This window comes from Dendropsophus ebraccatus, unplaced genomic scaffold, assembly GCF_027789765.1.
Source record: "Dendropsophus ebraccatus isolate aDenEbr1 unplaced genomic scaffold, aDenEbr1.pat pat_scaffold_837_ctg1, whole genome shotgun sequence".
Classification (NCBI taxonomy): Eukaryota; Metazoa; Chordata; class Amphibia; order Anura; family Hylidae; genus Dendropsophus; species Dendropsophus ebraccatus.
In genome coordinates, this window is record NW_027210436.1 from 9,315 (window position 1) to 72,552 (window position 63,238).

The 63,238-nt window shown below is 43.0% G+C and overlaps 1 protein-coding gene across 1 annotated transcript; it reads right to left on the reverse strand.

The window, feature by feature from the left end:
• Positions 1-37,224: 37,224 nt before the first annotated feature.
• LOC138780523 (probable cation-transporting ATPase 13A4) lies at positions 37,225-60,438 on the reverse strand. Its single transcript, XM_069956711.1, has 8 exons — positions 60,346-60,438; positions 47,701-47,797; positions 46,046-46,118; positions 44,609-44,783; positions 40,936-41,138; positions 40,730-40,818; positions 39,239-39,319; positions 37,225-38,633 (listed from the first exon to the last, which is right to left on the reverse strand). Exons 2-8 carry the CDS (start codon positions 47,749-47,751, stop codon positions 38,415-38,417), a joined length of 891 nt encoding a protein of 296 aa, XP_069812812.1. The 5' UTR covers positions 47,752-47,797; positions 60,346-60,438; the 3' UTR covers positions 37,225-38,414.
• Positions 60,439-63,238: the final 2,800 nt, after the last annotated feature.

A 63,238-nucleotide genomic window follows, 5' to 3' on the forward strand; every position in this document is an offset into this window, starting at 1 on the left:
AGGTCCAATTACGGCTCCAGTCAATGCACTCCTTTCCATGGGTGACAGACAGACTTCCCTATTTAGGAGTAAAACTGGGTTATCCAGTTACTACCTTGTTTGCTTTAAACTTCCCCCCTTTACTCACTGCTCTGGTCAAAGAAATGGAAGCATATTCTATTCATGACTTATCCTGAATTGGTCGCATCTCATCTTTTAAGATGTTAATCTTACCAAAAATCCTGTACTTATTTAGGAATATGCCTATTCCTCTCCCAGCCTCCTATATAAGACAACTACAAGCATCCCTTTTACAGTATGCGTGGAACCGAAGGACAGCGAGAGTTAATAGTAAGATACTTTGTCTTCCGGTGGCCAAAGGAGGTTTAGGCTTTCCTAATGTGCAAAATTACTACCATGCTACCCTTCTAGACCAAACAAGACCAGACCACAATAACATTGGGTACATTTAGAACAAGGGGTTGCCTCCCCTATACCTCTTACGCTACTTCTACATAAGTCTTTTATGCGGTCCTCCTTACTGAGTACTCCCAATATTAGCATAACAAAAAATAACAAGTGTGGTGGTGTGGAATAAAATTGTATTACCCCACAACATACTCTCCTTTAGGGTAAAAGATCAACCATTGGCTTACTTGACGCATGTTATCCCTAATCTTAATCTGGTATCAAGGCACGCAGCAAGGATACAACTAGAGATGAGTGAACCAGGTTCGGGTTCCAGTCGATCCGAACCCGAATGTTAGGTATTTGATTAGCTGAGGCTGCTGAAGTTGGATAAAGCTCTAAGGTTGTCTGGAAAACATGGATACAGCCAATGACTATATCCATGTTTTCCACATAGCCTTAGGGCTTTATCCCAACTTCAGCAGCCACTGCTAATCAAATGCCGAAAGTTCGGGTTCGGATCGACTCGAGCAGATCGCAGATACAACCTATAGGACAACTGTGGTCTGGATCTCACCTATCTTCCTTTTCGGACCTTACAAAACAGTACTGGTTACCAAAACATGACTTTTACAAGTATCTGCAAATAAGGCACTACCTATCTGATATAGGTGGGCCTGTGTCTCTACTCAAGACGCTTTATGAAATTTTCTTCTATAATTGTAAAAAACTTAAGAAAGGAACTTCTATGGCGTATCAAGCTATAGGCGACACCATTCAGATACTAGACCTTCCATGCCTCCATAAATGGCAAACTACTCTCAAGGTGCAGATACCCATGGATGATTGGAGAGGATCTTTTAAATTGCCCTCCTTAGTTTCTAGATGTACTAACCACTTGGAAGCAGCAATAAAGGTGTTTTACCAGTGGTATTACATCCCAGAAAAACTGGCAAAAATCTACCCTACTTGCTCCAGTCTCTGTTGGTGTTGTGGGACAGACACAGGCACGCTAAGCCATATTTTCTGGTCATGCACTCTGTTACATCCATTTAGGAATTCCATTAACTTGCTCCTAACTGACGTATTGGCAAGACCCTTTATATGTGACCCAATAAATGCCCTCCTACATATAGGTATTATAGATATGATCCCAGAAGAACGTTCCATAGTCTACCATGTTTTAGCAGTAGCAAAGACCGGAGGTGATTGCGTCAGTTAATTTTAATTGCCGAATGGAGAGCGCCTACCATACATCTGAGAAATCGGACAAACTGTGGTACAAATGGATGTCCTCTAAATACTATCAAATTTAGCACGCTTTATCTCTATTCTTTATGTATGTAAGAAGGTAACTCTGATTGGCCATGTTGGTTGTTCAGTTGGCCTCCGTTATGGTCGTTGGTTATAACAGTATAACTTACATATAAAAACTCTTAGTCACTTATGCACTGATTGCATGTTCCAGATACACTACCCTGTGATTGTACACATTTGGAGAATTGTATATTTTCAGATCGTCCCTCATGACAGCACCACCTGGAGATTGATCCCCATAGGTCCTAATAGGAACAGGAAGCACAAGAGGTTAAAAAGGGCCCCACCCCTCCACCTCCTCAGTGTTTTCCTGTTCCTAAAGGACACATGCACAGAAAGGTTTACCTCTTTTCTCCTGGTCCTGGGGCTGGCGCGGGATCAGTGTTTTCTGCCAGGCGGGCCAAGGCGACCGGATCATCCTCTCCTCTTCAAGTGGCTCGCACTGGGTCACGCGACTTTAGGTCTGTGCCTCCTGGTCCCGTCAATACCCCGCTGCCGCGCTTAATGAGTTAAAGCAGCGGGGAAGCAGCATGGAGCTGCGTGCCAGGCCTCGGTCCCACGAGTGTGGTTTCCCTGGTTCTCTTCCGGCCCAGGATCCCTGCTGACGTGACCGGTGTCTTACATCACGACGCCGCGTACTACGTCATCATGCTGCGTCGCGCGGGGTATCCTGGGACCGGAAGCTCCGCCTCCAAGAGGACACCGTCCACCGGAACGCTGCCGCAATGGGGACGTCGGAGGGCAGGTGCTGGGGGCGTTTGGCGCCAAGGCCCAGCTGATCTGAGGTCTGCTGCTTATTTAAGGTAAGACAGAGGCTGCATGTCTTTCTCTTTGAATCATGGGCGCTCCCCGCTCTGAATCTGTGGAGCAGGCCTCTGCGGCAAACCCAGTAAGTAGCTGAGCCAGGGGCTCACTTGCTATACTTTGATACAAACATAATGGCTCTCCTTCTCTCTCTAGGGAGACAAGGAGACAGCTAAGAAACCTAAATCCAAGAGATGCAGTATATGCAATGACAGGCTGCCAGAGGGTTATGAAAAACTGCTATGTAAACCCTGTACGGCTAGAGTATTACGGCAGGAGTCCACCTCAGTCATGGATGAACTCCGTAAAGCTATTACTGAAGAGGTTAAAGCCTCAGTGTCTGCAGCTTTAACTAAAGATAAATCTCAGTCCCCTCAACCACCACCAAAAAGAGGCGCATGGTTATTGCTGACTCCGATTCGGAGGTTGAAGCTGTATCTATTGGAGATAAATCTGAGGAAATTGAGGCTGAGGATATAGAACCTACTGTAGAGAATGTAATACAGGATACCAAAAAATACTTCTACTTTTCGGCTGAAGACACTGACATCCTATTGAATGCTGTAAGGAGCACAATGGATATTGAGGAGGTGCAGCAACCTTCTAATAAACAGGACGAAATGTTTGGTGGTCTCAAACCGAAAAAAACATAAGTATTTCCTGTACATAAAAATGTGAAGGGGTTAATTACAGATGAATGGCAGGAGCCAGAGAAAAACTGCAAATTGCAAAAGAATATAGAGCCAGGTTCCCCTTTGATGAGGAGGACGTACAGGTCCCCAAAGGTAGACGTACAGGTCTCCAAGATGGTGAAGAAAATTTCTCTTCCCTTTGAGGATGCTTCACAGTTAAGGGACCTGATGGACAGGAAAATAGATGGACTGTTGCGCAGAGCATGGACCTCCACATCCTCTGCGATCAATACAAATATTGCTGCCACTACCGTAGCCAGATCTCTGTTTATCTGGCTCCAGGAGTTGGAAAACCACCTGGAGAAAAAGACTTCTCCAGAAAAGATCCTAGAGTCTATCCCTATGCTTATATTGGCCACTGCTTACCTAGTAGACATCTCAGCCGAATAAGTTCGTTTTGCAGCTAAATCTGCGGCCGTAACTACGGCAGCCAGGAGGGCCCTGTGGCTAAAGAACTGGGACGGGGATAGTACATCTAAGAATAAACTGTAAACCATTCCCTTCGAAGGTTCCATGCTGTTCGGCTCCGTGCTCCACACCATTTTAGAGCAAGCAGCCGACAAAAAGAAGGACTTCCCTAAAGAAAAAGCTGCCAAAAGGTAAACAAAATTTTCGTTCCTTCAAGCAGTATCCCTCTAAATCCTATAGATGTAAAGGCAAAACGGGGAGGTGGAGCTACCCCAAGGGTGGAAAAGGGAGAGAATTCCTCCTCAACCCTAAATCCTCCGACAAAAAGCAATAACAGCATTCCAGTGGGGGGCAGACTCTCCCAGTTTTATCATCAATGAGAGAACATAACAAAAAACCCTTTCATTTTGTCATCTTTAGAAAATGGGTTCAAAATAGAATTTTCTGACCCCCCCTCCTCAAAAATATTGTACCACTAGGGTCAGCCATCTTAAATGAGCGTCTGTGGCAAGGGGTGTCAGAACTTATTACACTAGATGCAATTATCAAGGTACCTCCGGACCAACAAGGTCAGGGCCACTATTCCAGATTTCTAAAGGTGCCTGGTTAGCCATGATAACCCCTTAAGGACCTGGCCTGAAATAGCCTTAAGGACCGGAGCAAATTTTATGAATATGACCTGTGTCACTTTATTCATTAATAACTTCGGGATGCTTTTACCTATCCGGACAATTCTGAGATTGTTTTCTCATGACATATTGTACTTCACATTTCTAGTAAATTGGAGTCGATACTAATAACGAATCTTTATGAAAAAAAACAAAATAGTGTGAAAATTGTGAAAAAATCAATTTTTCCAACTTCAAAACTTTTCTGCTTATACAGAAAATGGTTATGACCATATAAATTATATATTAAATAGCATTAGCAACATATCTACTTTATGTTGGCAGCATTTATTAAACTATATTTCTTTTTTTTTTTACAATAGAAAGCGTAAAACATTAGCAGCAAATTTCCAAATTTTCAGTAAAATTTCAAAATCAGATATTTTTAGGGACCTGTTCAGGTTTAAAGTGTATTTGAGGGGACTGTGTGTTAGAAAGCCCCATAAAGCACCCCATTTCAGAAACTGCACCCCCCCAAACTCTGCAAAAGCACATCCAGAAAGTTTTTTAACCCTTTAGGGGAGTCACAGAAATAAAAGCTAAGTGTGTAAGAAATGTGAAAATTTTAATTTTCTGTACAGAGATTTTATTGTAATCCAATATTTTTCATAATTATAAACCTATTACCAGAGAAATGCACCCCAATATTTATTGCCCCGTTTCTGCAGTTTATAGAAATACCCCACATGTGGCCCTATTGCGCTATTTGACGCAACCACAAGCCTCAGATATAAGGGAGTGCCTAGTGAATTTCAATGGCTCCGTTATATTTGGTCATTTCTGACTGTACCACTTCAGGTTGGCAGAGGCTCTGGGGTGCCAAAACCTAAAAAACACCCCTAAAGGGACACCATTTAGAAAACTACACCCCTCAAGGAATGTAACAAGGGGTGCCGTGAGCACCTGGACCCCACAGGTGCTTTACAGATTTTCCGAACAATGTGGCGTGAAAAAAGACAAAAGTATTTTTTACACTTAAACGTTGTTCTAGCCTTCAATTTTTCATTTTCACAAAGAGATAAAAGGAAGAAAAAAACACAAAACATGTAGCGCAGTTTCTCCAGAGTACGGAAATACCCAACATGTGGACATAAAGTGCCAAGCGGGCGCAGCACGAGCCTCCAAAGGGAAGGAGCGCCAATTGGCTTTTGGAAGCTGGATTTCACTGGAATAGATTTCAAGGCCCACGTCGCATTTACAGAGCCCTCGTGCTTCCAAAACACTGGAACCCCCCCACAAGGGACTTAATTCTGGAAACTACACCCCTCAAGGAATCTAACAAGAGGTGCAGTGAGCATATGGACCCCACTGGTGACGGGCACAAATGTGGAACAATGTGACGTGAAAGTGAAAAATTTCATTTTTTCACTTTCACGGCACAAATGTGCCCGTCATCAAGGGGTCCATATCCTCATTGCACCCCTTGTTAGTTTCCTTGTGGGGTGTAGTTTCCAGAATGGGGTCACTTTTGGGGGGTTTCCAGTGTTTTGGCAGCACGAGGGCTCTGTAAATGCGACATGGCGTTCATCATCCATTCTAGCCAAATCCAACCTCCAAAATCCAAATGGCGCTCCTTCCCTTTGGAGGCTTACCCTGCGCCCACATGGCGCTTTATGTCCACATGTGGGGTATTTACGGACTCGGGGGAAATTGCTCTACACATTTAGTGTTTTTTTTCTCTTTTATCCCCTTGTGAAAATGATAAATTTAAGGCTAAACCAACATTATAGTGTAAAAAATGTAATATTTCATTTTCACGGCACATTGTTCCACATTTGTGCCCGTCACCAGTGGGGTCCATATGCTCACTTCACCCCTTGTTACATTCCCTGAGGGGTGTAGTTTCCATAATGGGGTCACTTGTGGGGGGTTTCAACTGTCTTGGCAACACAGGGGCCTTTTAAATGCAACATGGCCCCTCGAAATCCATTCCAGCCAAATCCAGCCTCAAAAAACCAAATGGCACTCCTTCTCTTTGGAGGCTTACACTGCACCCGCATGTCGCTTTATGTCCACATGTGGGGTATTTCCGTACTCAGGGGAAATTGCTCTACACATTTTGTGTTTTTTTTTTATCTTTTAGCCCCTTGTCAAAATGAAAAAATCATGACAAGATCAATGATTTAGAGTAAAAATTTAAAAAAAATTACACTAAATGTTGGTCTAGCCTTGATTTTTTTCCATTTCCACAAGGGGATAAAAAAGAAAATAAACGCAAAACGTGTAGGGTAATTTCCCCTGAGTACGAAAATACCCCACATGTGGACATAATGTGCCATATGGGCACAGGGCAAGCCACCAAAGGGACAGAGCGCCATTTAGAAGCTGGAATGGAGGATGGAGGCCATATCGCAATTACAAAGCTCCTGTGCTGCCAGGACAGTATAAACCCCCTACAAGTGACCCCATTCTGGAAATTACACCCCATAAGGAATCTAACAAGGGGTGCAGTGAGCATATGGACCCCACTGGTCGTCACCAGGGGGCCATATACCCGCTGCCCCCCTTGTTAGATTCCTTATGGGGTGTAGTTTCCAGAATGGGGTCACTTGTGGGGGGTTTCTACTGTCCTGGCCGCACAGAGGCTTTGTAATTGCATCATGGCATCCTCTAATGGGAATAGCGGCCATACCTATTTAGCTGGGGAAAAGGGACGATTCTAATTTATTTGGGGGTATTAGGCCAATTATTAGTTTATAAGGTTGAAAATGAAAGGTGTCCATCAAATTCAACCTGTGTTGATCCAGAGGAAGGCAAAAAACCCTCGTAAGGCAGACAACAGTAGCCTCATCACAGGGAAAAAATTAGTTCCCGACTCCATAATGGCAATCAGAATAATCCCTGGACCAACGTGACCCCTGAAATAGGAATAAGGGACAGAATTTAGATAATGTAGAACTCCAATGACGTGTTGTACGCCTTGAAGCGATCCTGTATGCAGAGGCCGGGGTGATCAGGACAGGCGTCACACTGGAAAATGTTGTCCCTCCTGATCCCCCTGTTACGCCACACTCCACACTTCTTCTGGGGTCTCCCGTTCTCCTGTGTGTGAGACGTCACCTGGAAAATGTTGTCCTAGTGTGATACGGGGTCCCACATATCCAGAAGCACTGGGTCCACTCCATGGCTGCTAAATATTAGGGCTCTATTACTGCTTCTGATATTTTCGGATCGTGCCGCAAGCTACAGTAGCTCGTTCAGCGAGGGACCGGAAGAGGGGGGTGCTGGAATAAAAGTTATCCCCGTACAGGTGGTGACCTTTATCCAGCAGTGGGAAGATCAGGTCCCAAACTATCTCCCCACTATCTCCGAAGATGGGGGGAGGGGGCATCTGGGGGCTGGATTCAGGTGTCCCTTCCTACATACACTCTAAGGGTACGTGCACACTGCGGAATGGAGAAGGATAACCCTTTGTGCATTCCGCAACTGGCACCCACCGGCGGACTGATGCGGGCGCGCGTCTCCGTCCGTGTCATAGACTCCATTCTATGCACGGGCGGATTCCGCTCTCCGTCCAACGTATTAATTCTTTGGACGGACGATGGAATCCGCCCATGTATAACATGGAGTCTATGACACGGGTGGAGACATGCGCCTGCATCAGTCCGCCGGCGGGTGCCAGCTGCGGAATGCACAAAGGGTTATCCTTCGCCATTCCACAGTGTGCACATACCCTAAATCTGTAAGTGTACCCTGAGGTACTCTCACAGAGTTTGTAGAATTTCACGCCATACCGTCATCTCTTATTGGGACGATACTGGCGGAAAAGAGGTGTCTGGGGGGCAGCGTACGCTACGCTACCCCCAGACACGTCATTGGAGGATGAGGACGAGGATGAATGGAGGAACGAAGGATCCCCCATTCATCCTCACTGGCTGTTTCGGTGTCTGAGGCAATAATAGCGTATGCGTCCGATACCGAAAACACGCCGGGGACCACTTTTATATAGGAATTGGTATATGGGGTATGTAGTGGTGTAGTGTCAAACTTTATTCAATGTAGTGTAGTGTGGTGTAATGTAGTGTTTTTTACGTGTTTTTTTTTTACAGTAAGTATAAAAAAAAAAAAAAAACCTACGCCAAAAATGGTGTTGCTGATAAATGCCGCACTTTTGTGCGGCACTTATCAGCAGACCGTGGCAGTAGGATATAGAAAAAAAACACCCTACGCCAAAAAGGAGGAGTTGCTGATTAGCAGCGCACTTTCGTGCGATGCTGATCAACACTCAGCGGCGATAGGGTGTGAAAAATAGAAAAAAAAAATTTGGAAAAAAAAAAAAAACCTTTATTACATACTGAACATCCCTATAGTGGCTGATACGTGTATTACACTTATCAGCTGCTAGGGGGCAGAAGAGCGCAAGATCCGAAAAAAGACGACGCTGGAGCCGAAAATAGCCGTAAAAAGCCGAACAGGACGTCACGGAAGGAGCCGAAGACCCGACCAGAAGACGAGGACGCCGCGAACCCGGAAGACGCCGATCAGGATCCCGGGACACGTGAGTAATGTACAAATACCTGCTCTGGACCCCTCAGCTACTTAGCTGAGGGGTCCGGAGCAGGTATTTATAACTTTTGGGGCTACAGGCCGGCCGTTCACGGCGATCGGGCCGGTGGCACCGTGACCACCATTACTTTTTACAGTAATGGCGGTCGGTTCCGTCCTCGGACAGCACCGACCGTCATTTTTTTCCGGGTCATCGGGTCACCGATGGCCCAGAAAGGTTCCGATCGCCGCTATTGGCTGATCTGAACTGATAAGCCAATAGCGGCGATCGTCGGCATGGGGGGGTTAACAACCCCCCATGCCGACAGGGAGAGATGGCCTGCAGTGTATTTCTGCAGGCCATCTCTCCCGATCGCATGCGGCCGGTCCGCGGCGCCCTCTTAAAGGACCCGCGTACCTGTACGTCATGGGTCCTTAAGTGTCAGTGATCCATGACGTACCCATACGTCATGGGTCCTTAAGAGGTTAAAGACGCTTATTTTCACGTACCCATATACGAAAAATATCAGAAATATCTGAGATTCTCAATAGTTCACAATCACATTACTCATCATTTTCAGTTCAAAGCCCTACCATTTGGTATAGCGTCAGCACCACGCATATTTACAAAGGTTATGGTCGAAGTAGTGGCTTATCTCAGACTACAAAATGTGACAATCATTCCATATCTAGATGACCTACTGTTGGTGGCACAGTCAAAAAAGCTTCTAGAGTTAAATATTGCAATAACCATATCTTGCCTTCAGGAACTAGGATGGATCGTAAACCTACAAAAATCGGACTTACATCCGTCTCACAGAAAGAAGTTCCTAGGCATGCTTCTAGATACGGAACTTCAGACAACTTTTCTTCCCCAAGAAAAGGTAAATACACTTCTAGAGAAATTCAGAAAATTCTCCAAGGAAAAGGTGACGACCATACGAGAGGCAATGTCTGTCTTGGGATCAATGACATCTTGCATCCCGGCAGTACCGTGGTGTCAAAGCCACTCCCGGACATTACAGTCCCAGATCCTAAAGCCATGGAATCGGCTTCAATCCTCTCTGGATAAGAAAATGTCATTATCCAGTCAAGTGAAGGCATCTCTAAAATGGTGGGTAAACGAAAAGAACCTAGCCAAAGGTCTTCTCTGGTTTCCTCCCCAGGTGACAGCGTTAACCACAGATGCCAGTCAACAGGGCTGGGGCGCCCATGTAGGAGACCGGTACCTACAGGGACAATGGTCGGAGAGGATAAGTCTCTGTTCCTCCAAATATCGAGAACTAAGGGCAACATACGAAGCTTTAAGACAAGCAGAGCATCAAATCTGCCGACAACACGTCAAAGTGTATTCAGACAATGCGACAACGGTGGCATTTCTAAACCATCAGGGGGGACACAGTTCTGCCCAGACAAAGATTTTTGTCTGGGCAGAACTGCATCTACAGTCTCTATCAGCAGTCCATCTAAAAGGCTCAAGCAACGTAGTGGCGGATTACCTCAGTCGCCAACGAATGCTACCAGGGGAATGGAGCCTCAGTCAAGCAGTATTCCAAGACCTCACAGAGAAATGGGGCACCCCAGAAATAGACCTATTTGAGTCAAAAAGAAACAAAAACGTAAAAAGATTATTTTCCTTAAATCCACAGGACAATCCAGAACGGGTGGATGCTCTAGCCCAAAACTGGAATTTTCATCTAGCTTACGCATCCCCGCCATTCCCTCTACTGGGGAAGGCCCTTCACAAAATCCTAACAGGCCGAACGCAAGTTATCTTCATAGCCCCAGTGTGGCCGAGGAGGAGCTGGTTCTGTCTCCTAAAACGTCTGTCAGTAGAAGATCCCATCATTCTTCATCAGACACACGACCTTCTGACCCAAGGCCCTCTACATCATCAGGGATTAGAACAACTCCATCTGGCAGCGTGGCTTCTGAAAAGTCCTTCTTAGCCCGCAAAGGTCTCTCCCCTAAAGTCATAGACACTATGCTAAAAAGCAAAAAAGACGTAACCTCCACTATCTATCTTAAATACTGGAAGAAATTCTGTACTTGGTGTGGTGAGTCCCCTCCAGATACTCTTAACCCAGACATTCCCCAAGTATTAGAATTTTTGCAAGACGGCTTGGATAAGGGGCTAGCCCTCAGTACCCTAAAGGTACAGGTATCTGCGTTAGGTTGTTTTTTTTGATTCCCCATTGCAGAACATAAGTGGGTTAAGAGATTTTTTCGCGCCATTTCCAGGATGAAGCCCAAAATCACTAATCTTACTCCTCCTTGGGACCTTACTTTGGTTCTCCAAGCCTTAACCCAAGATCCTTTTGAACCCATTGAGAAGCTATCAATGAGATTTTTAACTCTTAAAACTGTGTTTTTGATTGCTATCACCTCAGCAAGAAGACTCTGTGAAATCCAGGCATTGTCAGTGGAAGATCCTTACCTGACCATTTTCGATGATAAAATCATCCTTAAATTAAACCCGTCTTTTCTTCCCAAAGTCGTAACACATTTTCACAGATCGCAAGACATTGTGTTACCTTCCTTCTGTGATCCAACGAATAATGATAAAGAAGCAAAATTTCATTCCTTAGACGTACGTAGGACTGTCATTACTTACCTAGAGGCTACAAGAGAATGGAGAAAAGATTCCAACTTACTGTTACAATTTCAAGGGCCTAATAAAGGTAAGAAGGCTTCCAAAGCCTCAATAGCAAGGTGGATAAAGTCTGCGATAACAGAAGCCTACAAGTCATCAGGTAAACAAATTCCAGAAAAACTTAAGGCCCATTCCACCAGGGCAGTCTCTGTCTCCTGGGCAGAAAGATCGGCAGCTTCATTGGAGCAGATATGTAGAGAGGCAACCTGGTCATCACCGCATACGTTCTACAAACATTACAAGCTGAATGTGACAGCGTCTCAGGACATGGTGTTCGGACGCAAAGTGTTACAGGCTGTGGTCCCACCCTAAATGGATTATCTGGTATGTCTCCAGGTGGTGCTGTCATGAGGGACGATCTGAAAAGCTGGAATTATTACTCACCGATAATTCGTTTTTCATGAGTCCATCATGACAGCACCCATTTATTACCCGCCCGCAATGTATATTTATGTTGTGCTATGTTGGTAGTAATCTGTAAACCACTGAGGAGGTGGAGGGGTGGGGCCCTTTTTAACCTCTTGTGCTTCCTGTTCCTATTAGGACCTATGGGGATCAATCTCCAGGTGGTGCTGTCATGATGGACTCATGAAAAATGAATTATCGGTGAGTAATAATTCCAGCTATCATGTAATACTATGAATATGCTATGTACAATGTTGTTGTATAACTTGTGACTAATAAAAATATTTTGAAAAAAAAAAAAAAAAAGATGCAGACAAGAGACAACTCTCCTCAAGACCATGACAGGGTTAAAAACACTTAAAATGCATAGATCAATACCCGCTTGCTGTCAAGATGGAATACACTATTAACTGATCCCTAAACACATCATGGGTGTGTGGTGTCCTACCACGGGTGTTGCAGTTGTATACATCCCTCGCAAAACTCCGTACTTAATGCACTATTGTGGTGTTGAAAGTAGTACAAAGGTGTCGCCACTAGATGTCACTGTATTCTATATGTGTATTTGGAAGCCGCACAGCTGAAGGATGTAAAGGGTTATTGTTTCTCTACGTGTCACCAGAATCTGCAGATCAGGTAGGAATCTGTCTTTCTTCTTTCCTATCCCCATCTCTCCTTATTTTTTCTTTTGCACTCTTCACCCACTCACAGCGCATGTTAGTTACGCTAGAGAAGTGACATGGGTGGAGGAGGTGCAAGGTCTTTCGTGTTAAGGCATTGTGGAGGAAGGACGCAAGCTAGATACTGTAGCTCTCCACAGTGGACCTATCTGGGCCCTGGCCCTCTGCCAGGTCCCCGTATCCTCAAGAGTCAGTCTTAGCCAGAATCCCATATGGGAAGGATGCAAGACAGTACGCCTCTAACAACTTCCTTACTAGTAATGCTACACAGCACTATTAAACCCCTCTTAGGAGAGGACAAGCCAGAGACAACCTCAACCCACGCCGTGGACAAGGAGAGGTCACAGAGCAGGACAGTACCTACTAAAGCCAAAGACCTAGGAACTGATCTAGATAGAGCAAAGTTGCAGTAAGCCTATGAACTCTATCTTGCAGCGTGGGTGTCAGCAGGGAACCCTCAGCATTCGGCTGATCCCAGGTAACAAGGTATTGGGCCTGTGTCACCGTCTAGGAAGGTTCAGTCGAGTCTAGTGGGCAGAAGGTGGTGTGAAGACTAGTCAAAGTCAATACACGGGCACAGGTGTTCTTTTTCTTCTTCTAAGTATTCTACCTCATCCTCCAACATCCCGGCAGAGCACAGTACTACATGGATTGGGACTCTCGTGGCATTCTCCTCTCTTCTACTCTGCTTCCTCATATCATTCAGCACTACTCAGTCAACAAGACTATATCCTACACTGCACTTCTTCTACAGATCTGGTTGCTGTATTGTCAAGTATTTATTCGGAACTATTGTCCCGTGTGTTTTCAAGTGCTTTATCTACTGAAAAATTGTACTATTATGTATGCCCTGCTACACATTTGCGACTTTCAGTAAACCCAGTTTATCCATGTTAAACAGACTGTGTGATTTCCCGCTATCCACCGACACAGCACACACCATCACCTTGGGACACTTCCCCTTTCTGTGGGTGGTGGTTCCAATAGTACAGGAGGGTCACTTCCCCACTCTGGCCATTCGTGATAACACTAACCCAAGGGACCCATTAGAATCCCAGCAGGACACTGACCACAGGGAAAAAAGTTACAACTGGCCTTGTCAACTAAAAGCAGGCGTGCCATCACACCTGTGTGCCCCCAGGCACCGGCGTCACAAAGTAACACTCTAAGGTCACGCTGTATCTCAGCCAACCACCACAGAAGTAGCGTTACACCTCACCACCTAGCAAGTGACTGGCCGCTCCTCCGATATAACATCACACCGGGGGTACACCACAGATGTAGAGTAATGGAAAAAATAAGTACAATCATTGAAAATAATGTGGTAATATTATAAACCCAAAAAGCAACAACAACAAAAATACAATGAAAAAGTCAATTCAGTTAAAGCTGTGTTGACGGTGGAACGTGTGGGGTGCTTCTCCTATCTGACCCCTTTTTATCCTTTACACATAGTGACTTTTTTCATTGTATTTTTTCATTTTGGGTGGGGGTGGGGGGGTTGATATTATCATCACATTATTTTCTATCATTGTACTTATTTTTTCATTACTCTTAATCCATGTTGTGTTTAGGGGTTAGGGGTTAGTAATTGATTTATGCATTTTAAGTGTTTTTAATCTTACCTTGTCATGGTCTTGTGAGAAGGCTCGTCTCCTCTTGTCTATTGTCTTGTATACTTTGACTAAATAAAATATTGTTTGGATGTGCAGCTCTTGTGTGCATATGAGTAGTTTGTATGCATAGCTGTTATATAATGTGGTGTCCACCTGCTTGCTTGTTAGGTACCTTATGGTGCGTTTACACAGACAGATTTATCTGACAGATCTTTGAAGCCCAAACCAGGAACAGACTATAAAAAGGGATCAGGTCATAAAGGAAAGACTCTTTTCAAATCCATTCCTGGCTTTGGCTACCAAAATCTGTCAGATAAATCTTTCTGTGTAAACGCACCCATAGTCAGACAGGTAAAGTATCAGGGAAAACAGCTTCAGAGGCAAGTCAGACAATCAGAGGCGGCAACAGGAAAAGTACACAATATAGACAGGATTCAGGCATAGAGATGAGAGCAACTTGAGAATGCTCGAGTTTGGCATTTGAATACCGGTGGTGGTGAAGTTCAATGCTGCCCTAGGGCTGCCCGAAAAACATGGATACAGGCTATGGCTATATTGACACAACGTAACTTTTGTCTTAATCGAGGCCGTTGTTGCCTTTTGCAACCACGGCCGTGATTAATGCACTGCAGTCTGAGGGAATCCCGTCCGGAGTGTATAAACATAGTATACACTCCGGTCAGGATCCCTAGCGGCCGCACGAAAAACTGACATGTCAGTTTTGTGCAGCTGCTATTCATTTAATAGCGGCTGCACAAGCCTCACAGGCTGCACTCTCCATTGTCGGCTATGGTAAATTGGGATGCGGGTGCAAGCGGATGCGGCCACATCCCAATTCATCACAAATAAAGATAATCAGGTCAGTACTGCAGTACGGCTGGGTCACAGAACGATTGGTGTTTTACGTAGTTTGAACCCGGCCTATTTTCCCAGACTCCCTAGGGCTGCATACAATTTCTTCAGCCACTGGTGTTCAAATGGCATTCTCAAGTATTGCTTATCTCTAGTCAATTAGTGTAAAGGCCCTATTCCACGGGCAGACTGTGAGGAGCAAACAAGGAGCATTCCCCGTTCACTTTTGCTGCTATTACACGCAGCGGCAGAGAGTGGGTGGGGGCGGGGCTGCCCGGGTGATCGCCATAGAGGATAGTGGCGGTCTGCTGCCACCGCTCCTATCCCACGGAGCGGCGGCAGCAGATCCCTGCCATCACAGTCGTTTGTTTTTCAACATGCTTGAAAAAACAAACAACTGCAACGATCAGCGGGCATGAACGATGTCGGCTGATCGTTGCCCTTTATGTCACCGGACAACCGCATGCGTCTGATAATCGTTCCATGGAATATGGCCTTTATTCAAACAAAGGGTAAGGGTCAAAATTCAGAGAGTCAGAAGAAGAATAGCAGAAACACACCTTCTCTTGCAATGCAAGAATCCAACAATGTTTAGGCAGGGAGGTGCAGGTGGAGCTGCTTTAAATAGGTACAAGTAGATCTGGATTGGCAGATGGCAGTAGCAGGTGAAGACAAGCTACCTCTCTAAATGCAGAGCAGTTTTCGCTTGTGCACCCTAGTGACCAGAGGTGTCATTGCAGGAGGAGAAAAAAGATGGCAGAAGACACAAGCAGCCCAAGGATGAGCATGGAGCACAGCAGAGGAGGAGGACACATGGACAGATCTCATTATAACATAACAGGGCGCATCAGATGGATCCAAGAGCACTTGTTACTTTCAACGGAGCAAACTTAAGAGCCCCTATTACTTGAGGCGATGTCCGGGATCAAGTGAGCACCGCCGACCTATCACATGCTATTACAGCAAGGGGGTAAGTGTGCGGGGGGGGGGGGGGGGTATTAGGCTCCCCGGATGATCTGGGGGCCCATAGGAGGTAGCGGCAGTCTGCTCCTATCACACGGCCAAAAGCAATGAAATGCACGTCGGGGTGGTGGCGTCCCGGGGATTGGTATGATACACACACACACACACACACAATAGGAACTGCGACTGTCTGGTCCCTTATTTGTGTGGGGTTTGAGATGCTTAAGGACATTTTTTAGGGAATTAACTCTTGATGCTATGATGTGAACTGATATATGCTATGCACTTGCACTTTATATTATATTGTTGATCATGTAACTAGTCCGTTTCATAATTTTGCCATTTACCTAATTTGTCCATTAATTCTGATTTGTGTCTGGAATCATGATGCATGATTTTGTCATCTTCTTCAGGACTGCCACTATTCTATTTTAATGTTTGGTCTTTTCTCTTTCCTTATTTAATGATGTTTTATGGAATTAAAGATTATTCTGCTACTTAAATTCAGTTATTTTGTTTTGCATGTGGTAAATCAGTGATACTGTAGTAGCATAACAACCTCTTGAACATAGCTGTACACTGATCATTATTGCATGGTTAGAATTTTGGTGTATGGAGAGACATTTTAAGTTCTTCTATTAAACCAAGTGATTATTATTATTATTATTATTTTATAAAGTACCCTTAATTCCAGAGCGCTATACAAGCGATAAGGGTAACAAACAGGAACAATACAATATAAACACATTACATGAAGGCAAATGGCAGACTGGTACATGAGGAGAGAGGATCCTGCCCGCAAGAGCTTACAATCTATAAAGTCGTAATGGCCGATAATTGACCAAATACGGCTGATAATCACTTTGTGTAATAGGGCCTTAGGGTATAAACACACACATCGTATACGCAGCGTATTTACTGCTGCGATACGCAGCAAATAAGCAGCATATTAGATCTAAATAACTGAACACAGCATCAAATCTGCACCATCAAATCTGCTGCAGATCTGCTGCGTATCTGCTGCGTATACGGTGTGTGTGTTTGTACCCTAAGGGTACAAACCCACACACCGTATACACAGCAGATACGCAACAAATACGCAGCAAATACGCAGCAGATTTGTTGGTACAGATTTGATGCTGTGTTCAGTTATTTAGACCTAATCTGCTGCGTATTTGCTGCGTATTTGCTGCGTGTTTGCTGCGTGTTTGCTGCGTATCGCAGCAGTAAATACGCTGCTTATACGGTGTGTGGGTTTATACCCTTAAGGTTTTTTCAAGGCCCAAGGCCCCCTAAACCTAGAGACAGCCCTATATGGGGATATGATTGTTTTTAAGACACATGAATTCCATGGATAAGTTTAGGTAGATATCAGGCCTTTTGATACTTTAGTCCAGGTGGTTAAACATTAGGGAACTATTATTTTTTTTTTAAACGATATTTTATTAGTGGCTTATGTAATATTTGAACATACATATTGAAAATTCATTACATATTCAAAAAGAAAGTCGCTCACAGCCAACAAAGGATTGTATGTTTACAATATCATACAGATACAATGAGCCTTTGTAATAACCTTAAGGCTCGATTCACACGTAGTAAGAGTGCGGCTGTATGTGCGGCTGTAATTGTGCGGCGGTATATTTGATGGTTCGTGTGTATGCTGTGAAGTCTAGGATATGCGGCTGCACAGTGCACACTCCGTATGAGTTTCGGGCCTGATTGTATCCGGGTCCGTAAAAAATGAGCAAGACCATTATTTCCGGCCCGAAAATGTCCAAGTCGACCGTAGGAAGTAACATTCGGGCCTGCCGGAACCTCTGATTACAGCCGGATCAATTCGGATTCTCATTAGAATAATTCATCAATGCGTAACGCCCCTTCAGTTTAAAAGGCCCAAGTGAATGGTCTTCAATAGGTGACCATCCTTTTAGGTGTCCCGATCTGGAGCGATGGCACGGCGAGCGGAGCATGGTGGTGCTGGTCGTGGGCGACGTGGTTCCTGGCAGCGGGACATTGATGTTCCACGCCTGATCGCAGAGGTAAGTTTGATCGAAGAATTAGACTCATCTTTCTAGAATGATTTGACTTCGAAAATAGGATGTGTAGTCTGTTTCTGTGTATCAATTTATCCCTCTCTCTCTATCTATATATCTATCTAAAGATATGTATAATAATATGTAATGTATGTTAACCAAAATACCTATTTATGTGATGTGTGAAAATGTTTTACTTTGACTTACAAATGCACATGGTCGTCTCGGCCAACAAACACGCACCTAAGCCACATGTAACACACATATGAATCTCAAGACTCTTAGTGCTCTTAAATATCAGCGTTTTTGTAATGCGACACGGGCGTGTGAATGTGGCCTTAAAAAAACCACAAAGTATCGTCATGTGTTTCCTTATCTGCTATAGTATTAATTTCGAGTGCAGTTCCCATATTAATGAACTACTTACATATGTCGAATTGAGTATCCCTATTGAGTGTACGGTTGTTGTATTTCTTCCATGTATATATTTTTCTAACCGTGACATGTGTAAAATAATTTTTTTTTGTTATCTTCACAATTTATTTATCTGCGTTTTTGATGCTTTTTTTGTGTGATATAGTGCATGTCAATGTGAGTAAGCGTGCGCACTACACAGTATAGTCAAGTAATGTTAGTGTAATGTTTCCCTAATCGAATCGACCAAGGTAGCGTTTTTGATGCGTTTTTTGTGTGATATAGTGCATGTCAATGTGAGTAAGCGTGCGCACTACACAGTATAGTCAAGTAATGTTAGTGTAATGTTTCCCTAATCGAATCGACCAAGGTTGCGTTTTTGATGCGTTTTTTGTGTGATATAGTGCATGTCAATGTGAGTAAGCGTGCGCACTACACAGTATAGTCAAGTAATGTTAGTGTAATGTTTCCCTAATCGAATCGACCAAGGTAGCGTTTTTGATGCGTTTTTTGTGTGATATAGTGCATGTCAATGTGAGTAAGCGTGCGCACTACACAGTATAGTCAAGTAATGTTAGTGTAATGTTTCCCTAATCGAATCGACCAAGGTTGCGTTTTTGATGCGTTTTTTGTGTGATATAGTGCATGTCAATGTGAGTAAGCGTGCGCACTACACAGTATAGTCAAGTAATGTTAGTGTAATGTTTCCCTAATCGAATCGACCAAGGTTGCGTTTTTGATGCGTTTTTCATGTAGCTGGATTTGGCACGTAGTTTCATGTTATTGTGTGCCCCTCCTAGAATGTTCGACCTAATGCAAGACCTAACCTTACATGTATTTAATTATAAATATATATTTGTAACTACATATCAGCGACTGTTTAATAGATAAATGTTGCCCATAGTTATTACAAAATGTCGAGAGCTCTAACCATAGTCGTTGTCACATGTTTTATCCACACACTAAGATAACAAAACACCACACACACACCAGAACAAACACCGCAGCAGTGAAATAGTTAGCTTCACTCGTTTGCACATGTGTTCATGTATTTTCTAAACAATGTGGATTTTCTTTTTCATCAGGTGTGACTGCAAAGCTGTCATTGAGCTGGTCTTGTGGCCTACTAATTAGTGCTAGTTAAGATACAAAGCCTTTCCTAAATTAAATAATTAGACACCAATCTTGGTATGTTTTCCGAAGTGTGTTCAAAGAGTTCTGGCATTCCTTGGTTTAGTGAGTCTTGGCTCAGTGGTTATTAGGCTGTGTTCCTTAGATTACACAGGTGGTCTGTTGGAATCCCAACACCACTCTATGTAATGTCATTAGTGAAAACATGTTATTATTCTAATCGATGTAGACACACAGAGAGGTGAAGTCAGATGGAGATGTCTATTGATTTCTGTGTTTATATATAATTTTTCAGGTGCGGTCCCGTCCCCATTTGTGGGACTTGACTGTGCGTGGCTACCACGACCGCGTCCTGCGTCGCGAGACGTGGGAGAGGATAGCGGCTCTGGTAGTCCCACAGTGGGGCGATGTGACGGACGGCGAGCAGCTGCGGATGGGTATGTCGTGTTGTCAAATAATGTATGACATAAAATCGTGAGAAGAATGTCCGATATTTCTACCAAGCCCTCGAAATATATATAAATGATAATTATCTATCTATTTCTAATAAATATTTGCTTTTGTCAGTACGAGCAGTGGAGACACGCTGGTCTAGTGTCAGGGACCAGTACCAACGGGCGATACGCACGGAGGAGAGGGGTGGGGAGCCGACCTCCATGCGCTATGCGCCCCTGTTGGATTTTCTCCCGAGCCGCAGTCAACGGCTGTAAGCATCTTTTTATTATTACATAATGTATATAGTATCATATAGTGTACAATATCTAATACATGATATAAAATTTAATATGGGAGTAATGACTTTAAATTCTGCCTTTGGTTGTTCAGCTGAACCTGGTCGATACTCACTAGCAGATAATATCATCCTATTTCACAAATATTCCTCTTTATGTCTATGTTTTATATGAATGGCCAGACAATTATCTTTACTGTATCCAGATCATTTGACAACATACACTATTGCCATTCTTTATAAGGCCCTAGTTGTGTCATGTTTGTTAGCCTTCATGCTGGTGTATGTGACTGTCCATAGAGGGTTAATCTATCCTGACCAATCACAATAGTCCCCTTTGCTCACACTCAACCAAATGCTTACACACCACTCTGACTCGTGCTTCAACATCCTGTCATTTCTATAAAAGATGTTACTTTCTGTGATGGCGCTAGACCAACATCTCTGGATTTTTGCAGATCCCGGTCACTCCCTCAGTTGTTTAGCGTGTGCTGTAGGTGGCCGAGCCAGTAAGCATGGTGAATGAAATGGCCGTTTGCATGCAGCGGCTAATGTTTTATTTTTTGTGTCCTACAGTACTAAGCAGTCCGAGAGCTGTTCTCCTGCCCATACTATTCACTTCCTTTAATACTCAATGCTGGGCGGCCTGCTGCTCTGTCACTGTCTCAGTGTGGCCTGCGTGGATCAATGACAGGTACACAGGCCTCTTACTGGACGCTTGTGTATCTGGTCACATGACTAACTCAGGCCCCTCTCCCTGCTGTGCGACATTATAAAACACTTGTTGTTGTGTTGTCACCAGAATGCTTCCATGGCCACAACATGCCATGAAGATGAGAGCATTGTTTCCACACTCAGAAAGGGGAACTTTTTTCTACAATATTCCTTTTTTTTTTTTTTTGTAAAACACTAATGTGAATGACTTTATAAAAATAGTTGTATGTCCTAACATAGGATGCTACTAGTACTACATAATGTATTCGTGTTAACAAAGCACACTTTTCTACATAGTGTATGTTATCAAAAGTAAACCATTCTATATATGAAGTACCTTTATGAATGTGTCCATCTTAGCTAACCTTTCTGTCTCTCCACAGAACCAGTGGCAATTTCTCAGACCCACCGGGAGGACAGGATGCTGGTGGTGCTGATGTTGCAGCATCACAGCAGGAGGGGGACAGTGCCACGCCACCGCCATCACAGGAGCCTGGCAGTCCGACTCTTTCTGAGGGCACGGAGCAGATGCCAGGACCTTCTGGCTCTACTTCCATGGCCGAAGAGGAGGAGGCTGCAGCACCATCAACATCTGGTGCAGGTCCTAGTGGTGTGCCCCTGGCAGCTAGGCCAAGTCAGCCACTCACGAGGCCCACTACTACCACCACCAGGAGGCGCCGGGATCAAGAAGAAGCTCATTCAGCATTGAGTGAGTTGGATCATTCTGTCATCAACTTTGTCAGGCGGTTTGATGGAGGAGATGATCAGAATGATTTCTTCTGCTACTATCTGGGAGTCCGTTTACGGAATCTCTCTACTAATCTGGCACGTAGTGCGCGGATGGTTACAGAATTCGTGCTGTCGTGTCACGAGCAGGTTGACCCGGATACTTTCCCCGACCCTTGCTATGTGGGCGCACTCCTACAATCGGTGTATGGGTTACACTCACGGAGGCCACATAGCCCGCCGGAGGTCTTTGTTTTCCCCGAGACCACTGCGCCCCCACCTGTGCCCCCACCTCTCTCCCCCCTTGTCCCCCCAGCATTGTCCCCAGAGCCACCTGGTGCCATGCCCCCTCCATCTGAGGGTACTAGGGCCGTTCCTAGGCGCCAGCCACGGCGTGGACGGCGCTCTCGGGCATCTCGTTACCCACGACGTTTATGATTTCTACTATGTGATGTATGAGGCAATACATCATATTTCTTATTTTTGTTTTGTTTAAATTTTTCTATTTATATTTATTTAATTATTTATTTTATTTGCTTTGGTTTATGGCAAGTGGTCTCCTTTTTCAGGCCCAGAGAGGTCATTTTGTGTTAGGGTAGAGTAGGGTCCATGTCCCTGAGGACACCTTACCGTGGTGACATGGTACACTCTGTTTGAAAAAACAGTTTGCTAAGATCCTCATTTAAAATAATCTATAGAAAAAAGTACAATCATAATGTCTTTCCTTTAGCTATCTCCAGGGCGATTGTTTCTTGTGTGTAGGGGACCTTGTTAGCAGAACCAATATCTCAGGAAATTTAAACGTAAAGAAGGACAAAAATGGACTGTCATACAAATCGATGAGTTCCTAAATGCAAGTGTCTGATGTGTCCTGTTTTTACATCCATTCATTACTTTTGTTGTAGATGTTTTACTCAGCATCTTGCACAGAAGGTTTATGTGTCAAATGTATCCTTTTTTGTAAACATTTATACACAATAATCAGTTTCATGTGATATTTCATACAGAACATGCTGAATTTTCATTACTATTCATTTCTATAGAATATTTAATTACACATTATCCCAAGTCTTTTAATGGTCAACAATAAAATCCAAACTAGATTTGGACTGTAGCAAACAATGCTACATTGTGTGTGTGAAAGTCGAATAGTTGACATTCTTCCACACACATCTGCGTTGTTGTCTCTCGATTGGGCGGTGTAATGTAGTGGTTTGGCTCAAGGTTACTAAAGTAACTGGCGCTTACACAATGTAGTGTATCCTATAATAAACTGGCCATTTTCATCATGGAGAGGCCTAAAGCCTTTACAATGAGACATCAAGGATATATTCACATGTTTTCACAGAAAAAAACACAAAAAAGTCGATTCTTATGGTTGTGTTGTTTTTTGCTTAGCACATAGTGCAGTTGATGGATGTGTTCACGATATATATGTAACATTTCCCCCAACTCTCAGGCTTTTATGAACCTCTTCTGTCACTACGCTAATCATTGACTCAGTGTGTGTTGGATGAATATCTGATAGTCTGCTCCTAGACTGGCCCACGAGATCGGCCTTGGGGAGCCTGCAGCAGAATGCAATGATCTGTATGCAGTAAGCTGCAGCTTCATGCGCCCTTCCCCCTCTGTCCTAATCTAAGTTTGACTTTACTGTTGTGACATCATATTGCTTGTCAAGTCTGACAATGTTTTGGAATACAATTCCTTGTGTATTTATATAATCTCTCATTTTTTCACCTCTCCCTGAAAAAGCTTAGCTGGTTGTGCACTTTGTTTAGCGTAATCATTTGCATTAATGCGACAGGCCGATTAGCCATGTATACAGATGGCAAAACTTTATCAGTCTGAATCCAAAGCCTCTATTTCATATGGTAAATCGCAATTTCTTAACCCTGTCAGTACCAAAACTGCAAACTCACGTAGATTTCTATTCAACAGTGGCCTTTGCCGCCAAGGGCTGGTTATTTGCATATGTAAATGAGTGTGTTCGCTCACATATGGACATAGTGGCTGGCTGATCCACCGGTTCGGTAGCTTCAATATAGAACGGATCACAGAAATAGTGGGGCACAAGCGGCAAGCAGCTACGGCATGGTGCAAACAAAGGGGTGTAAGGAATGAATCTAGGAATAACAAACATGTTGTTCTGTGGTCAATTCATGGCTGCGCACCAGTTTTCTCCTTCTGGAGATTACACCTTTGTTTGCAGTTAACTGACGACCAGTGAGTGCCTGGCCTGAGGGCTGGGTATGAGGTATCGTTGCTACAGGTGTGCTCTCGGCCTTGTCAGAGAGTGGACATGTGTCCTGGACCTTTGCAGGTGCCTTTTGGGCCGGAAGGGAAAGGAATGCTGTGTTTGTGGTCCATTTCTTGTAGAAGTGGCCAAATATTATATAGCATTGTTAGTGCATGTATCTGAGTGTCACCCTGCACTGTGGCTAGTTGCACCTGTGTGATGAGAGCAGGATTGGCAGTTGGCCTTGACATAGGATGATAGAAGAAACTAATTATTTTTTTGAAGCTTAGCCATGAGAGAAAGATTGTTTTCCACACATTTCTCACGGTCTTATTTTGGAATTGTCCTTGTATATTTTTAAATATAACACAAAATACAGGGATGAATGTAACAACTGCTTGTGTCCAGGCTTCACCTAGGCCGTGTCCGTGACTGGATGGAGATAACAAATGTATCATTTTGAGTTCCTATGGGTAGAAGCCAAGGTTATTTAGAATGTGCCTGCATTCGAAGATCTGCACTTTTAAAACCGTCGCTGGAAGAAGCAGTTTTTTGGACAACAAAGCCTGAGTGATCGATGCAGCCAGAGATGGATCTTGATAGGTCTGTTATAGACGTCGGCCAGCTTATCAGTGAAGTAAGTATTTTATGGAGGTGTTGGGAGTGTTTTATACATAGATAAGATCGTCGATACACACATTTAGATCCTCCTTTGGACTCGGAGAAGATAGTTGTGTGGCCGTGACTTAATGTATGACTGTAATTTGTTGTGTGAATCACATTTTCATAGATGTAATTTAGAAATATTGCCTTTTCGAGCGGGTTTTTTGATGTCCAAAAGTCACATCTGTTATTGCAGCCTGTTTAAGTGAGAAATAATTTCGCGAAAGTAAATCGATAATGTAATGATCGATCACTAGATGCTAGATAATATTTATTTTATCTGTATGATTGTCCTTAGTAATTTAGTGGCACGATACATCGGTCAGAGTAGTTGATGTAAGTACGATTGTGTGTAATTCCTATGTGTTTGCCATCAGGGGGCGCTTGAAATCGAGCAATGACTGCATTAGTCTTTTCAGATGTGTGTGTCTCCTCCAAATCTGTGAATGTGTTAGCTCTTTCGGACCATGTACCGCACATCATATTTTAGGAGAGATTTGTAAGTAATGCCTAGTCGAGGAATTGTCCTTGTAATAGCACATGTTGGTGGGCAACCAGGGCGTGACTTAGGTTTGCTGTTAGCGAGATGGCCGTGCAGCGAACTCTCTCCCTCCTCCCTCCTCCCTCCTCCCTCCATGATGGGTGTTGGCGGCACATACCTAGGAGAAATCCTCCCATATAATGTGCTGATAGTGTCATCATAAGGAGGTCGCTTTAATAGTACGCAAATCAGGCACAAGATCCGGCGCAGTCTGATGATGCTATAGGCTAGCGACACAGCGTGGACACGCCCCCTCTCTGTAGTACATGCACGTCATCAGTGTGCGTAGCGGGGTGGTTGTTTAGCCGGAGTGTTTGGTGTGCTGTGCTAATTATGTTCACTGCTCGGCTAATGAGTAGTTTGGCTTTTAGCGCTGCTCTGCTTTGTACTTTGGCAGGCGTTGTAACGTCGGAAGCACACACAATACGCAGCAGCCACGTTCAAAGAGGCGTGTGCGCCCATTATGCCACTTGTAGTGCAGCGGCTTACGACGTGACAAGGCCGGACACAAATGGGTAAGCTGAGCAGCGTTACATGGTGTCACATAGCAATTCGCAGAGCACACCACACACAATTGTTAACCCCCCCCCCCCCCCCGCTACGCCCAGTGCTGAGGTGGCGATACTACAGAGAGGAGGCGTGTCCCCCCCGTGTCGCTATCCGAGACCAGAGCCCCGCGCCGGATTGTGGCCTTCCATTCCCTAGTAGTAAGCACATCTATTTTCGCCAAATACTATGAGGACATGATGTGAGTAGTAGTGTACTGTGTATATGATATGTGCCGCCAGCAAACATCATGGAGGGAGGTAGTTAGCTGCAGGTGAAGCTGGATACCCCACCCACATAAGTGACGTACTATTGAAAATCAAACATGGCGTGTAGCATGTGAAATGGGTGTAGTAGCTCTGACCTTAATGACTAATAATTTCTAAGACGTTACTGTAATTTTTGTTGATTTTCAGGTCCATGCTCGGCCACTGCTATGGGACGGCCCTGTGCCTGGGTACAAAAGCCGGCTAACACGGAGTGCCGCATGGAGGGAGGTTTCCCGGATTGTATACCCAGATTGGGCCCAGCATACTAGATTACAGAAATGGATAATTGGTAAGTTGTTTAGCCACTGTGGCAAACCATCAACTCTAGTGTTATGGTCACCTGACGCTGATATATTACTAATGTGTGGATGCTTTTGGTTGAAGCTAACTATGTGGAGACCAGGTGGTCCAGTGTGAGGGACAGATTCATCAGGCAGCGACGGCAGCTGATGAGGCGTGGGGCCTCACAAGAAGAACTGGCCGCTTTGCGTTTTGCCCGAATGCTGCGTTTCATTTTGAATTCCACCAGACGCCGCAGGTAAGTGTGTGTGTTAATTGCATGTGTCCATGGTAGGATCAGATGATGACAGAAGTAGCTCAGTGTCTTATGTGTGCAGACATAGACATGTGTTATATTTATATAGATTATATACATTGAGGCTCCAGCAGGGGGAGCAGTATATTTTGTCAACACTTTAGAGTAATATCTATTTCGGTAAGATGATGCGCCCCCTGCTGGACACAAGATAACTAACAAATGCAGCCTGGCCTAACCGCTTTTGGAACAGCTTTTGATCCCTCCAGGATCTAATCCAGAACATGAAATGCCATTTATGCCAATAGCGTGGACTGTATTCATAATGTTTAAACAATGGACGCAATGTGTCCATAGAGTAAAATAATGTTCCACTCGGGTGGCCTTGTGAAGAGCCACATTTTGGGTCAACAGTGTGTGAATATAGTGTCAAAAGTTCTATTGTGACACCTCGTACATAGAAAATAGTGTGAAAGCAGGCAGAGTCAAATCCTGCATTGGATGCATCGATTTTATTTATATGGCAAAATATGTCCTTAAACAAAAGTGCCATCTTAGATTGTGACCAGTGTTGTTTTCTCCTCAGACCACAACTAGTTCAGCAACCAGCAGAGGCCTCATCGGATGAAGAGAATGAAGAACCTAATCTGGCAGAGGGAGTGGCCAGGACTCCACCACCAAGATGGCAAGAGGGTCCTGTGGAGCCTGGCGAGAGAGAGTGACATGTGCCTTTACCGTCCAACAACATTTGTGTTTGGTCCGCACTCCCTCTCCTGAACTACACCAACACCACCCCTTGTCTGCTACACTGTAGGGCCTTTGTGCCAACCGCGGCTTACTAGCATTCATATTTTACTAACATTTGTGCGCACCAGGACCACATCAATAACACACTTTTTACAAGGTCTGGCATCACATTAGCTAGGGATGACAATAACAGCTTGTGGTGATTGGGATGTCCCTTTTAGTTTAGTGTTGTCAGAATACAGTCAGGCTGGCTGTGGCCTTCACATATTGGCCAGACTATTGCCTCTGCGCACTATTCTAACTTCTGTCAACATGGTCCAAAGTAGTCTCCACACACCCTCGGCCACATCCACCCACACACACTATCATGTGAATGTGATATTTTTTTATACATGTAATAAATCCATTTCGACATATCTTGTTGTTTCCATAATGTATATTTTTGACTTGTTTATGTTTGAGTGGTTAAGGGTTAAAAACAAAAATGATGATTGACTGGCACTAAGGAACTACGAAATACGCTTAAAAACACTTAGTGGAGTTTGTTTGCATAGAAAGATGTATTGAATGTTGCTATTGTGTATTATTAAATTTACTTGTATGCTTTTGTTTTGGAGAAATTTAACACATGCTGGATGTCCTTCAGGAGGATATTTCAAATAATATCTGAGACATTGCTGTATGTGTTAAAAAAAATGTGTCATGATAGGAAATATTAATGTAGTTAAGTATTTCATTTATCAGGCCAACACTCTCCTGCTCTGCCCACTTCCTGCCTTGCCCACAGATGTCAGCAGAGAGCACTGTCATACATGAAAAACAATGAATAGCAACATTCACTACATGTTCGTAGTAGGTTCCCAATACGTGTATTTGAGTCAGTATATTTCGTCCTGTATTGTTAACAAAACCAGTAGTGGAGTAAAAACACAAAGGGTCTGTTCACACAATGTCGAAATTGAGTGGATGTGCGCCATTTAATGTGAAATATTCACATTTATTTTCTAAGAAGGGATGTTATTTGGAAATGTCCTTATTTAGTGTTTGAATGGCGCACATCCACAACATTACAACATTGTGTCAAGAGATCCTTTGGGTGTTTTGAATCCACTACTGTTTTTGTTAGCTATACTGAGTGAAATACACGGATTGTGAAGCCACTAGCGAAGATGTAGTGAATGCTGCGAATCCTTGGGTTTCAGGTGTGAGCCTGCTCTATGCTGACATCTGTGGGCAAGGCAGGAAGTGGGCAGAGCAGGAGAGGCTTGTGATGATCACTTACATTTGTTTGTACATGAATGTTTATTATCATTACACTATCATTTCCACATAGAGCTCTATGTCCGATGGGAGTACAAATCGCCTCCTGCAGGACATCTAGCATGTGGTCATTATGTACTAAGTGGAGGATATATCAACGTACACACAATAAACTACATAATGTCGCGTTTACACAGGCAGATTGATGTTATTGATTTTTGATAAGAAATGCAGGAGATGACTGTAGACAAGGAACAGGTGATAAAGTAAAGAGCGAGATTTCTCAGATTTTAATACACTCTTCTGTGTTTTACTTCAAAAAATGTATGGATAAAGATTTTTTTAGAAACGCAACCTAAGTAGACCACATCCAGCTGGCGCACCTGGGTGATGTGTGGAGGGATATATGTGGTGTGTTAATAGTGATTGTTAAGAAGTGAGATGGACTTTGGCACTAGAAGATATCAGATCCTGTTACATATCCCACACTAGAAAGTTCTACATATAGTGCGCACCCTGCTGGTCACTCCATAGGAAATGCACATGTTTTGATCACATAAATGTTTCAGCACACTAGGTTCAAAGGACTATCCAATTAACATTAGCAGGATGTGACCATGCTCGATAATTAGTGGCCAGTAGTATATGTAGTTAAGTTAGGTGTATTTTCGAACACTACTATGTGGGAACACACAACATGGTTGACATACATTGAAAACACATTGTTTAGTGGAATAACAAAATGTATATATTTTTTTTATAAAAAATATAAGGCTAATTAAATATAAACAAATACATCTGGCTCAAAGACCCAAAGAAAAAAAAAAATAACACATCCCAGAGACAGGTGACATACATGCGGAAAAACATCAGTCCTGTGGCCGTGGCTCATAACGGAGGCTGTGAAAGGGGCACGGGCACGGCGCCTTCAGGAGTCATGAAGTAGTCAGCAAAGAGGTTCCTGACCACTATCCCGCGGTTGAGTTGTCTCCCTTGGCCATAGTTGATAGGGGCACTAAAAGCTGGCAGTGTCTCCACGTCCACCTCCGGGGTGGGAGCATAGTCCCGGAGGTAGTTGTGGAGAACACAGGCAGCTTTAATGACCATGTCAACTGTGCCCAAGTTCAACTGCAGGGCAGTGGTAAACACTCTCCACTGACTAGTCATGATTCCGAAGGCGCACTCCACGAAGTTACGTGCCCGGCTCAGCCTCCGGTTAAATACTCTCCCCCGTTCATCCAGCCCTCTCCGTGGGTAAGGGCGCAGCAGGTTGTTCAGTAAAGGGAAGGCTTGATCCCCTACCATGACGAATGGAGCGGGATGCGTGGTACCCGGAAGAGGAGTGGGAGGAGGTAGAGTCACGTGATCTAACAGAATTCGCCTCCCAAACTCTGATCTCAGTAGCGCCCGGGAGTCCCCAGTACTGCCATAGGAGCCCACGTCGATGGCAAGGAAACGATATGTGGAATCAACAACCGCGATCAGGACCACAGAAAAAAATTTCTTATAATTGAAATACTGTGATCCTGATCGCGGTGGTTGACGCACACGTATGTGCTTACCATCAACCGCCCCTATACAGTTGGGGAAATTGGCCACAGACTGAAAGCCTGCTGCTGACTGCAACCAAATCTCCCGGGTCGGACTGGGCATCACGATGGGCTGCAAATGCTCCCAGATCACGCCGCACGTGCACCTCACAATTCCAGAGATGGTGGACTTACCAACCCGGAATTGGAGGTGCAACGATGCATAACTCTCCCCTGTCGCCAAGAATCTTGGAAAAAAAAAAGAAAAAAAAATCATTAAGTTTTGTATTATATTTCACAGTCAGCTAAATATTACATTATTACATCTTTTAAGACAATATTAGATTTACATAAAAATACATGAACAAATAGTTACAATTAAAAGAAAGCCTCTTCACCTTAACGTTATGAGCAGACGTCCCACAGGAGGGATGGATTTCCGCATGTAGACGTCCCACAGGAGGGATGGATTTCCGCATGTAGGTGTCCTGTCTCTGGAGATGTGGGCTCAAAATCGAAAGCAAATTATCAAACGCCTCCATAGGCAGCCTGACGAAGTCCTGGAACTTGTCAGGATGGCTGCAACAAATGAAGAAAAATATTGATCACAAATATTACACAGAAACACACATCAGAGGAAGATGTCATAGGGTTTACAAATGTAGAAATTAACATCAAACGTTGTAAGGATAAACCAAAACCTAAATAAAACATAATGGACTTTGGCCTAAACATTTGGGGACAGTAACCTTTACATTACCATATTACATTCAAACATTATCCAACTTTTATCTATTAAAATCGACATACCGGCGCAAATCAGCATACAGGCAACCAATGTGGCCACGGGTCTCCCTCCGCACATTGATGGGGTGGACCCAATATCTGCGTCCCACCTCCTGCAGACGGCGCTGCTCTGCGTCTTTTTGCCTCTGAGAAAATTTTTAAAAAAATTACATTAATAATTTTGAAGACATCTCAATTAGTCAGAAAATGAGTACACTGTTGCATTTAAGGACCTTTGGTCAACAGTACTTAAGGGAGCTTGCATAAACAATACATTTAAATCAATGTTTTACGGATTATAAGCCTAAACAGTTTGTAAGGCTAGTTCTAAAAAAGGTACATAAAGCTTTTAAAAAAAAAAAAAAAAAAAAAAAAATACATCAACAAATAATACTTACACACAAACGCAGGTAATAATTACGCATCTTCCAGAGGATAGCAAGCACCACGGGCTGGTGTTTGCGGCGCAGCCTCATTCGCCGTGCTGGCCCATAGGGCACATTATTTGCCTCATCAGACATGTCGCTATCTTTTTTGGCTTGCTTCCAAACACTACAACCATATGGGCGTACTTCGCGAGTGGGCGGAGAGTTTATAGGGATGTGGGTGTGCTTATTTGGGCCGGGGGCAGATTCATGAATAAATTACATGCTTTCGACCGGGGCCAAACAAGCCAAGAAACATCATGACACTACGGCCGGACTCTTACGATAAGACCGTAAGTGCTTTTCAAATACAGCCGCAAGACCACCCGGATATGTACGGGACAAAAAATTTTACGCCCGCACTGTTACAGCGTGTGAATCCAGCCTAAAAGACATATTATCATATACAATACAACGTAGTCTTACCAAAAACATAGGTAGAAAAACAGTAACCTATAATATCACCTTAAAACATGGTATAGATGTCAGATATTCAAATATGCTACCAATAGAATGGAGAGAATTGTCTTTAACAGAGAAGATATTTAAGAGAAGATATTTGGAGTGCTCCCAGAGTTCCCTGTTGGGCGGCCATGCAATACCAATCAGTGTCCTTAAATTGATTAATGACAGAGTCTCTCTCTTCTATAGTAAAATCATGAATTAGAAATTGTGTCCATTTGGACATAAATGTTTTTGTTGATTTTTCTTTGGTGCGCAATACATCCAAAAGTTCCCAATGAAAGATCTCCTTCAGAGCGGAGATTACCTCAGAAATGTCTGGTAGAGTATCCAGTATCCAGTGTCTTAATAAACATTTCAGGGAAACTAATAGAGTTAAATGAATTCCTTAAGGGTGCATTTACACAAAGATTTATCTGACAGATTTTGGAAGCCAAAGCCAGGAATGGATTTGAAAAGAGGAGAAATCTCAGCCTTTCCTTTATGACCTGATCCCTGTTTATAGTCTGTTCCTGGTTTTGGCTTCAAAGATCTGTCAGATAAATCTGTCTGTGTAAATGCACCATTAGAAGTAAGTAATTTAGGAGAGGGAGTAGTAGAGTCTATATCAATAAAATGAAAAAGATAACTAAGAGGGAGAAGTGGTATGGCATGGCCCCAAGTGGACAAAAGATAGAGCCGCACAGAGTCCCAAAATTCCTGCACTCGCATGCAGGCCCAGGCACAGTGAAACAAGTCTGCTTTAGGAAGTGAACATTTCGGGCAACTGTTTATGTGAGAAGTGTGGGAGTTGGAAAAAGGAATATTAAAGGCATATATTGCCTTGTGTATAAAGCGGAAATGTATTTCATGTAGAACCACATTAGGAGTGGCAGAATGCACTAGTTGAGATCCTCTCAATATTTGTTGGGTCAGATCCTCTGAAAAAATTACGGAGGACCATTTTAAAAAAAAAAATTGTCTAGATAAATTCTTTTGAGAGCGTGATCCAAGTTCTCCATATGTATGTGATAAAGAATTATGTACTGGTGGTGGGGGAACTATTATTATATGGGAAATAATTACTGTGGGACCTAAATTGTTAAAAATAGTTTAGTTGCGTAAACTTAAATATCATATGTGATTATATTAAAGATTTATAAGATTTACGAATACCAGGTAATATTTTGGCAGTTCCCATCCAAGAGATGGTAAAGCTTTACCACATGGATAGAAGATGATGCCTATGGGTGCCTTTACACAGAGAGAATTATCAGACAGATTTTTGAAGCCAAAGCCAGGAATGGATTTGAAAAAATGAGAAATCTCAGTCTTTCCTTTATGATCTGATCTGAATAACAAACGTTATCACAGCGGACATCAAAATAATGATCATGGCAATTATTTTGGGACATCTTATGTGGGGTATGTATTTCTTTACTTTCTCCCTCAGCACATAAATCACAGTAGCACTGGACAGATCTCTTCACTACTCTAAATGATAGGAGGATATTGGAACTACAGAACTGAGGTTCTTGTCCTCTGTAGCTGTGATTGGTCAGTCAGAATTGACTGACCAATCTTAGCGATCAGCGGGTGGGAAGAGACACAATTGGCCAAAGGACATGACATTTAGCTATCTATAATAGCTTCAGTGTTTCCCCCAGATTCTCCCCCTGCCACCCCCAGCATCTCCCTAACTGCTCCCCCTGCCCCCAGCATCTCCCCCTGCCACCCCCAACTGCCCCCGCCCCAGCATCTCCCCAACTGCTCCCAGCATCTCCCCAACTGCTCCCCCTGCCCCCAGCGTCTCCCCTTGCCACTCCCAGCTGCTTCCCCTCCCCCCAAGCTTCTCCCCCGGCCCCTGCCACCCCTAGCTGCCTCCCCTCCCCCTGCCAACCCTAGCTGCTTCCCCTCCCCTGGCCCCTGCCCCCCCTAGCTGCTTCCCCTCCCCGTCGCCCCAACTGCTCCCCCTCCCCCTGTCGCCCCAGCTGCTCCCCCTCCCCTGTCGCCCCAGCTGCTCTCCCTCCCCCCAGCTTCTCGCCCTCCCCCTGTCACCCCAGCTGCTCCCCCTGTCCACCAGCTTCTCCCCCTCCCCCTGTCACCCCTGCTGCTTTAGACTTATTATTTTAGATGCACTTTACACATGAAACTGTAAATATGCTGTATGTAGTTGGCTTGAATAAGCATTTGAAACAAGAAGCCATTTGCATTTTTAGATTGATGGTAACAGTGCGTTCACACAGATTTATCTGACAGATTTTTGAAGCCAAAGCCAGGAATGGATCTGAAGAGAGAAATATCAGTCTCTCCTTTATGACCTCTTCTCTGTTTATAGTCTGTTCCTGGCTTTGGCTTCAAAAATCTGTCAGATAAATCTCTCTGTATAAACACACTATAAGGATATGTTCACACTGCGTATGAGTCCGGCCGTAGCTCGTACGCCGCCGTACATGTGCGGCTGAAACTACGGGCGTGGGAAAAGTAGACATGCGACCGGATGCGTACGAACCGCGAACATACGCCTGTAGTACAGTTATGCTTCCCTAGCTTCTTTCGGAGCGATCTGAAACAGGTCATTTACTTGGAAATCTTCGCCCAGCCCAATAAAACTCACAGAACCTTTTGGATCAAAAAATCAAGTTCAATTTGGCTGAAATAAGTACTTCGTACGAGACCGCACTGAAATCCACGGCCGTGAGTTTCAACATTTCCGTCCTCAAACAATGGTCTTGTTCATTTTTCACAGCGCCGTATACGATCCGGTCGTAAGCTCATACGTAGTGTGCATTGTGCGGGCGTATATCGTATACTTCCCAGCGAACGCATCAACCTCAAAACTACGTGCGTATATTCGCGGTTCGCACTATGGAGAAAGAGTGAACACACTCATTATTACTGAAAGGTATAGAATACAGCACACAATCCCTTTCTCAATAAAGAAGCAAACTTTCCCATAAATATTTACTTTATATAGACACTGACACATCTGAATGATACAACAAAATACTATGTACAAGCATTGTATCTGCATTTACAGATGTAATACTCTACATTACCTATTAGCATTTCACTTATTTAACTTACCACAAATATTTCTGAAATTGTCACAATTATGTATTAGTACAGTGATCCCTCAACTTACAATGGCATACAATATTTTTAACATACAATGGTCCTTTCTGGACCATCGTAACTCGAGACCAGACTCAACATACAATGCTATGGACAGTCAGGATCTGCAGCACATGTAACAAACTAGATGATCAACCAATTAAACTGGCCAGTTTTATGGTAAAACCCCAGTATTAGTGAAGTGCCTGCACTGGTTCGCTGTCTAGTAGTGATTCTCCAGAGTATAGTGTGATACTACATGTCCTGTGCTGCTCTTTACCTGGGACAGTTTTCCATAAATTGTTGGTCTCAACATACAATGGTTTCTTCTTGGAACCAATTAATATCGTATGCTGAGGGACCACTATATACCAATTAAAAAAAAAGGTCAGGTTTAAAATAACAAAGATAAGTGGTGTTGTCCATACAGGTCCAGTTAATTACAGGTTCTTGTTTATTGTGTAAGATAAGTAAATCAATTATACTTATATCATAATTATGCTCTATAATTATACCTCTATGTTTATACTACAGTGGTCCTTAAAAACATATTTATTATTAGCATAACAAATGTCTAGATCAGATATCCAGTAGTTCCTGTTTAAGAATTTTGGCAACACACCTTGAGTGTACAGTTGATTAAATTCTGGCATCGGGCAAGGCCCAGATTTTGACAACACACCTTCAATGTACAATTGATTTAATTCTGGTTCTCTAGGGATCATCCGATTATGACTGCTGGCTACACACCCACAGCACTGGCCTTATTCACAGGCATTTCTTTGGTATCAGTGTTGTGCTCTAAGCACAACATTCATAGGGGAGTGCTATTTTACTACATATGCAAGTAATACCCACCCTATGTTTCACACAGGGACGCTTTCCCTTTTCATTTTGTTCTAGTGTAAGATTAAAAAGTGACGGGTGAAGACATAATACAGTAGTTAGACAACAGTATATGCAATATTTTAATACATAACCCTTAAAAAAAAAAGGCCACTTCATAAAGATTAGTATGTTACTTGCATCAACTATTATGTAGTGCAATGGTGGGAGCAAATTAAACCAATCTTCAGCCATTAATATGGATATTTTGAGGGTAAATTAGGGTCTATTTACACAGAAAGATTATCTGACAGATTATCTGTCAAAGATTTGAAGCCAAAACTAGGAATGGATTTGAAAAGGGGAGAAAGCTCATGCTTTCCTATATGACCTGATCTCTGTTTATAGTCCATTTATTGCTTTGGCTTCAAATCTTTGGCAGATAATCTGTCAGATAATCTTTCTGTGTAAATGGACCCTAATGCTAGGTTTACACGGAACGATTATCGTGCGTATTTGCACGATAACGATCGAATTCAAACAATAATCGCACGTGTAAACGCAGCGAACGATCGAACGACGAGCGAGAAATCGTTCATTTTGATCTTTTAACAGGTTCTTAAATCATCGTTCGTCGTTCGCAAAAAATCGTTCTGTGTAAACAGTTGTCGCACGATAGTCCGGCCACCCGCAGCCCCGCCCCGCTCATCCGCAGCCCCCTGCGCCGGCTCGATCGCCGCCCCCGCCGATCCGATCGCCCCCGCCGCGACCATACTTTTCCTGCTCCGCGTAGCAGGTCTTCCACATCCCCGGCTCCCCTCTCCAGTTCACTGATTGGCTGAAGAGGGGAGCTATTAATTTCAAACGGCTCCTCTTCAGCCAATCAGTGCTCCTCTTCAGCACTGATTGGCTGAAGAAAAGCCGTTTGAAATTCCCGGCTCCCTTCTTCAGCCAATCAATGCAAGGCAGCACTGATTGGCTGAAGAGGAGCCGTTTGAAATTCCCGGCTCCCCTCTTCAGCCCATCAATGCAAGGCAGCACTGATTGGCTGGAGAGGAGCCGTTTGAAATTCCCGTCTCCCCTCTTTAGCCAATCAGTGCTGCCTTGCATTGATTGGCTGAAGAGGGGAGTCGGGAATTTCAAACAGCTCCTCTTCAGCCAATCAGTGCTGCCTTGCATTGATTGGCTGAAGAAGGGAGCCGGGAATTTCAAACGGCTTTTCTTCAGCCAATCAGTGCTGAAGAGGAGCAGTTTGAAATTCCCGGCTCCCCTCTTCAGCCAATCAGTGCACTGAAGAGCAGAGCCGGGGATGTCGAAGACCTGCTACGCGGTGCAGGTAACGTATGCTCGTGGCCGAGCCGGCGGGGGCGATCGGAGCAGCGGTGGCAGGGGGGGGGGTTGCGATCGGAGCGGCGGGGGTGGATGATCAGAGCGGCAGTAGGGGGGCGATCGGAGCGGCAGGGGTGGCGCAGGGGGCTGCAGTTGAATGTGGGGCCGGGCTGCGGATGAGCAGGGGGCCGGGCTGTGAGCGGGGGGGGGGCGATCACAAAACGATTTTTCTGTACGATATATCGTACCGTCTAAACGCTGATTGTTATAAAAAAAAATTGTTACTTCGAAATAGTTAATCATACTATCGGGCCAATAATCGCCTCGTGTAAACTTAGCAGAAGGGTAAGATTTAGAGGTGTGTGTGGTAATAAGGCTGGTAACGACTGCATATGCAATTGTTGTTAAGTCAAGTACATGAAAGGATAGGCACACAATATAATTTTTAGAAAAAAAAATTGGAGACATCCATAGTTAATATTTAGGGCTATTCAATCGTAACTTTTATTAAAAATAACATTTTTGTAATTTTACAATAATGGGAAGTATTTACTTGTGGTCGATACATAAAAAACAACATGTATATAAACTCTTTAATCTAAAAGAAAGTTCATAAAGGAACAGCTATCATATGACTATTAAAAATAAACATTTTGCACCCTAAGGCCACTTTAACACTGTAGTATTTTGGTCAGTATTTTGCATCAGTGCTTGTAAGGCAAAATCTGGAGTGGTAGATAAACAGAGAGAATCCTTTAATGGAAAAACTTTTATTTCTTCTACATTTTAGACCCATTGCTAATTTTGTTTTACAAATTCTTATGCAATATACTGCTGTATGGATTGGCCTAAGGCTGTATTGACACATTGCAGTTATGTCAAACTTGTTTAAAGTTTCTAAAATTGTAGTAAGAGCACAATACTTTTGTAAAACTAACGGCATAAGAATGAAATATATTAATTTTAAAATAGCTAAAATGCTCACTGTAATATTTATTGCCCAATAAGGAAAGTAGCTGTATATTTTAAAACAAGTAATTAAAATGCCTATGCTTTATTGGTTCTCTGCATAGACATTTTCTAAATGCTAAAGGGGTCCTATTACATGATTATTACGAAATGTTCCCACACTGAAACCCCTGTAGTCAACTCTGATCCATAAAGAAACCTGGCAGTAGGTTATAAGTTTCCATGCAGCACCACCACAAGGGAAAATATAGTATAACAGTATCCACACAGTAAAGATATTCTTTGTAATTGCTCTCCACTCTGACAAAAAAGATCAACCTCTATTCCTTAAAAAAGGTCTATAATTTTTTTTTCTAAATTGGACAACCTCTTGTGTTTGACTTTTTTTTTGACTTTGCACTGTTTATACTCAAAAGGACTATAAAAAAAAAATCAGGTTATGTAATTTTTTTTTTTTTTTTTTACACCTGGGTTCACAAAAGTAATGTCAATAAACCCGTGTCCACACTGACATGTCATACGTTTTCATCCATTTCAAAACTTGGATTCACATAATCTCCCCGATCACTTGTTATTGCTAGGTCTTTAGGAATTGAAACTTCTTTATGATTTAATGGAGGCCACTCTGAGTCTTTTGACAATTGGTACTGTAGCTTCTTATATGGACTTTTTGATCTATAATGAGTCAGATGTTTCAGCAAGTTCCATAGTTTTACGTTCTCAATTAGGGTTTCCTGCAAAAGTATAAAAAATAAAAAAAAAGTTTAATATTATAATTAAAAAGACCCTAAGAGATACCATGTCATTTTAGGATTCTGGTCCTTTAGGATCCCTTGTCAATAGATAAAAACAGGTCGATAGACTAGTCAAAACAGGACCTATTCTCTTTCGGGAGAAAGATACCCAGCATTCACCAATTTGTTTAGTTGCTGATAAGCAAGCTGATGAAGGCCATGCTTCGCCGAAATGTGTACTTCTGTAATATTGATGCATCCTGCACTGAATAAATGAACTAAACAAATTTATTAGTGCTGGGTATAGTTCTCTACATACTGCTGGATTCCTCTACGACAAGCACCACTGACACATGGAGTGCCATTCTTCCATTTCTACTATTCTCTTTCCTGACATTACTGTTTTAGTAAATACTTGTATTTCCCATCACTTGACTATTAGTGGCGACAATACAGAGTGCACAAATATTCCTCTGAAAAAGTTTCGTCGTAACAGCAAGGTTATTTTTCAGAAAGAAAAAAAAGAAAAAAAAGAAGAAGATGGAAACTAATGGCAAAACGTAGAAAACTTTCAAATTATGGCCTGTCACATTTTGGTCACTTACCTCAGAAACATACGAAAGTGCTAATATAATGAGTAGCATAATTATTAAAGAACCTCTCCACAGGAGGGGGGTACATACAAGCTGCAAGAGGGGAAAAAAATAGAAAAAGACATCAAAACAATTAAAATGTAAAGACTATGGATAGCTTTGCTTTTTTTTTTTAATACAGTGGCCAACATTTCTCAACAGTGGAATTTTAGCTCATTTCTAAGTTAGGCCATCATGTTCACACAATGTCAAAATTAATGAAAAGGCGTCCGATTTTCATTAAAAAAAAAATGCAGTTTTTGCAGCAATTTAACTGACTGCAATGACAATGCATTGAAGTCTATGAGAAGACAGACGTCCAATGCACACAGTGTATTGAATAAAGGACATTTTTGCGTCTGACGTCAAAATAATGAACATGATCATTGTCTTTTGCAAACAGCTGAGTTTTTTTTAGTAGTAGTTCACACGCAGTTTTTCTTTTCTCACCCTTTTCACTATTAAATTCAATGGACTTTTCAATTAAGCCGCATCCAAAGGCCAATTAGTGACCCCAAACTAAAATAATGTACAAACACCAGTCATTGCACTACGGGAAGGCCAGGCTGCTAAATAACGTCTATTATTTTAGCCTCAAAATAACAGACGTCATTTTAAACAGAGATGAAAAAACGTTGTTTGAACATAGCCTTAAAGGGGTTATCTGGATATGCAAAATAACTATGCTGTTGCAAATATGTAGGGGGAAAAAAAAACATTAAAAGAAGTTATACCTATCCCAATGTGCTCCCCCCATTGCCCTTCTACGGCCCTCCTGAGACGAACTTGTCTCGGGGATGCAGCCTGCTTAGCTAATTAATGGTCAGGGTGGGACAGCGTAGCCAGTTATTGGCTGAATGGACTGTCATCCCCAAGAGGAGTCTCAAAAGAGGAGGCAGGATCGTCTCGAGAAGATACTGGCGACCCGTGGGAGGACAACAGGGAGGGGGTAGCTTCTTTAATTTTTTTTACATACTTGCAACCATACAGCTATTGTTTTGCATAGTCGAATATCCCCTTTAGAGCTACAAAATTTTATTGATGTAGTTAATGACACATTAATGGTTACCGGTTCCCTTCCTTTCTGTCAAAGTGTCAGAAAAGTTCACTTTTACACTGGCTCAAATGGTGGCACTTTTCCTACACTTGTGTGGACCTTTTTTCCACCTCATGCAATTTTTCATTTAATCTTTAAATATCGGAGGCAATATCACAGCATGTCTAAGCTCATATCTGAGTTGAGCTACAAATTACATTTACAAAAGAAAGGAGGGCTTGGCAGGAAGGCAGTTTTGGGTATTGATACAGAATTACGCACCTTGCAGCATATTGTAATACATATGGAAAATTATGGGAAAATAAATATTATAATCCTATTACAAATTGTTTTCAACAGCTACAGTACAATGCACTAGGGAGGGGAGAAAGAAGGGAAGGAAAGGAAAGGAAAGAATTGGTACTTACTTCCATAGCAGTGTATAAATTAGATATGTTTGCAAATAGAAAAAAAAGGCACACTGCAAACTGGACTAGAATCACAATAACAAATAGATCTGAAAGAGAAAAAAAGAAAATGGACATTTACCAATATTTCCTGTACAGTAAATCATATATACTATTTGATTATATACAATTTTATAATATCTATCTTCACAAAGAAATGTACTTACAATTTTTATAAACTGGTTGTCTGAATGGCTTCCCTTTTGAGAATACAAAAGCGACGATTAAACAATTTAAAGTTCCTAAATACCAAACAGTTGAGTTTTCATAACTCTGGAAATTACTCTTCACATCTGGGTTCTGTGGCTGCAGTATATAATCGGTTCTAGTTGTGGTATTAAGGTAACTCCCATTAGCTGGTCTACAGGCACTGTGGTAGAGAATACAAAAAAAGGATATAATTATTAGTAAATTATTAAACTATTATTAAATGTGTGAAAGACATACTACATCTTACTATTATTAATAAATAAGGTTTTTTTTGCAGAAACACATACTAAACACTTCTGAAACGATGTCCTTGCAGAACAAAGAATTATTATGCCCCCAGAAAAATCTGCTATTGAGGCACAGTCAGATGCCCCAGCACATGTAAGATTGTGAGAATCTGCTGACATTTTTATTGTGCGTTTGGGTATTACTGAAAATGAGGCACAGTTTTATTCCAAATTAACATACTGTATAGCATTTTCAAAAATAGCAGTAAGAATAAAATAGCAAATAGGAATAGTAGAATTACTATTATAAGGATTATAAGGATTACTATTAGTTTTTGTTTTTTTCCCTATACATAAATACTACACCTTGTTATCCAAATATAAAATGTATTCAGTTTGTGTTAATCCTTAAATGGTACCTATCACAAAGTACTGTACGCTGGACCCAATCGGCATGCAATCCATTTGCTGATGGAAGTTCGGGAATCCATAGAGATGATCAGCTTCAGCGTGACAAGTACGCTTTCAATTTGGTGCAGTTCTCTATAGGTTTTTCCTGTCTCTAATCAACATTTTATTTTATATTTTTCATGAGAGCAGTGTTTGGATCAACACGATTTCCCCTGTTTTTCAGAAGGAAATGCACCCTCCCACCATAAGGGCCAAAATTGACACTTGTTATTCCACAGAATGAAGGACTTCACCAATATAACTCATTGTTGGTATTATGTTGGAATGATTAAGGGTATAAACCCACACACCGTATATGCAGCGTATTTACTGCTGCGATATGCAGCAAACTCGCAGCAAACTCGCAGCAGATTAGATCTAAATAACTGAACACAGCATCAAATCTGTACCAACAAATCTGCTGCGTATTTGTTGCGTATCTGCTGCGTATACGGTGTGTGGGTTTATACCCTTAAAGGGAACCATTTACCCCGTGGCCCCCGTCAGAAACTGACATACAGTGACATAAAGGTCAATATACTTACCACATCGCTCCCGGTCCCGTCCCGAAGCCAGTTGTTGACACGGAGAAATTGACGATTCTTGTTCTCGCGCCCATTATGGTAATGAGCGCCGCCGGGTCCGAAGTCCAGCCTTCTCCCCGCCTCCGACACTTGATTGACGCCAGGTCCTCTTCCTCCTCGTCTTCTTTCTTCTCGCCGGATCCCGCGCAGGCGCCGTGACAGTCGTTTTCGGCGCATGCGCAGTTCACAATTGAAGCCGCTCCGCAGCTTCACTGTTTACTGCGCGTGCGCCGATTGGCTCGAGCACGTTTCCTGTTTACCGCGCAGGCGCAGAAGAGGTGACGAGACCATCGCAGCGGCGCCTGCGCGGGAGTTCGGCAGAAGACTGAAGACTGAAGACGTCAATCAAGTTCCAGGAGGCGTGGAGCGGCGACGAGAAGAGGACCTCATGAATAAGTTGGACTCGTCCGTCGTTTCCTATGGACGTTGGACTCATCTCAGCTCATTACCATAATGGGCGGGAGAAGAAGAATCGGCGATTTCTCCGTGTCAACAACGGGATCCGGGACGGGACCGGGAGCGATGTGGTAAGTATATTGACCTTTATGTCACTGTATGTCAGTTTCTGCCGGGGGCCACGGGGTGAATGGTTCCCTTTAATGTTTTTTTCTACTGTTCAACTATACTTACAAGTAAAATATTTGCTGTCGACATATCACCAAGACATTGGTTAATTGGGTTAAAGATGTTGGACTGCTATTGTAATAAGCCTACTGTACAATGCATTGAGAAAGACTTTACACCTTTCACTTTTTTACATTTTAGTATGTTTTTAGTATGTTTGTAACATCAGTCTACAGTTTATACCTGCAGAAAGGAACAACCAGCTTTTTTTCTAGAGCCAACTACCCTACCAAACTCTTTAATTGGGGAAGAAGGGCCAAAACCAAATTTTCACCCTGCCTGAGCTCCAAAGAATCTCTGTACAGATTGGAGAAACTTTCAGAAGGTCAACCATCACTGCAGCACTCCACCAATCTGGGTTTTTGACAAAGTGTCTAGAAAAAGGCTTCTCCTTAACAAAAAAACCCCAAAAGATCTGTCAGGAGTTGGCCGTCACGCTCGGCTCCCAGTACTGAAGCCTGGGGCCATCCTCTCGCAAGCATTCGCCAAAGCATACGGTGGATCGAACGGCTGGTTTGTGAGGAGCGCACCGACTGCATCTGGCCTGGCCAGTTGCTAGGGACGTGGCAACATAGCTTTGCATTATCTGGGGCTGGGACTCCAGCCTCCATAAATATCCTCTTATGTGTGTCCTTCATTGCCTGCGATGAACCTGAGTGTCAGTACCTGAGTGTCCCTTGACCTAGCATTTGTATTCTGATTTCCTGGTTTCCTAAGTTCTAGCTTGGCTTTTGACGTTTCTTCTGACTCTGGTTTTGTACTGCATCGACCATGGGTTACTGACCCGGACTGTTTACCCTGCTATTATTGTGTTTTGTCTGTCTTGACTGTCGCCCTGTTATTCGCTGCCACCTAGGCAGGGTCTGCAGGGCGGGTGTCAGCGCTAGAGCCTCACCTGTCCCATATGCTCTAGTCTTATAACCTTACATGATCTGTCCAACACCATCCCGATAGTGAAGTATGGTGGTGGCAACATTATGCTGTAGGGGTATTTTTCAGTGGCTGGGTCAGTAGCCCAGCAAGAGCCCTGACTTAGACAAAAATGGCTGTCCATTAACAACCCCTAGCCAACCTGACGGAGCTAGAGAGGATCCACATAGAATGGCAAAAAGGGCCCAAATCCAGGTGTGCAAACCTTTTTCATACCCAAGAATATTGGAGACTATAATCACTGCCACGGTGGTTCAACTAAGTACTGGATAAAGGGTCTGAATATTTATGACAATGCAATATTTTGGCTTTTCTATTTGAATAAATTTGCAAAGATTTTTAACATTCTCATCAACTGGTTTCATAAAGTTATATAGATTTGTAATTTACTTCTATTTGAAAATCTCAAGTCTCCGCAAACACATCAGCTGCTGTATGTCCTGCAGGAAACATTGTTTTCTTTTCAGTTCGACACAGTGCTCTCTGCTGCCTTCCCTGTTGGAGACAGAGCAGTAAAGGTTTTCTATGTGTGTTTGCTACTGCTCTAGACAGCTCCTGTCTCAGCCAGAGATGTCAGCAGAGAGCACTGTGTCAGACTGAAAAGAAAAAACATTTTCTGTAGGACATACAGCAGCTGATAAGTATTGGGCACAAGGCCACAACATAACATGTGAAAAAGTGAAAGAGACTGAAAATGTGTAGACACTTCAAGAAATCACCTTGTTGAATGAAAATACCTTACTAAATTGTGGATATAGTGTTTATATACAGTAATACATTTCCTTAACCCCACACGTGCAGTGTATTTTGCTTACCTATAGATGTCACTTGAGCTGTACCACATTTGGTTTTGTACAATCAGAAAGCCACATATTTGTAAGATGAGACTTAGGATAATGTTAAATATTACAGAGAGAAAAAGTGGAGGAGAGACCAGTTGTGCTGGTGGTCTATACGGGGAAAGCTTTGGATAGGCATGATTCAAGCTCACTGAAACAAAGAAAATATATGTTAGGTGTATGTTCTGGAGCTTCATCTATTAGCTAGAGAATTGTATCTCTTACTTTTAATGATTTTAAGGTAAAATGACAGGTGTGTAATCAAATCCCTCACAGATTAGGAAGCCTTTACACACAGATTTATCTGACAGATTTTTGAAGCCAAAGTCAGGAACAGACTACAAAAACAGAGAAGAGGTCATAAAGGAAAGACCGATTTCTCCTAATTTCAAATCCATTCCTTTCTTTGGCTTCAAAAATCTGTCAGATAAATCTCTGTGTAAAGGTACCCTTACAGATGATCACATGTTGTCTCAGCAGTGAGATATTCCTATGATCAGCATCACTGCATTCATTTAAGATGATAAAATATAATCTAAAATACTAAAAACCTACAGAGCATTTTTTTAAACTTTAAAATGCATGGTATTTCTCTCACCCCCCCCCCCCCCCCCCCCCCCCCCCCCCCCCAAAAAAAAAAAGAAAAAAAAAAAAAAAAAAAAAAAGCTTGTGACGGCATTCCAAAGGAACAATTATTAAAGCACCATTAACCCCTTTCACTGCCACCAATTTGTGACACATTTGTAACATTTCACCTTCAAGGAGCCAGAACTCTCTACTATAAAATTGTTTTATGCTGTTCACTTTGCAGTAGAATTGATATTGTTAATCTGTGGGTCAGTAAAATTACAATGATACCCAATTTGCATAATCTTATGTTTTACTAACTGTGAAAAGGTTTAAAAAAAAAAAAAAAAAGAAAAATGCAGCAGCAACAAGGCTTTGAATCACCTATTTTAAATCTCTATAAACATTTATATTTTTTGTCTACAGACCAGTATGAGGACAATTTTTGTGTGCCGTGATGTGTAGTGTTTACTGGTAGCAGTTTGCAATCTTTTATTCTTCATTACATTGTAATAGCTCAGACAATTCTGCATACAGTAATACCAAATATATTTATTTTGGTTTCCTTTTTTTTAGGCTATGTTCACAAACAACGGCTGTTAATTAATTCCGGTCGTAAGTAGCGTTAAACAACGGCCATTTGCAGCTATTTGTATTGTTAGGGGTTTTTTTAATAATTAAAGTCCTTTCCCTTATAATAGTTCAAGTCTGGTGACTTTTAACCTACCACTGTTCTCTGCTGTAGCTTCTTCCCCAACAACAATCTCACGTCTATATATTTACAGAATAATGAGTATAATAGGAATGTAACAAAGCATGGATATATAAAAATGCACTTTTACTTACTTGTGACACTAATGACAGTAGTTATAGCCAAATCTTGGAAAAGGAATTGATAGTTTGCATATGTATTTTTTTCCTGTTGGCAAAAAAAAAAAAATTAAAGAGATTTTAAGGCTGAGCCGTTTGCTAAAATGTATGCTGTCTTGTTTGTGCCAATCCCCTCAGGAATACAGCACTAACTATACTATAACTATTCTCTCTCTTTTTGTGCTTTTATAAGTGTTTTACTCCCTCCTGGCTTCTTGGAGTAAAGACTTGTAACTATGTTATATGGGTTCTTCTACCACCACAGTGGAACAGTGACCAAATTCCAACCATCTATTCTAAATACTGTGATTTTGCAGCCCTAGCTCATTCACACCCGTATTCTACAGGATCTACAGGGTTAGCCATCTACAAAGTTATCTGTGACATCACAATAGACTTTATCTGAAAGACTACAACACTCAGCTAATGTGGACTATTCTCCTTATTGGACCCCTGCAATGTTAAGAATGGCCTTCCAGAGTGGGACTCTAAATGGAATGATGGTGCTTGCAGCCCTAGGGAAGGCTAAAGAAAGCCTAGCGAGGGCTGAAGTACATCACTTGACTATTTTTGGCACTCCAACATCTAGAATCAAGATTCCCTGAGAACCGTGCTGTCAATTTGCTTCGTTCTGCGAAGAAAAATCCAGCCGATTCGTTAAAGAAACTCACAAAAAAAAACAATGGCGGTCGCACATACTGTCTGGAGCGTCACTGGGCAGAAAAAAGGGATTAACCATAATCGATGTTAGCACCTCCTCCTTTATACAAGGCCATTAGTTAACTGAAGTGGCCAGTCAGTTGTCTGTGGAGGAGAGAGCAGGATTGCAGCAGGCAGTTAAAGCAGAGCAGGGAGAGACTAAGGGTGGGTTTACACATAACAAAATCGCAGCGGATTTCATGCTGCAAGTTTGCAGTCAAATCCGCTGCGATTCCCCTCCTGTCAATTTCCATAGGATTACATTCTCGCAGCGGAATTGTCATCCCGCTGCAAGTATGAAAAAGGCAGCCCTCTTAATTGGATGATTGGCTGATTGAACATTTTTTAAATTCCGTTTTTTCCGATTTTTGACACTTTTAAAACAACATTCTTTAAAAAAAAAATTCCCTTCTGTAATAGTCCCAGTATTGTAGCTACTATAGTTTTGGCTGTTTTAATGAAATTTGTTAAGATTTAATGCGCAAATCTTAACTAGTTTGACTGGAAATTTACAAAGCTTGCAAAAAGTATTTCCGGCTGCTTTGCTCATCTCTACTGCCACAGAAAATAAATGGAGCAGCAGTCAAGTCTGCTGCTTGAGCTCTTCTGGTCCATTTTTGGGAGGCGCATGATTGAGATTGGAGAAGCGCTAAGTTTCTATACTGGTAAGTCCCCTTTAATAGAATTAATGCTGAAATTTTATGCATAAAATTTATTATGTCAAACGCTGTTTGTAAGGGACCTATAACAGAACACAAACAAGTGTACCTCTAATGTACCTCTGCATATGCCAATTTAATAGAAAAGGGTGGTATCATATAGGTTTTGGTAATACAGACTTAATAATTTACAGTGTTCTTCAATAATATGCAACATATCACAAGTAAAGGTTTCTATAGTATGTTCAGAGAATCTCAATATTGCCATCATACCCAGTAAAGTAGCAGCACACCAATATACTGGATCATGCTATACAGTGCCATGTACTTGAACACACAGAAGGAGGTGACCAAAGCAGCTCTTCCTTCCCTGCAAGAAAAGAAAATATCAGATTAGGATAATAAGAAAAATAAGGAAAACTTTTTTGAAACAAAAACACAAAACATTTTATATAATTATATAATATATATATATATATATATATATATATATATATATATATATCTCAACTAACATAGTTATACTTGTAGCGTACATTGGGATAAATATTTTTGCCAATACATTTATTTAGCAAACGTATCTTCTTATCCTGGTATACCAACTTTGAAAGCAGAGTTGGTAACCTTTGTGAGCAAAACAGTGGTTTGACTGGTATATATATCTATATCATAAAAAATGAAAGTCTGTCTGTCTGTCTGTCCCATATAGACTTCCAAACGCCTGAACCGTTTGACCCCAAATTTGGCAGGCAGATACATTGGGTGCCTGGGAAGGTTATAGCGAAGGTCCGGTCTTCGCTATATGTACAGGAGAGGAGGGGAATGCAGAAGAGCGCCCCATAGAGATGAATGGGAAAATCTCCATACTGCACACACAGGTGACATAATTAGCTGCAGCTTTGCCCAGCAGTAAACGGCAGTTGGGAGCCTTAGCAACCAATAGGATTTCTACTTTCATTTTCACAGGGAGCAATGGTTGCTAGGGCAGCTGCCTCACAACATCCACAGAAATAACTGGTAGACCCCCTACTCCATCTATACAGTACATGTATACAGGACCCCCTACTCCATCTATACAATACATGTATACAGGACCCCCTACGCCATCTATACAGTACATGTTGTAGGGATCTTCCCAGGGGATGGTGTGTTTGGACACAGTTAACAGCAGACTTGGACTTTGGCGTTTATTTGCAGCATAAACAGTTCATCAAACAGAAACACAGAAGCACCGTGCTTTAAGAATAAAACAAACAAAAAGGTCTTGCCCGTCTAGGTGCTTACTAACAGGTTGGCTCACCTATCTAACACTTATCACAGTGAGTCTTCCACCTGGATACCGCAGGGTATACATAAGCTCCAGCAGAGGCTTTATTCCCAGGTTACTCCCAAACAGACACCCAGGCTGTTCACTCCTGGCTGAGAGCAAACACTGGATCCTCTGCAGTGCTTTTACCTTGTCAGGCTGATTAGGGTCAGAGACACCTGACCCCAAAACCTGACCTGGATCGGGGGGAGGGAATGGCAAATCCCATTACCAAAACCTACCTGCCATTCCATGTAAGTCCAGGCCCGGGAATAATAAATAATAGCTCAGCAGCATAACACTGCTGAGCACAGATCCCTCCTGGACTTACCATCTCACGCTACGTATTAACCTGGGTGAGATGTACATCCCCTCGAGCACTTCTCCCGTGACATGTCCACATATCCCCCCCCTCTTTTTCAGACCGGAGGGCTGAGCGTTTTGTCCCCACAGACAGTGTACCCTTGATAGGGCGTCAGCATTTGCCTGTAGCTTCCCTGGCCTGTGTTCCACCATGAAATTAAAATTGTGTAGGGACAGAAACCATCTAGTCACCCTTGCATTTTTCTCCTTGTTGAGCTTCATCCATGTTAGGGGGGCATGGTCTGTCACTAACTTGAATTTTCTGCCTAGCAAGTAATACCTCAGGGATTCTAGGGCCCACTTTACTGCCAGACATTCTCGCTCAACAATGGCGTAGTTTTTCTCGGCCGGGGATAGCTTTCTGCTCAAGTACATCACCGGGTGCTCCTCGCCATTCACGACCTGTGAGAGAACGGCACCTAACCCTGTGTTAAAAGGCATCTGTCTGTACTAGAAACTCTTGCCTAAAGTCAGGGGTAACTAGCACAGGTTGTTGGCACAAGGCAGACTTAAGGCTTTGAAAAGCCTTCTTGGCCTCTGGAGTCCATGTCACCATTGCGGACTTCGCACCCTTTGTCAGGTCAGTTAGTGGGGCTGCAACTGAAGCAAAATTTGGCACAAACCTTCGGTAATAGCCCGTAATACCCAGGAAAGCTCTGACCTGTTTCTTTGTAAGGGGTTGAGGCCAATTCTGTATTGCCTCAATTTTATTTAGTTGTGGTTTCACTAACCCCCTCCCAATAATGTAGCCCAAGTATTTGGCCTCTTCTAAGGCTAGTGCACACTTCTCTGCATTGATGGTTAACCCTGCATCACTTATGGCATCTAACACCGCCTGGACCTTACAGAGGTGACTTTCCCAATCCCGGCTAAAAATGACCACATCATCGAGGTAGGCAGTGGAGTAATCACGATGTGGTTGCAGAATCAAGTCCATCAACCTCTGAAAAGTGGCAGGGGCTCCATGTAACCCTAATGGCATCACTACGTATTGGAAGAGCCCATCAGGGGTGGAGAATGCAGTCTTCTCTCTAGCCTCAGGAGTGAGGGGGATCTGCCAGTAGCCCTTAGTGAGATCGAGGGTAGTTATGTACCTGGCATTACCCATCCTTTCTATTAACTCATCAACCCTGGGCATGGGGTAGGCATCGAACTTGGAGATCTCATTTAACTTTCTAAAGTCATTACAGAACCTCCAAGTTCCATTGGGCTTTGGGATTAGCACAATCGGGCTGGACCACACGCTCTGTGACACCTCAATGACTCCTAGGTCAAGCATACGTTTTACCTCGGACGATACCGCCTCCCTCCGTGCTTCTGGTATCCTATAGGGCTTGAGGTTTACTCTGCTTCTAGGCTCGGTTTTAATATGATGACTAATGAGATGCGTACGCCCTGGCAGGTCAGAAAACCGATGACCGATGACCAACAGGATTTGTCGCCACCAAGGATTCCCTGTCTTTCCAGGGCTTGATCAAGTTTATGTGATAAACTTGAAAAGGCTTCCTTCTACCTGGTTGGTGTACCTTGTAGTTAACCTCACTGACCTTCTCTACAATTTCATAGGGACCCTGCCATTTTGCTAAGAATTTGCTTTCTACCGTGGAAACAAGTATGAGGACCCGGTCACCTGGGCTAAATGTCCTGATTCTTGCAGAAGATTGTAAATTCTGCTTTGGCCCTCTTGCGCCCTCTGGAGGTGTTCCCTTACTAGGGGCATTACAGTGGCTATACGGTCCTGCATTTGTGCTACATGCTCTATAACACTCTTGTATGGGGTGGACTCACTTTCCCATGTCTCTTTCGCTATATCCAATAAACCCCTAGGGTGACGACCATAGACCAATTCGAAGGGAGAGAACCCTGTGGACACTTGGGGTACTTCCCTAATAGCAAACATCAGGTAAGGTAGTAAGTGATCCCAATCACGACCATCTTTTTCCACCACTTTCTTCAACATATGTTTCAGTGTTTTGTTAAACCTCTCCACTAACCCGTCTGTCTGTGGGTGATACACAGAGGTACGTATGTGTGAGATTTTAAACAGTTTGCATAGCTCTTTCATCATTTTTGACATGAATGGTGTACCTTGGTCAGTCAAGATCTCCTTGGGGATCCCCACCCTGGAAAACGTATAAAACAATTTCCGTTCAATTGTTTTAGATGCAGTGTTTCTTAGGGGTACAGCCTCAGGATAGCGGGTCGCGTAGTCTAATACAACTAGAATGTACTGGTGACCCCTAGCCGACTTTACAATGGGACCCACCAAGTCCATTGCGATCCGGTCAAAAGGAACCTCTATGATGGGGAGTGAAACCAAAGGACTGCGGAAATGTGACATTGGGGCGCTAAGCTGACATGTGGGGCACGACTCACAGTATTTTTTTTATGTCAGCATAAATCGCAGGCCAACAAAACCTCTGGAGGACTCTCTTCCGCGTTTTATCCGTCCCCAAGTGGCCCCCAAGGACATGATTATGGGCCATGTCGAGTACCTGACGCCGGTACGACTTAGGCACCAGAAGCTGTTCCACAACCTCATCATTAATTTTAGTGACTCTATAAAGAGATTGTTAGTCATAGAAAAATGTGGAAACTTTTTCTCAGCTTCTGGTTCCTGAGGTACCCCATTTATAACAGCAACCTGCTCTCTCGCATTTTTGAGAGTGGGGTCCTGTAATTGTGCAGTACCAAAATTATCTCTAGACACCTCTAAGTCTGGAACATTCTGCTCAGTGGGAGGAGCCTCTTCCTCACCAGCCAGGACCTGCAAAGGAAAAGCATCATTTTCATCCTGTACATTTCTATCATTTACCGTGGGTAATGCAATAGACTTAGGGGTATTCTCACTTCTTTCAGGGGATTGTTGTTTTCCCCATAGAGCCCAGAACAATGGAAAATCACGCCCCAATATCACATTATGCATAAGATTTTTAACCACACCCACTTCATATGGTACAGTGCCTAGTTCCGTCCCGACATTAGCCAGTACTATAGGGTAAACCTTTGTATCGCCATGTATGCATACCACGCTCATATGTCTTTCTGGCACAAAGTCCCCAGCCACCAGACTGGCATGCACCAAGGTGACAAGGCTTCCTGAGTCCAGCAACGCCTTAAAAGGAAAGTCATTGACTGTAATGTTGCAGACTTGCGGTTCAGTCTCTAGTCCAGTGACTGCAACAAAAGACGGTTCCGCAAATAGCGACTGACGCCGGCTAGCGTCACACTCCATGGGCTCAGTGGTAAGAGGGCAATGGGCAGACACATGTCCCGTCTCATGGCATCTCCAGCACTGGATAGGGCCTGGTCTCCTTGGCAGGGAGTCCTTTTTAGGGCCACTTAACCACCTGGGAGCATCACCAGTCTTTTGCCCTTGAGACACCGCCTGAGGGCTCTTCCCTCTTTTAGCACCCCTCCACACTCCCCAATAGATGGAAGTCTCTTACCAGCTGAAGGCACAGGTCTGGCACTCCGGGGAGGTGAAGGTGCTGCAGGAACATCACGGAGGTAGTCCTCGGTCGCCTGGAACCTCTCGACAAGGTTGACAAGTTCGTCAGCACTCCTAGGGTCACCTTGTCCCACCCAGCGTTGTAGATCAGCAGGAAGTGCACAGAGGTAGCGATCCATCACGACCCTCTCTAGGATCTGTGCAGGAGTAGAGGTGTCTGGCTCCAACCACTTTCTTGCCAAATGGATCAGGTCATACATCTGGAACCTCGCTGACTTGTCCAGACTGTAGCTCCATTTGCGTACCCTCCGGGCACGGACAGCAGCAGTAACTCCTAGTCGGGCAAGTATCTCCGCTCTTAGCCGATGATAGTCTTTGACCTCTTGCTCACTGAGGTCATAGTAGGCCTTTTGAGGTTCGCCTGTTAAATAGGGAGCAATGACCTCTGCCCACTCAGTGGATGGTAACTTCTCCCGCTCGGCCACACGCTCAAAGACAGTTAAGTAGGCCTCAACATAGTCATCGGCAGTCATCTTTTGCAGCGCTCGCTGCACAGCTCTTCTTACAGACAAAGTCTCTGGAGCAGCAACGGCCGCTGGCTGTGGATTAGCACCTGCAGGCGCCTCTTGCTTTGCTATCAGGTGCTCAATAAGTTTCTGTTGTTGAGCCATTGCCTGTTGTTGTTGAGCCATCGCTTGCTGATGTGCAGCCATTTTCTGTTCATGGCGCAGGTTAGCGTCTGTCAGAGCCTGTTGTTGCTGTCTATTAGCCTGCTCATGGCGCAGGTTAGCGTCTGTCAGAGCCTGTTGTTGCTGCAAACTCACTTGCATTAACTGCTTCATCATCTCCTCCATGTTGCTTGTCTGTTTTTGGAGTGAAGCAGCAGCCTTCCACCAGGACATAAGCAGCTGTAGCCAAGTTGATTGCACACCGTTGCCCCTAGCAACAGTTTTGCCCACTCCGCAGCACCAATTGTAGGGATCTTCCCGGGGGATGGTGTGTTTGGACACAGTTCACAGCAGACTTGGACTTGTAAAATAACAGCTTGGCGTTTATTTGCAGCATAAACAGTCCATCAAACAGAAACACAGCAGCACCGTGCTTTAAGAATAAAACAAACAAAAAAGGTCTTGCCCGTCTGGACGCTTACCAACACGTTGGCTCACCTATCTAACACTTATCACAGTGCGTCTTCCACCTGGATACCGCAGGGTATACATAAGCTCCAGCAGAGGCTTTATTCCCAGGTTACTCCAAAACAGACACCCAGGCTGTTCACTCCTGGCTGAGAGCAAACACTGGATCCTCTGCAGGGCTTTTACCTTGTCAGGCTGATTAGGGTCAGAGACACCTGACCCCAAAACCTGACCTGCATCGGGGGGAGGGAATGGCAAGTCCCACTACCAAAACTTACCTGCCATTCCATGTAAGTCCAGGCCCGGGAATAATAAATAATAGCTCAGCAGCATAACACTGCTGAGCACAGATCCCTCCTGGACTTACCATCTCACGCTACGTATTAACCTGGGTGAGATGTACATCCCCTCGAGCACTTCTCCCGTGACATGTCCACAATGTATACAGGACCCCCTACTCCAACTATACAGTACATGTATACAGGGCAGTATTACCAGCTGCTGCTGCCCTAAGCACTAAGCCTGAGGACGCCCCATCCTCACTCACCAATTAGCATCATGATAGATTGGTAGATAATAGCTCCAGAGGTCACATTTACCACCATCATACCTGACCTGACCAATACCGCCACACTGACTGGATAACACTGCCATACCAGACCTGACCAATAAAGCCACACTGTGACTGGATAACACTGCTATACCAGGCCTGACCAATACCGCCAAACTGTGACTGGATAACACCACCATTCCAGACCTGACCAATACCGCCATACTGTGACTGGATAACACTGCCATACCAGACCTGACCAATACCACCACACTGTGACTGGATAACACCGCCATACCACACCTTACTAGAGATGAGCGAACCAGGTTCGATTCGATCCGAACCCGAACGTTTGGCATTTGATTAGCGGTGGCTGCTGAACTTGGATAAAGCTCTAAGGTTGTCTGGAAAACATGGATACAGCCAATGACTATATCCATGTTTTCCACATAGCCTTAGGGCTTTATCCAACTTCAGCAGCCACTGCTAATCAAATGCCGAAAGTTCAGGTTCGGATGGACTCGAGCATGCTCGAGGTTTGCTCATCTCTACACATGACCAATACCACCATACCGTGACTGGATAACATTGCCACACCAGACCTGACCAATACTACCATACCCCCCTTCGAAAAGACTAGATTTTTTGGCAATTCTGAATATGCAAGGTGCTGCCCTAGGCAGACCACGAGTGCCTAATGGTAAATACGACCCTGCAGGTATACAGGACACTACAGGTATACTACAGGACCTCAAAACTATACACTACAGGTGCACGGGACCTCCACCAACTATATACGACAAGTATACAGGACCCCAAACTATACACTACAGGTATACAGAACCTCCACCAACTATATACTACAGGTATACAGGACCCCAAAATTATACATTACAGGTATACAGGAACTCCACCAACTATATACTATAGATATTAAGGACCCTCAAACTATACACAACAACTATACAGGACCCCCGAACTATATAATTCAAGTTTATAAGATCTCCACCAACTCTATACTACAGGTATACAGCACCTCCACCAACTCTATACTACAGGTATACAGGACCCCCACCAACTCTATACTACAGGTTTAAAGGATCACAAACTATACACTACAGGTATACAGGACCCACAAACTATATACTACAGGTATACAAGACTTTCAGCAACTATACACTACTGGTATCCAGGACCCTCAAACTATAAACTACAGGTATAAAAGACCTCCACCAACTATACATTTGAGGTATACAGTACCTTCACCAACTATATTACAGGTATACAGGACCCCCACCTATACAGTACCGGTATACAGGACCTCTACCAGCTATACACTGCAGGTATACAGTACTTCCCAAACTATACAGTACAGGTACACAGCCCCCCCCCCCCCAATTATACACTACTGGTAGACAGGACCTCCCTCAACTATACACTACAGGTATACAACCCCCCCCCAATTACACACTACAGGTATACAGGACCCCCTCAACTATACACTACAGATATACAGCCCCCCCCAACCCCAACTATACACTACAGGTATACAGGATGGATGTTTGAAGTTTTTAGTTTATTTCTAATGTGCAAAAGCTACAATTTACATAAACAGTGCAGAATTGTTGGGTTTATAGGGGCATATAGGGCTACTGGCAATTTCTACTTAAACAAAAAAAACAAGGACATAGATTGGCCTCCTGGGCACCTTAGAATAAATCTAATTAACACACTGAAACTTTATACCCGTGCAGCGCCAGGTACACTTTCTAGTTTATCTATATAATAAAAATAAAAGTCTGTCTGTCCCGTATAGACTTCTAAACGCCTGAACCGTTTGACCCCATATTTGGCACACAGATACATTGGGTGCCCGGGGCAGGTTATATTGAAGGTCCCGTCCCCGCCAGATGTACAGGAGGGTAGGGGGAGTGGGAAGAGCAGCGCCCTATATAGATGAATGAGAAAATCTCCACACTGCACACACACAGGTGCCCAGAGGAAACGGCAGTTGGGAGCCTTAGCAACCAATAGGATTACTACTTTCAATTTCATAGGGAGCTGGAATCTGAATGGTTGCTAGGGTGGCTGCCTCACAACAGATCCACAGAATTAACTGGTAGACCCCCTACTCCATCTATACAGTACATGTATACAGGGCCCCCTACTCCACCTTTACAGTACATGTATACAGGGCAGTATTACCAGCTGCAGCTGCCCTAAGCACTAAACCTGAAGATGCCCCATCCTCACTCACCAATTAGCATCAGGATAGGTCGATTGGTAGATAATAGCTCCAGACCATCCACACCAGACCTGACCAATACCGCCATACTGTGGATAACAATATCATACCACACCTGACCAATACCACCATACTGTGACTGGATAGCACAGCTATACCAGACCTGACCAATACCAACTTTACTGTGACTGGATAACACTGCCATACCAGACCTGACCAATACCCCCATACTGTGACTGGATAGCACAGCCAGACCTGACCAATACCGCCATACTGTGACTGGATAACACCACTATAACCAGACCTGACCAATACCACCATACTGTGACTGGATAACACCACCATACCAGACCTGACCAATACCACCATACTGTGACTGGATAACACCGCTACACCAGACCTGACCAATACCACCACACTGTGACTGGATAACAACGCCATACCAGACCTGACCAATACTGACACACTGTGACTGGATAACGCCGCTATACCAGACCTGACCAATACCGCCATACCCCCCCTCGAAAAGGTTTTTCTGGCAAGTCTGAATGGGAGGGTACTGCCCCTCTGCAAGGTTCTACCCTAAGCACCAGACCATGGATGCCTAATGGTAAATACAACCCTGCTGGTATACAGGACCCCAAAACTATACACTACAGGTGCACGGGGCCTCCACCAACTATATACTACAGGTATACAGGACCCCAAAACTATAAACTACAGGTATACAGGACCTCCACCAACTATATACTTCAGGTATACAGGACCTCCACCAACTATATACTACATGTATACAGGAACCCAAAACTATACACTACAGGTATAAAGGACCTCCACCAACTCTATACTACAGGTATACAGCACCCCCACCATCTGTATACTACAGGTATACAGGACCTCAAACTATACACTACAGGTATACAGGACCCAAAACTATACACTACAGGTATACAGGAACTCCACCAACTATATACTACAGGTATATAGGACCCCGAATTATACACTACAGGTATACAGGACCCCAAAACATATAACACTACAGGTATACAGGACCTTCACCAACTATATACTACAGGTATACAGCACACCCTCCAACTCTATAGTTTGGGGGTCCTGTATACCTGTAGTATTAGGTTGGTGCTGTATAACCTGTAATGTATAGTTGATGGGAGGTCTTGTATACCTGTAGTTTATAGTTTGAGGTTCCTGGATAACTCTAGTGTAAGTTGGTGGAGGTCTTGTATACCTGTAGTATATAGGTTCGGGGTCCTATATACTTGTAGTATGTAGTTGGTGGAGTTCCTGTATACCTGTAGTTATAGTTTTTGGGGTCCTGTATACCTGTAGTATAAACTACAGGTATACATGAACTCCACCAACTACATACTACAAGTATATAGGACCCCCGAACTATATACTACAGGTATACAAGACCTCCACCCAACTATACACTAGAGTTATCCAGGAACCTCAAAACTACAGGTATACAAGACCTCCATCAACTATACATTACAGGTATACAGCACCAACCTAATACTACAGGTATACAGGACCCCAAACTATACAGTACATGTATACAGGACTTCCCAAACTATACAGTACAGGTATATAGCCCCCCCCCAACTACACACTACAGGTATACAGGACCCCCCCCCCAACTATAACACTATAGGTATACAGCCCCCCCTTCCCCCAACTATGCACTACAGATATGCAGGACCCCTAAAAACTATACACTGTAGGTATACAGAACCCCTCAACAATGCACTACAGGTATACACTAATTCCAGTGATTAACTCAGATGAAACAATACCTTTAGATTGGCCTCCGGGGCACCTTAGAACAAATCTAACACACTGACACTTTATACCCGGGCAGCCCCGGGTACATCTAGTATTATATAATATATCGCTATACAGCTACGTTAAAGCTATAAATACAGCAGCCAGACCACTGCTTCTAGGATAGAGTGGTGGTCAGTAACTAGACAATGAGGAGCATATGAGTTTGCTAAATTATTGCATTTGCAAAAATAATTATCTTGATGAGCCCTACAAGTTGAACTAGTTGTTAGTTGAGAAGGGTGTACCTTAAGGCTATGTTCACACAATGTAATACAACGACCGTAGTTTACTACTACATGTTCCTGTGGTTGACCAGCCATATCGGCTGCAGGAACATTATCTTTTTCCCATTCAGATTGCGAGCACCAAATAAGCATGCATAAAACAAAGTGTGGCCAGCAGCTGTACTTTACATTGATCGACGAATTGCAGCCGTAGAAAAATAGTCACAATGCCTGTAATGTATATTGTGTGTATAGACTATGCAAACATATTGATTTAATTAAGAATGGTCGCTCCACGTGTAGTGCAGCAAGTCAAGCATTATCTGCTAATGGAACAATTGGAGGCAGAGCCCTCTAGGGAAAAGGAGAGCTGAACCCTTCTTCAGGAAATGGAGGGCATTTATAATCAAATTCCTGGATGAGGCTGAAAGGCAGAAGGTGGTTAGACCTTTTTGCAATACAAGGTGGTACCTCATGGCTGATATTGCTGGTACTCTGGGCAGATTACATCTTCCTGATTAGGCAGTGTTGCTGAACCTGCTGACTGCAGAATGAGAGAACCTTGGGCACGCGAGCAATTTTTTTTTTTTTTTTTGGGGGGGGTGGGGGGTGTTGGGTTGTTTTGTTATGTTGAAATGCCTGTTTCTATATGCCTGGAGGGAACGAGATGTGAGACTTCCCTTTGTCAAATGACCTTCATATTTTGTAAAATTGTGAAAATGAAATAAAAAAATGTTTGAAAACAAAAAAAAAAGAATGGCCGCCTCATTTAAATGAAAAGAATAGCCATTGTTAATTAAATTAATACATTATATCTCCTACAAAGACCACCAGACCTGACCCAGGTCCTTACACAAAAATCCTATACAAAAAGGCCACCACTGTTATACTGATAACCTTATTTATATCACATGTAAAATCACAAAAAATGGAGTAAAATTATGCGCACAAGAGGTACTGTAAAATTTACACAAGAATGTTAAGACAAAATGTTGAATACAAGGGAATAGGTATATTATCTACCACTGGAAATGGTAGGTGAATCCTTCTCAGTCCCTACAGAATAGCCTGGGCTGGAAAGTTCCTGCACAGACTAAGCTAAAGTTCAATTCCCAAAGACCTGAAAACAGTATCTGATATAAGCTGCGTGCTACCAACCTCTAAAGGGAGGTGGTAGCACGTGAGAGGTGGTAGCACGCAGCTTATATCAGGTACTGTTTTCTTGTCTGAAAAGTGTCATCCATATTCAGTTCCTCTTCTGCTAATCTGATATATTGCTCTTGCTGCTGATTTATTTGGAATAGTTAATGGATGTTTAACCCCTTCTTGACTGTCACACATTAACATAAGGGGCAGGGTTGTATGAAGTGGGTCTTAGGGTCCATTTACACAGCAAGATTATCTGACAGATTATCTGCCAAAGATTTGAAGCCAAAGGAGGAAGGTATGTGTGTTATCTTCCTCCTCGGCGCCAGTCATGCGCCGTTATTCGCCCAGAATCTTTGTCTGGGAGCACTGTTAGGAGCACTTGCCGCCCGACAGCATCATTTGGCTCTTTATTTATGCTAATTATGTCATGCCCTTTTGATGGTGTTGATATAGAGTTATTATTTAAATACTGTATTGAGGAATAATTTGAGCACTGTATGGTACTGCTTTAAATCTATGTAAATACAGTATTATTCGGGCTCTTTATGGTGGCAATATTTAAGCAAGGTTTGGTTGGTACCATTTAGGGCGCTAAAACTGTTTTATTACACAGGTGAAATGACATAAGGAGAGTCTTGGAAGTACTTACTTTAAAAGTTTTGGGACGCACTCAATATTTGGAGTATGTGATGTAAATGGTGAAGCCACCGATGCTTCTTGTTCAGACAAAGAAACTCCAACATGTGCCCATTTTTAGGGCCTGAAAGAAATGAAATATTAGGTAATCACAAGTGTGAATTTATATTATGCAGATGCAACTGACAAAGGAAACCAAGGATGTTAAATTACTTACACCACAGTCATTTGCACCCATCATAGCACATCCAATCGTATACTTAAACAAAATAAAAATATGTCTAATTCTATTATCTTTCACATCATCACTATGAATTCCAAAAAGGACACAATTACCATCCTAAATTTCAAAATAGCAAGCGGTTCAGCATTATGTCAGAGGCATATGGAGATAATTGTTGTTCGCCAAATGTTTCTTTTGTAATAGCGAATTATCTATATGCACGCAAAGATTTTATCCTTATATTTTGCTGCCCTGTTATATACATTTGGAGATTATTAACCTTTACCTCATTTCTCTTCACTTTGCACATTGCCCCCTAAAGATCCTAATACACCTTAGTTAAAGGGGTACTCCAGTATGAGAAAATTGTATTTAAATTATCACCCAAAGATATATATATATATATATATATATAACTTTCTAATATTATGTTTTTACCAATAGTCTTCTCTTCAGTGACTTTTCTGGATTTTTACCACTGACAGGACTATAAAACTTGTATTGACCCCCGCTTTTTGCCCCCCTGTTCAACGCATCATCTCTGAAGTCAGAGGAGGCTTGGCTGGATTTCCCACCTTCTGAGTGATTTACTATCTCTGACCAGCCCTACAGCCTACACCTGAGCGGGCAAGGAGTGACAGAAGCAGCTGCTGCAACTTCACTGTGCAAAAGTCTGAAATTAGGGCTATGTCCACACACGGAATTTCATTGCAGTACTGCAATGTCTTCACAGAAATTATGAAGCACTGCAATGAATTCATGCAGTAATGGAATTAAATCATAATAAACAGCACAGAAGATCAGGGCCAGCACTGCCAATTCCACCCGCACAAAAAAACAAGACATAGACTATGTTCCCACACAATATTTTTGCTCAGAATTTTTCAACCAAAACCAAGAGTGGATTAAAACACAGAAAGGCTATTTAGTGAATGGCGTCATATAACAGCCGTTATTTGCCGTTAAATGACGGCCATCCACTAAATTTCAGCAGTTTGTGAACCTAGCCTTTCTGTGTTCTCAATTTACTCATGGTTTTGGTTGAAAAATACTGAGCAAAAATACTGTGTGGGAACATAGCCGTAAACAGTATATCTCATGGTAGATAATATCGGATATTGTGGGGCTTAAGTTCAAAGACAAAAGATGCTTGATCATAATACTGTACATGCATGGCAATGAAAAGAAAACAGCACAAATTAAATTCAAAAAGTTCCAATATCGGCGTTACAGATATACAGTGTGCTGTGTGGGTGGGACCACAATGAAATGATAAAGTACTGCAATAAATATTTCAGTAACAGGATAGTAGCTACCATAGAGGCAGGGTAGGCAGTTGCTATAGAGCCCATGCAGGAGGGGAGCCTGCGGTAGAAGGTAAGGTGTGTCCTTCTGCTTAACCCCTTATGTACTGCAGTGTGTAAGTGACCCAATGTTTACAAAAAAAATGCTGCAAAAAAAAAAAAAGCAGAAGAACTCTGCTTCACTGCAATGATAACCTCTGACCTCTGTTTTCCAGCTGCGCAATCAAGCAGGAAAATGTGCAGGGGTCAGGGTTATCAGTGCACCAGCAGTAAAGCAGATATTGCCTTGTCTTCTGAACTTTGGGTCACCTACACAGTACAGTACATAAGGGTTTAGGCAGAAGGTAGTCTGCTCCCACACTATGTATTTACCCATAAGGCCTCCTAATGGGCTCTCATGGGTAAAAACAGTGGACTGTCATAGCAAGCAGCCATTGGTGCTCTGTTCTGCCAGTCACTCTTGTGGCTGCAGACAGATTCTGCCATATATATAGACGCAGAATTCTATGATATATATGTATGCAGTGTGTAGGGGAGGGGCCTTAACATTTTTTTGCTTTGTGTGAAACTGCAATGTGTGAACACAGCCTAGATGTTCAGCAAGAGCTGCGGACAGGAAATGGGCAGGGAGGGGACTATGGGAGCTGAGGGAAAGCAATGCATTCTGGAACCTGTAGTATTGAGCAACTGCTGAACCAGGAAGTACACCCACACAATACAGAACTAAGATGCCTAAAACAAATGGATTTTGGTACTTTTAGAACTGTGTCAGACAGGTAAGTAATGCTATATGCTTCTGCAGTAGTTTTTTTTTTTTTACTTCTATTTGGCCACCCTTTGGTCCAGGACTAGACAATCTGTACTGACAACTTGATGCAATTTCAAAACAAACATTTGAGCATATAGTTCATTACCCTAATTTTTTGGAATTCCTCGACAAGGCTTGATTTTTGCCCAGGAACATTCGAGCAAAAATTGCTCCATTTATAAGTATCTAAAGATAAAAAAAAGTTTAGCATGTTGTAGCTTGTACAGTATGTTTACAAATTTCCTATGTTACATGCCCATAACTGTCCTAAGGTGTTGTGTCAACCTCCATACAAGAAAAAAAAACAATCAAACTTATCTTCCTTAAGGTGATATAAGAGATATGTGAATATGTATTTGCTTTAGTCAGTGACGAGTGACATTTCACAAGAAGAACAGGGTAAGCAAATAATATAGCTGGGTGTGGATGCCCATATTATTTAGACAATCTGTACAGACTGCATGCATACATATAGGAAAAACAAGTCATTTAGATAACAATACAATTTTAATGTGAAACATTAACCCCTTAAGGTCAATTCATATTTGCACTTTTGCTTTTTTCTCCTTAT

What these genes read in the sequence shown, in the direction of transcription:
- LOC138780523 (XM_069956711.1), bottom strand. Translation starts at nt 47,751, where the DNA reads ATGGCACTGTATAGCATGATCCAGTATATTGGTGTGCTGCTACTTTAC. An exon ending in TACTGTCATTAGTGTCACAA is followed by an intron (nt 44,784 to 46,045) that starts GTAAGTAAAAGT and finishes TCTTTGTTTCAG; the next exon opens with TGAGCTTGAATCATGCCTAT. An exon ending in CACTTTCGTATGTTTCTGAG is followed by an intron (nt 38,634 to 39,238) that starts GTAAGTGACCAA and finishes ATACTTTTGCAG; the next exon opens with GAAACCCTAATTGAGAACGT.